A 72,089-nucleotide genomic window follows, 5' to 3' on the forward strand; every position below is an offset into this window, starting at 1 on the left:
TCACTTCGTCATTATGGGGTATTGTGTGTAGATTTTTACAAATTTAATCCACTTTAGAATAAGGCTGTAATCTAATAAAATGTGGAAAAGGTCATGGGGTATGAATACATTTCGAATGCACTGTAGGATTCTAGTACAGATTTATTTCATGCTTTTAGAAAGAAAGGTGTTACGATTTTTTAGGGTTGTCTCGTCTGTATTTTGTTTAAATAAAAAATGATCGTCAAAAACCATTGCCAGGAATGTTCACTTAATTAAAAATAAACTGCTCAAGGCCCGGTTTCCCGATAGCAATGGCACTTAAGGCTTAAGAGTGTTTTAATGATGCATCTTTCCTACAACAGCCAATGAAATACATACGTTTCCCAAAACACCACGCAGAGAGAAAGTTTGCTAAGTGCGTCGTTGAGGCATGTGTCAATACTGATAGGATCGAAAGAAAGGCAACGCTGTTCTCAGATCAGCTTTCTCCATACAAATCTGACCTTAACATTAGAATTATTCCACAATACTGATGACAGATCAGCTCAACTGAGGCGGCTAATTCTAATGCTTACCCTATAACAATGCACTAAATCAAGATTTGGCACGTCATTGTACACTTGTTACACATCATGAAATGTATTAAGGTAAAACAAAAAAAAACAACAGACAGTAGCCTACAATTATCAAAATATAACTCAATTGAATGAACATGAAATTGAGTTCAATAATGTTTAATTATATAGGCCAACTGTATGTGTGGCTATTTATTTATATTTTAATGCAGTTATCTCTGATTCCATTTTAAGCATTAATTTAACATTTAATTTGTCCTTCGCTTGCTTAGCAATTGAAAAGACATTGGCAACTTTGTATTTGGTAGTCAACTTCGTTGTGATGTTATTGGCGGTCACAGAGACAGATAAACATCTTGATTCTTTGTTTAGCGCAGATCTTATTCCATCCCTTTACTTAGATTTGTGTGTATTAGGTAGTTGTTGTGGAATTACTTGTTGATGTTGCTGCACTGTTGGAACTAGAAGCACATGCATTTCGTTACACTCGCAATAACATCTGCTAACCATGTGTGTATGTGACAAATTAAATTTGATTTGAAGTAGTACATCCAATCACCGATTTGAAGAATGACTACAATTAAGGTCAGGTAGCAGTGTTGACCCCATTCAGAATGATAGAAAAAAATGTGCTCATGGAACAGCCAACAAGGCAGCATCCTAATGTATAAGTCACTGAGGCTGCTATTGCATCTGATCAGCCTGGCAGGAATAGAGCTTACCCACTGGATCATAGGCATCAGCCTATAAGGCACTTTTAACGGCTAATATGCCTGCAAGGAGCTTTTCCCATGAAACAGCCTACAAGGCAGCATTGTGACTTATCAGCCTCTAAAACTGCTATTGAGCATGCTCAAACTCTGAGGCTGAAAGCTAATCTAATCAGCCTGCCAGGAATGGAGTTCTGTACATGTAAATATTACCCATAAAACAGGAAGTGCCCATTATAATTATGCACATATCAGTTATGCAAGCTCACAACCAGCAAAACATAACTAGCTAGCTACAGTAGCTAACTAACACGACTACCTAGCTAACTGCTAGCTCACAAGACTAGCTAGCCAAGTGAGCTTCTAGCTAACAAACAGTCCGTGTAATATCAGTATAAAGTTGACTTAATTTTGAAAGATGCTAGCGATATTACATGTTTTACTCTATGCTTCAGCTTTCTGGATATGTTTGAACGTGGCTCGATGGCTCGTCGTTCCTTCATTCGATTGGTTCTGGTCTTGAGGGCGGCACGCAGCCTTGGAAACATTGTCACCTGTCAGGCGCTGTTCAGGGCTTAAATGCTCCACGAGCGTCCAGCTCGGGAATGGTTTTAGCACCACCAGGCGACAAAATTGAAGAACTACACCACACATAGTAATTTCCGGCAGAATCGGAAACGGTGTCATACTCCTTCATCAAAAAAAGTAATAGCGGCATGGCAGCAGCACCAGCTATCCACACTAAGACTGGTGATCGGATTTTGCCTTCAAAATAAAAGTCCACGGTAAAACGCTATGCATGTGATACAATATCAATATTTTTGTTGCAGCTTTGCAGAGCATAATGTTAAAATTATGTTAAAGAAATTATAACTACATGGGGGGAAAATGTAAACTAAAGAGAAATGTATTTTGGTTGTATTGCACAAACAACTTGCACTGTACAGGAAAAACAATATATTTTTTTTGTCCATGAAACCAGGGTCCAGTCTGCTCTTTAAAGTCCCTAGAATACAAGAGTTTGAACAAAAAGTTATGTCATAGGATGTGTTGCAGGACTTTTACTGTGGTATAACAGCTTACAGTGGGGTGCCTGGACAATGTGGTACAATGCAAATCATTGTATATGCATTACACATGGGCTTATAATAATTTTTAAAAACGATTATAGGTGCCCGCAGTAAAAGTATTGTAGAATACTCAGTAGGGTCAGTAGAATCCATATATGGTTTCATTTCATGGGGCACTGAATTGAGTTTTGCTGGCTTTTTACTCCACAAAATCATGGAATACATTTAGCCTAATAGAGCAAAAAATATTCTAGGTGGCTATGTAAAAGTTTTGTTGGGAATATAATATATTTTTATATTTCATGCACAGTTATTTGCATTGGAGGCATTTATTTGACCCTGGGACATGTTTTAAAACACATTAAATCAAATGTCACTTAAAAATGAGCAAATCTGAATAATTGTTAATGTTCAGAGAAGTATTTTTCATATTTCATGAATAAATACAGGTTATTGACACTGCTATACTATTACGTGGGGACTCTTATTTGACACATTCGCAAACTTCCGTGACCCGGATGTACTTTTTTAGTGTTGCTGACGAGACACCTACCAAAAAAAATGAATGCTGCTTTTTTCTTCTGAATACAAAACAGTCTCTTGGATAATGTCACACATCGGCGATAACGAGCTAGAACAACTGGAATACCTCTCGTTGGTATCCAAAGTGTGCACAGAACTCGACAACCATTTGGGGATAAGTGATAAAGATCTAGGTATGTAAAACTGAACTTTCAATATAATATTTGTTAGTTGGCAATACAATGGCTAACAGCTAGCGACGTGTTAGCTAGCAGCAACTCGATATCATCTGTCCAGTTGTTATCTTCCCGGGTAAACAAGCTAGCTATTAAACTAGCTAATGATTCTCACCAGCGTAGCTAAGTTAGGTAACTAACTAGTAAACCGTGGAGTTGAGTTTAGTCAGCTAATAATGTTACTAACAACGATGCGAACTTTCTCGCTGCCCCTAGCTGACATGCTAATTGTAGCCATCTTAGCGAGCAAATCAAAGCTACACTCGAAATGTTTAGGACTAGTTAACGTTACTTGGCTAATGTAGTTATTTTCTTTGCTGTTTTACAGCTGAGTTTGTCATCAGCCTTGCTGAAAAGCAACCAACATTTGATGGCTTCAAATCACTTCTGCTGAAAAATGGAGCAGAATTCACAGTAAGTTTCTCCAGTTTTCAAATCGACACATTCTTCTCTCCCCTGATCCTTAGTGTAAAAGAGAAAGTAGTGCACTGTTGTCTGTCAATATACCTGGTAAATGAATGGTTAATAAACAACTCTGAGGGGGGGGGGGGTCTATAAAATCTGTGATTTATTTTTTAAAATCTGAAAAGTACAATAGAGAGTCAAGAAAATGTTAAGTTCTGAGTCCATGTCAATGCTTAAATATTGTTTTAGGTCTGATTATTGTGTGTAATTCCACTTTAATTGGGCATCTGGCCCTTTAATTGCGCATCTAGCAAGTAAGGAATGTGCCATCTGTGCCGGTTTAGTGATGGTTCTGTACAGCTGCTGCTCATTTCATGGCAAAGTTAGCAAATAACAAGAAATATATATAAAACAATATGCTTACTCATGATATACTTCTGCCATACAAATTATATACACTACCTTTCAAAAGTTTGGGATCCCTTAGAAATGCCCTTGTTTTTGAAAGAAAAGCAAAAAAAAAATGGTGTCTATTTGAAATAACATCAAATTGATCAGAAATTCAGTGTAGACATTGTTAATGTTATACATGACTATTGTAGCTGGAAACAGGTGATTTTTAATGGAATATCTAAATAGGCGTACAGCGGCCCATTATCAGCAAACATCACTCCTGTGTTCCAATGGCACTTTGTTAGGCTAATTGATCATTAGAAAACCATTTTGCCATTCGAACACAGGGGTGATGGTTGCGATAATGGGCCTATTTAGATATTCCATTAAAAAAATATCCAGCTACAATGGTCATTTACAACTTTAACAATGTCTACACTGTATTTCTGAACAATTTGATGTTATTTTAATGGACAGAAAATGTGCTTTTCTTTCAAAAACAAGGACATTTCTAAGTGACCCGAAAACTTTTGAACTGTAGTGTACATCTGCCAGGTAAGCCGACTTTGCAGTTAACAGTTAATTGACAAGACTTTGGGGAAAGTATTTCTGTCAACCCACATCAACTGGCTACACACAGAGTGATAGACAAACACATGCACCACACAGACAGACGCTGGCAATATTGCTGGATATTAATTGGTAGATATTGTGTTAGATTTGGCTTTTTAAGCCAGTAGTGGCTAACCAGGGTTGGGATAATGTCAACGTTGTGTTGATTAGATAGTAGCTGGGAGCTTACGGGGTCTGATATTTGTGAGATTTGTTTATGACAGTTGTGCGGTGGAACACGTGAAAATTGCTTCTACTTTCAGAATTGTTTGGCAAGCTACTCATAGTTTGGCTGTGGGCTACTGGTAGCGCGCGATTGACCTGTTGGAGACCCCTGATCTAGATGGATGTTTATGGAACTGATATGTAGGCGTAACATTTATTTTCCATCTTTCAGGATTCACTCGTCGGCAATTTGCTCAGACTTATTCAAACGATGCGGCCTCCACCAAAGGCATCTTCAAGCAAAGGTATGTGAGCTGTATTCCACCTGTATCCTCTGATGTGATGTGTGCTTTTCACTTAGCGCACATTTTTGAAGGTATGGGCTATGTGCACTCTGTGTCCAAAACATTAAGAGCACCTTCCTAATATTGAGTTACACCTCACCCTCAGAACAGCCTCAATTAGTCAGGGCGTGGAGTCTTCAAGGTGTCAAGCATTCCACAGGGATGCTGGCCCAATTCTTCCCAGAGTTGTCAAGGTGGCTGGATGACCTTTGGGTGATGGACCATTCTTAATACACACGGGAAACTGTTGTTCGTGAAAAACCCAGCAGCGTTGCAGTTGACACACACCGGTACATCTCACACCTACTACCATACCCTGTTCAAATACACTTGAATATTTTGTCTTGCCCATTCACCCTCTGAATGGCACACATACACAATCCATGTCTCAATTGTCTCATGACTTAAAAATCCTTCTTTAACCCGTCTCCTCCTCTTCATCTACATCATCTACACTGACTGAAGTGGATTTAACAAGTGACGTCAAAAAGGGATCATAGCTTTCACCTGATCAGTCTGTCATGGAAAGGGCAGGTGTCCTTGATGTGTTGTACACTCAGTGCATGTGCTATTGTTACAATGTTGTGGGCTTGATATGCTGAGTTGCTGACCCTTTACTCTGTGATTTTAGCCTTTGAACCTGTGGTCAAGCAGAAGAGTGACAAGGACAAACTGAAGGAATTGTTTCCTGCATTATGCAGGCCAGACGATCCTGTTCCCAAGGTACGTTTTGTTGTTGTTATAACCTGGTTAATTCGCAGGTGAAATGTATATTATAGGCTATACTTTGTGGTTGACTTTGACCTGCTGACGTTTGGCCTACCGTTTCGGACCCCCTCCCCCCAAGGCCATATTGGATGAAGACGATGTGAAGATCGCCGACGCTGCCATGAAGGAGTTGGAGATGTTCATGCCCAGTGTGAGCAGATCAGACTCAAAGAGCAAGAGCAGGTAACGGGCTTCCACCAGTAAAATTCTTATTGGTTTCAAGTGCAACGTTTTTCTCAGTTGTTACATAGGTTGCAGCTCTTATGTGACCTGTTTTGTGTTTCTCAGGTCGGACAAAAAGAGGAGGCACAGCAGAAGTCGGAGCCGAGACCGGGACAGGAGGCGGCGTCACCGTTCTCGTTCCCGCTCACGCTCTAGGTCTCGCTCTAGGGACCGGGACCGCCAGAGAGAGAGAGACCGTGAGCGGGACCGCGACCGTGGTAAGAAACGTGCGTCTCGCTGGAGTGAGCGCAGTCGTACCCCCAGCCCCCACAGAGACCGAGAGAGGGACACAAAGGACGGCTCTGACCGGTGGAAGGACAAACACGTGGACCGTCCACCACCAGAGGAGCCTACTGTAGGGGACATCTTCAATGGCAAAATCACCAGCATCATGCAGTTTGGCTGCTTCGTGCAACTGGAAGGGCTGAGGTCAGTAAATCAGTTGGGTTAATGCTATGTCGAAGGTCATTAGTTCAATAGTAATGGATCTAGTTTGTGTTTGAACTTGGTTTGCTTTTGAGTGGCCAGTGTTGAAAGCCTTATTTGTTTCGCATTGTAGGAAACGCTGGGAGGGCTTAGTCCACATCTCCGAGCTGCGCAGAGAGGGACGCGTTGCCAATGTGGCTGATGTGGTCCAGAAAGGTCAAAGGGTCAAGATCAAGGTGCTGTCCTTCACTGGCTCCAAGACCAGTCTCAGTATGAAGGTGAGGCGGGAATGAAGTCAAAGCCTACGGTCCTTTGGGTGTGTTATACGAAATGGAGCAAATGTGGTTTCATCTCATCTCTCAACAAGCTCTGATAATCATGTTGGCCAAAAAAAAAAAGGATTTTGAAACTTTTGGAAAGGACTATGAAATACCTTTCTGAATTATTGAAACACTTGTTCCCCTCTTGGTTTCCAGGATGTAGACCAGGAAACAGGGGAGGACCTGAACCCCAACCGGAGGAGGAACCAGGGCCCTGATGGTGAGGAGGAGAAAATCATGAGGAACCCCGACCGCCCAACCAACCTCAACTTGGGCCACGCCCCAGAGTTGGAGGACGACACACTGGAGCGCAAGAGGCTGACCAAGATATCTGACCCCGAGAAGTGGGAGATCAAACAGGTATGTGTACACGCGTAGCTTATCAAGACATCGTGGCTGTTGTTTTAATGTCATTTTGATCTAATCATGCTCTTTTTTAAAATGATTTGCCCTCAGATGATTGCTGCCAATGTTCTTTCTAAAGAGGAGTTCCCTGACTTTGATGAGGAGACCGGTATCCTCCCCAAAGTAGATGACGAAGAAGGTAAAAACATGTCTTTTGTTATTGTGTATAGAAAACCGGTGTCGGCTGAGATTCACATCAGTGGGTTGGGTTCTGAATAGCTTTGTGTCTTTCTTTCAGACGAGGACCTGGAGATTGAGCTGGTGGAGGAGGAGCCTCCGTTCCTGAGAGGACACACTAAACAGAGTATGGACATGAGCCCTGTCAAGATTGTCAAGGTATGTTCCCGTGTGGCCTTGACCATCCTACTTTCATCGCAATTTTGTTTGACTGTTTTCATCCTTTTTTTAGTAGTGTGAACCAATGCAGCCCTCTCTGTTTCCCTTTGTCAGAATCCAGACGGCTCGCTGTCCCAGGCAGCCATGATGCAGAGTGCTTTGGCTAAGGAGAGGAGGGAAGTGAAGCAGTGTCAGCGAGAGGCCGAGATGGACTCCATCCCCATGGGCCTGAACAAACACTGGGTAGACCCCCTGCCTGACGGTAAGTCAGTGTGGAAGCATACAGTAATCCAAAACCCAGCCCAGTCTGAGCCACGACCGCCTACGCCAGGCTTCCTCCAGTGTAGCAGCAGTAGCCCTCAGGGTTAGCAGGGCTGGAGATGGTTATCTGCTTTCCTTTAGCATCCTAACAGGCCGGATAGAGTGGCCTGTTGTAGTGTGCTGTGTCCTAAATGACCCAGGGTGGTACCTGCCAGGGATGGATGTTAAAGTGAATGAAATATGACCTGGAATTACTTACAATATGAGTGAAATAGTTTTCCTTCCCAGTTTTTATTACGTATGTTAAAAAGCAGCTTTCCTGTGTTGGAATGGTGTGGGTGTATACTGGTCATTAGAAATATTCAATCGAGTAGACCGCTGATTGGCTAGCTCATCCTCCTCTAGACCACTGATTGGCCAGCTCATCCTCCTAAGGAGCATGATATACTCTATAAGGAAATGGCAAGCAATTTTGAAGCGGTCTGTTGGATGTGGGAGTTTTGTTTAGGAGGAGTTAACAACATTTATGTGGGTATGAGTTAACAGAATATTAACTTTTAAAAGTACAATTTTCACTGCACAGTTACTTTAAATATCGTTCCAATTCATCTGCGACGGCAGGTAGCCTAGTGGTTAGAGTGGGTAGCCTAGTGGGTAGCCTAGCCTAGTGGTTAGAGCATTGGACTAGTAACCGGAAGGTACAAATCTGTCGTTCTGCACTTGAACAGGCAGTTAGCCCACTAGGCCATCATTGAAAATAAGAATTTGTTCTTAACTGACTTGCCTAGTTAAATAAAGGTAAAAAAAAATGTGTATATATATATATTAAACACACAACCTCTTACACAGTTGATGGGAGACAGATTGCAGCCAACATGAGAGGCATCGGCATGATGCCAACTGACATCCCGGAGTGGAAGAAACATGCCTTTGGGGGCAACAAGGCCTCTTATGGCAAAAAGACAGCGATGTCCATCCTGGAGCAGAGAGAGAGCCTGCCCATCTACAAGCTGAAAGAGCAGCTCATACAGGTTTGTGCAACCGTTAGCATCTGTTACCTTGCTGGTTATTTTTACGTCAACATCAACCGTTTTTTAATCATTTCCTGCCATCTGATTTTGCTCACAGCTGTACTCTACTATTACAGGCTGTCCACGATAACCAGATCCTGATTGTTATTGGAGAGACTGGCTCTGGGAAAACCACCCAGATCACCCAGTACCTGGCCGAGGCAGGCTACACCACTCGGGGGAAGATCGGCTGCACTCAGCCCCGTCGTGTGGCAGCCATGTCTGTGGCCAAGAGAGTCTCTGAAGAGTACGGTTGCTGTCTGGGCCAGGAGGTGAGTGATCGCTCCACACTGCATATATCTTAACACACGTGACCATGAGGCGATGTCTAACACATCTGATTGCAGAACAATGCTGATTTTAGTGATTTCTATCTTCGTTCATCCACTCCAGGTTGGATACACCATTCGTTTTGAGGACTGCACCAGCCCTGAGACAGTGATTAAGTACATGACGGATGGTATGTTGCTGAGAGAGTGTCTGATAGATCCGGACCTTGGCCAGTACGCCATTATCATGTTGGATGAGGCCCACGAGAGGACCATCCATACCGACGTACTCTTTGGTCTGCTCAAGAAGGTATACCAGGGCCTCGTTTTCACCTTGACTTGAGGCTCTAAACATCTCTACAATGTCAAGGAGACACAAACACCCTTCTCCTCTCTCTCTTTCAGACGGTGCAGAAACGCACGGACATGAAACTCATTGTGACTTCGGCCACACTTGATGCCGTCAAGTTCTCTCAGTACTTCTACGAAGCGCCCATCTTCACCATCCCAGGGCGTACCTACCCAGTGGAGGTGCTCTACACCAAAGAGCCGGAGACAGACTACCTGGATGCCAGTCTCATCACTGTCATGCAGATCCACCTGACTGAGCCCCCAGGTATGGTTTTAACGTTGTTTTTTTTATATCTAGTCTATAGTCAAACTGTAATTCAAAGTCGTTGACCTAAATGAAAATCCATTGCTCTAAAATGTCAGGTTGAGATTCAACCTTGATTGTCAACAGATGTCAACCTTCACTTTGTCCTCTGTCACTTCTTCTTTGCAGGTGATGTCCTGGTGTTTCTGACGGGCCAGGAGGAGATTGACACCGCTTGTGAGATCTTGTATGAACGGATGAAGTCACTGGGACCTGAAGTGCCTGAACTCATCATCCTACCGGTCTACTCCGCCCTGCCCAGCGAGATGCAGACCCGTATCTTTGACCCTGCTCCCCCCGGCAGCAGAAAGGTCGTCATTGCCACTAACATTGCTGAGACGTCTCTGACCATCGACGGTATCTACTATGTGGTGGACCCAGGCTTTGTGAAGCAAAAGGTGTACAACTCCAAGACTGGTATTGACCAGCTGGTGGTGACCCCCATTTCACAGGTAGGCTGGTTATATTCAAAATGTTTCCCACGTTGTAACCCCTCGGCCTGTCTAAATCCCTTTGCGTACCTTGCAATTAGGATTTAGTATACTAAGGGCTTCAATGTAACCTCTCTGTTCAATGTATCTTCTCTGTTAGGCCCAAGCCAAGCAGCGGGCTGGAAGAGCTGGAAGAACTGGTCCAGGGAAGACCTACAGGCTGTACACAGAGAGAGCCTACAGAGACGAGATGCTCACCACCAACGTGCCTGAGATCCAGAGAACTAACTTGGCCAGCACGGTGCTGTCTCTCAAGGTATGCACACAGTAACAAAAGTGGCAATCTTCACTGATTATATATACTTGTCTGCGCAGACCTACTCATCCGGTGTCACCCTTTCACCTCCTTCTCTCCTTACTTTCTTCAGGCTATGGGCATCAATGACCTGCTGTCGTTTGACTTCATGGACGCGCCACCCATGGAGACGCTGATCACGGCCATGGAGCAGCTCTACACTCTGGGGTCTCTGGACGACGAAGGGTTGCTCACTCGCCTTGGACGCAGGGTAAGATGGAGTTTAGAGCCCCAAAAAAAGGAGACGATTGTTAAGAAACGTGACAGTGAGGAATCACGACCAACTAATGAATCCTTCCCATCTCGCTCTGTCAGATGGCAGAGTTCCCTCTGGAGCCCATGCTGTGTAAGATGCTGATCATGTCCGTCCACCTGGGCTGCAGTGAGGAGATGCTCACCATCGTCTCCATGCTGTCTGTGCAGAACGTCTTCTACAGGCCCAAGGTACAGCAAATCACTGGACTCATAAACACTGAAATAGGGTTCTATCGCTCCTCTGGGAATCCTGATTAGATGTTGTTTTCTTTGCAGCACAGGTTACTGTTGTGTTGAGGTTTACCGTTATGGGTGGAGAACTCACTGAGGCAGTTCTACTGTGTGCCGTTGTTTACCTTTTGGTGACTAACAGTCCTTTTTATTCTCTGTGTCTCAGGACAAGCAGGCCCTGGCTGACCAGAAGAAGGCCAAGTTCCACCAGGCCGAAGGAGACCACCTTACCCTGCTGGCTGTGTATAACTCCTGGAAGAACAACAAGTTCTCCAACCCTTGGTGCTACGAGAATTTCATCCAGGCCCGCTCCTTGCGCAGAGCCCAGGACATCCGCAAACAGATGTTGGGCATCATGGACAGGTAGTACCCGCTATCCATTCGACAATGGAGTTAATTGTACGTCTGACAGACACCTCACAGGACATCTTCTCACACAAACCCAAAACACTTTTTGACCTGTTTTCAGACATAAACTGGACGTGGTGACTTGTGGAAAGGCCACAGTGCGTGTACAGAAGGCCATCTGCAGTGGTTTCTTCCGGAACGCAGCCAAAAAGGATCCCCAGGAAGGCTACCGTACCCTCATTGACCAGCAGGTGGTGTACATCCACCCCTCCAGTGCCCTGTTCAACCGCCAGCCTGAGTGGTGAGTCAACACTCTTTTCTGATAACCATGGGGACTAAAGGATTAGTCACTAGTTTTCCATTGAATGTCAACTGTTACTGAGACATCTTGGACATCCTTATCCTCTTGCCCCATAGGGTGGTGTACCACGAGCTGGTGCTGACCACGAAAGAGTACATGAGGGAAGTGACCACCATTGACCCACGCTGGCTGGTAGAGTTCTCACCGGCCTTCTTCAAAGTGTCCGACCCCACACGCCTCAGCAAACAGAAGAAGCAGCAGCGCCTCGAGCCCCTCTACAACCGCTACGAAGAGCCCAACGCTTGGAGAATCTCCCGCGCCTTCCGTCGGCGCTAGAATGTCTATTCTGTATCTCCACACAAAGGAAGAGATGGACACAGTCCTGTATCAGTTAGTAGAGAAATACTGTGGAGAGACATTGTGCCTGTGCCAACAGGCCTCACTAACTCTTACTTATTGGTCAAGCTGGGGCATTGTCTACTTGTTTTAGACGTGTAAATGATGTGTTTTGTGTCAGGCTCAGCTGATTTTATTCAACCACTCATTTTGATCTGAGGTATTGGTCGGCCTAATTCTCTCTTGATCTGTATAGAAGACGACTAGCAAAGCGAGACGGTTAAGGGGCCAAGTCATTGCCTCCCCTGTCCTTACAGGCTTATTTGGGTAATATGAGTCAATGTCTCATCCCCATGTGGAGAATCAATCTTCTATCTGAGCATCAAGGACAACAAAGCTGTTTTTATTTGTTCGTTTTACTTGAATTTCACATCTGACCTGTGGTGAAACTTCAGAAAATGACAAATTTGAGTAGGAAGGTGACTGGGTAGTAATTTGAAAAGTTGGTGAATGTCTTTGTCTCAGAGCACTGTTCTCCTAAAACAGAATTTATCTTTTATAGTAGGCTATCTTTTATAAAACGAAGGGAAATGGATGGAACTATGTACTCGGATATTGTCTTTATTTAGCTTTGAGTGATTGTTTCACTGTGCTAATGTACTCCTTACACGTTCTGCCCTCATTAAATATTGTATTGCTCTCATTGTTGTCAATGTTTCATTTAGAAAATGTAATTGGCAGCCACACTGGTGTAGGTTAAAATGGTCATATTGACAATGATTTTAGCCCCACCCGGTGACACAATTGAAGTATTACACACAGAACCCAGAAGTGTGATCGAAGTTCAAAGTTTATGATGTAATGTGCTTGTTGTCAATGGGAGTGTTCCTCTGCCCAGGTGTTGCTGACACATGCCTGATCTTAGAACGCCTGGATAGGTATTTTACATATTAGCTGACATGTTTCATTGCAATCTGGTGCCTGCCGGCATAGTCAATGTGGCACTGGACCATTAGTTGATGCATGTAAAATCAGAGAAGGGGACCTTGACCAAAAACTGTTTTTTTTCTGAAAACAACTAATGCTGTTGAGCAGTGGTGTCAAACTCATTCCATGGAGAGCCTAGTTTCTTCAGGTTTTAGATTTCTCCTTTCAATTAAGCCTTAGATAACCAGGTGTGGGAAGTTCCTTACTAATTAGTGACCTTAATTGATCAATCAAGTACAAGGGAGGAGCGAAAACCCGCAGATACTCTGCCCTCCTGTAGAATGAGTTTGACACCTGTGCTGTAGTGAATGGCAGACTTCAGAGTTGAATAACCTAAAGGCCCAGTGCAGTCAAAAATATAATTTTTCTGTGTTTTATATTTCCACACTATGAGGTTGGGATAATACTGTGAAAGTGATAATGTCCTTTTATAGTGTAAGATCTGTTTGAAACGCCTACCAGAAATGTCATCCTGTTTTGATGAGATGGGACTTTTGGTATCCCTGGTGCCAGCACCAGGTGGTACATTTGTTAATAGACCAATAAGAAAGATACTTCTGAACTTCTCTGCCATTAACAGCTAGTTTTCTGTTTTTCCCTCCCCACTCAGACCACTCCCAGACAGTCCTATCAAAATTATTTATTGAGAAATTGCTCTTTGCTAAGTAGCTCATTTTAATTGAAAACAATCACAGTAAGGTACTTAAAGGGATAGTTCACACAAATTACAAAACAGCAAATTGGTTTGCTTGCCCTTTAAGCAGTCTATTGACAAAGGATGACAGCAATCCATACTTTTGTTTAGTTTCCCTGGCACTGTTTTCAAATGCTAACATTTTAGCATTTCAGGCACAAATCCCATTCAGGTCACGGTAGCGATATTAGCATTTTTCACGCATCATGTTCAAATCTATAACTGATGTTGTTGTGCTTCGCAATCAGGATGATTTGACCCTACTTTACCCTTTTTCCCCACCCTACTTTCACCATACCTTTTAGGCCTAACTGTTTTCATCCTGTTTAGTAGTGTGAACAACTAAATCTCTCTGTTTCCCTCTGTCAAAATCCAGACGGCTCCCTGTCCCAGACAGCCATGATGCAGAGTGCTTAGGCTAAGGAGAACCACGCTCATCAAATGGCTGAGATGGATGCATTCCTGTTGACCTCGACAAGCAAGGGCCTTGGCCACACACAAACATTGTATTAGAGATGTAGACATACAGTATGCTTTCCCACCATGTGATTTATGCCTGGGCTTCTACCTCATGCGTCCTTTCTGCCCTCTAAAAGGTAACTACCTTTTTTAACAAAGTCCAGTCTGATGGTTTCCACTAGTTACCACAGCCACAAAGTTTAATTTTTCTTCATTTAAGGTTAGGTTAATGCATAAGGTTAGAGTTAGGATTAAAAGCACATTTTAAACCTAACCTTTTTTTTAAGGTTAGGTTTAGGCATAAAGTTAGCTGTGTGGTAAAGGTTAGAGTTAGGTGTAAAATCCAATTTTATGAAGCTCAATTGTAGAAATAGGCGGGGTTTATGACTTTGTGGCTGTGGTAACTAGAGACGACCCAGTCTGAGGCACGACCGACGACGTCAGGCTTCCTCCAGTGTAGCAGCAGTAGCCCTCAGGGTTAGCAGGGCTGGAGATGGTTATCTGCTTTCCTTTAGCATCCTAACAGGCCGGATAGAGTGGCCTGCTATAGTGTGCTGTGTCCTATATGGCCCAGGGTGGTAGGAGAGGTTGTGTGGGTGGAAGGTTCCTGCCAGGGCCCTAGACCAGTCATCTGAAGGGGTGGAGGTTAAATATCATGCCAGTTCATCTCAATTAAACACACTTCCCTCTTACACAGTTGATGGAAGGCAGATTGCAGCCAACATCAGAGGCATTGGCATGATGCCAGATGGCTTCCCGGAGTGGAAGAAACATGCCTTTGGCGGTAACCAGGCCTCTTATGGCAAGAAGACAGAGCTTACCATCCTGGAGCAGAGAGAGAGAGCCTGCCCATCTACAAGCTAAAGGAGAAGCTCACACAAGTCAAAAATAGACGTTGCCCTATAGAGAGAAATAAAGTTGTTTGTCAGACATCGCTTTATTTGTAAGGTTACCTGACTTCAATATTACTTCAACGGTTTAAATGATACATGGTATCCAGCTTTGGTCAACTCTCTTTTTCATTATGACTGGCTGTCCACGATAATCAGATCCTGATTGTGGTTGGAGAGACTGGCTCTGGGAAAACCACCCAGATCACCCAGTACCTGGCCGAGGCAGGCTACACCACTCGGGGGAAGATCGGCTGCACTCAGTCCCGTCGTGTGGCAGCCATGTCTGTGGCCAAGAGAGTCTCTGAAGAGTACTGTTGCTGTCTGGGCCAGGAGTTGAGTGAGCAGTTTTACCTTGGTATACCTTTTGGATTTGCTTTTCGTCAGTGACTTTGTGTATGAGGGACTTCTCACCTCTCAATTATTTTCCACACCAGGTGGACTACACCATATGTTCTGCACCAGCCCTGAGACGGTGATCAAGTAAGTACATGACATATGGTATGCTGCCGAGGGAATGTCCAATAGACCCAGACATGGGTCAGTACACCCTCATCAAGCTTGACGAGGCTCACGAGAGGACTCCATACTGACATGCTCTTTGATCTACTCAAGAAGATGCACATGGTCTTGTTCATAACAGCAAAACAGCCTGAATATTTCCTTGACTCCTTCCATTTTGAGAATAGTATAATGAGTGGTGTGTTAATTCCTTTAAATTCTCTTGTCAAGAAACGCCCAGACATGATGCTGATTGTGTCCTCGTCAACACTAGATGCTCTCAAGTTAAAAATATAAAAACATGTTTTTAAAATTCTATTCATTGTTGGGAAGGGCCCGTAAGTAAGCATTTCACTGTTAGTCTACACCTGTTGCTTCGGAAGCATGTGACAAATAACCTTTGATTTGACTTGAGTTTTCCCAGTACTACTTTGAGGCGCCCATCTTCACCATCCCAGGACGGACTTTCCCGGTGGAGGTGCTCTACTGCAAAGAGCCGGAGACAGACCACCTGGATACCAGTCTCATTACCGTCATGCAGGTCCTCACGAGTGAGCCCCCAGGTACGGTTAAAAATGGTTACAATGCATACATCCACAATGTCTACACTTCAGCGCCTGCGATAAGATGCAAATCCTCGATTGACATCTAAAGTTTAGGATTCGGCCATCAGTGACTCTTTGTCCTCTTTCGCTCCTTCTTTGCAGGTGATGTCCCGGTGTTTCTGGCGGGTCAGGAGGAGATTAACACAGCGTGTATGAACGGATGAAATCACTGGGACCTGAAGGGCCTGAAATCATTATCCTACTGGTCTACTCCGCCCTGCTCAGCGAGATGCAGACCCGTATCTTTGACCCTGCTCCCCTCTGCAGCAGAAAGGTACCAGAAGGGCCCACCCTAACACAAACCAGAACGGTCCCAAAAACACATACACACTCTTCTGCTGCCACACATGCCTGATATCGGAGGAAGGCCTAAGCCTAGTAATTTTGTGTTATTTGATTATGCAGGTAATAAGTGCCAGTAACATTGCTGAGACGTCTCTAACCATTGATGAGATTTACTATGTGGTGGACCCAGGCTTTGTGAAGAAGAATGTCTACATTTCCAAGACTGGCAGCGACCAACTAGTGGTGACCCCCATATCACAGGTAGGCTGAATAGATATATGCAGATATCCTTATCATGCATGGAGAAGGAACACTGAATGTTTGTTTTTTTAATGATGAATATACTTTGTCTTGTCCAAAGTATTAAACTGAAATCCAATCAAAATGAACCGCTATCTTTCTCTTTCTCAGGCCCAAGCTAAGCAGCAGTCTGGTAGAGCAGGAAGAACTAATGCTACCGTCTGTTTACAGAGCGAGAGATGAGGTGTTCACCAGCAATGTGCCTGAGATCCAGATAACTAACCTGTCCAGCACCATGCTGTCTCTCAAGGTACATAACACATACAGACACTAATTGGCATGTCCTAACACATACAGACACTAATTGGCATGTCCTAACACATACAGACACTAATTGGCATGTCCTAACACATACAGACACTAATTGGCATGTCCTAACACATACAGACACTACAGTTACTGATTATATGCTCATATTAGCACTGCAAAACACCAGAGTACCCTGCGTTAGTACAGATGTATTTGCTCAGACCTGTTCTTCCAATGCCATCCACTCACTTCCCTCTCTCCTTACTTCCTTAAGGCCACGGGCATCAACAGGCTATCGTTGACTTCATTTGACTTCCTCCCATGGATACAATTATTACAGTACATGCAGATATCCTTATAATGCATGGAGAAGGAACACTGACATTTTTGATCGGAGATGCTCTACATTTTAGGTGCTCTGGAGTAATGGTGCCGGAGAGGATGGTTGATGTTTTATTGGCTCTTATCCAACCGTGCTATTTTGTAGTTTTTTTTTGTTGCATTTGTTGTAACTTATTTTCGACATAATGTTGCTGCTTCCGCCTCTTGTGAACGAAAAGAGCTTCTGGACATCAGAACAGCGATTACACACATTGAATTTAGGAAGACATTTTCATTAATGAGTCGGACAAGAGCGATTTACTCCAGACACTCGAACAGACCCTCATCCCCGTCATTCGCAGGAGTAAGAGACTGATATTTTGCGGAAGGAGGATCAGGCGAAGAGTGGCTAATCTGCCTTTGCCATCCGTATTATTAGCCAACGTCCAATCACTGGAAAATAAATGGGACGAACTAAAAGCACGTATATCCTACAAACGGGACATTAAAAATGTAACATCTTATGTTTCGCCGAGTCGTGGCTGAACAACTACATGAATAACATACAGCTGGCAGGTTGGACACTCTATCGGCAGCATAGAACAGCAGCCTCTGGTAAGACAAGGGGTGGCGGTCTGTGTATATTTGTAAACAACAGCTGGTTCATGATATCTAAGGAAGTCTCAAGGTTTTTCCCGCCTGAGGCAGAGTATCTCATGATAAGCTGTAGACCACACTATCTTATCCTGATGAAGACAGCTTGGCTGTCGAAACGTTGGTAATTACTCTTTTGCATCTGAGCTCCTAGAGTGTGCGGTTCTCTTTTATTTTCAAGTTTTCTACTCCGCTAGCCAGCACCTCGTCTTAATAGGTGTGCGTTTATTTTTCTTCTAGACCACACTATCTACTTAGAGAGTTTTTATTTTTCGTAGCTGTCTACATACCACCACAGACCGATGCTGGCACTAAGACCACACTCAATGAGCTGTATACCGCCATAAGCAAACAGGAAAACGCTCATCCAGAGGAGGCGCTCCTAGTGGCCGTGGACTTTATTGCAGGGAAACTTAAATCCGTTATACAAAATTTCTATCAGCATGTTAAATGTGCAACCAGATGGGACAAAATATATAGACCACCTTTACTCCACACATAGAGACGCGTACAAAGTTCTCCCTCGTCCTCCATTTGGCAAATCTGACCATAACTCTATCTTCCTGATTCCTGCTTACAAGCAAAAATTAAAGCAGGAAGCACCCGTGACTCAGTCAATAACAAAGTGGTTAGATGAAGCAGATGCTAAACTACAGGACCCAGCTGTTCCGGATGACTGTGTGATCACGCTCTCCACAGCCGATGTGATCAAGACCTTTAAACAGGTCAACATTCACAAGGCCGCAGGGCCAGATGGATTACCAGGACGTGTACTCTGACTATGCTCTGACCAACTAGCAAGTGTCTTCACTGACATTTTCAACCTCTCCCTGTCTGAGTCTGTAATATCAAAATGTTTCAAGAAGACCACCATAGTCCCTATGCCCAAGAAAACTAAGGTAAATGACTACCGACCCATAGCACTCATGTCTGTAACCATGAAGTGCTTTGAAAGGCTGATCATGGCTCACATCAACACCATTATCCCAGAAACCCTAGACCCACTCCAATTTGTATACTGCCCCAACAGATCCACAGATGATGCAATCTCTATTGCACTCCACACTGCCTTTTCACACCTGGACAAAAGGAACACCTATGTGAGAATGCTGTTCATTGATGACAGCTCAGCGTTCAACACGATAGTGCCCTTAAAGCTCATCACTAAGCTAAGGACCCTAGGACTAAACACCTCCCTCTGCAACTGGATCCTGGACTTCCTGACGGGCCGCCCCTGGTGGTAAGGTTAGGTAACAACACATCCGCCACGCTGATCCTCAACACGGGGGCCCCTCAGTGGTGTGTGCTTATAGTCTCCTCCTGTACTCCCTGTTCACTCATAATTGCCTGGCCAAACACGACTCCAACACCATCTTTAAGTTTGCTGATGACACAACAGCGGTAGGCCTGATCACCGACAACGATGAGACAGCCTATAGCGAGGAGGTCAGAGACCTGGCCATGTGGTGCCAGGATAACAACCTCTCCCTCAACGGGATCAAGATAAAGGAGTTGATCGTGGAATACAGGAAAAGGAGGGCCGAGCACACCCCCATTCTCATCTAAGGGGCTGTAGTGGAGCAGGTTGAGAGCTTCAAATTCCTTGGCGTCCACATCACCAACAAACTAACATGGTCCAAGCACACCAAGACAATCGTGAAGAGGGCACAAGAGGACAAAACCTATTCCCCCTCAGGAGACTGAACAGATTTGGCATGGGTCCTCAGATCCCCAAAAGGTTCTACAGCTGCACCATCGAGAGCATCCTGATGGGTTGCATCACTGCCTGCTATTGCAACTGTTTGGCCTCCGACGGCAAGGCACTACAGAGGGTAGTGTGTACGGCCCAGTACATCACCGGGGCCAAGCTTCCTGACATCCAGGACCTCTATACCAGGAGGTGTCAGAGGAAGGCCCTGAAAATTGTCAAAGACTCCAGCCACCCTAATCATAGACTGTTCTCTCTGCTACCGCACGGCAAGCGGTACAGGAGAGCCAAGTCTAGGCCCAAGAGGCTTCTAAATAGCTTCTACCCCCAAGCCATAAGACTCCTGAACATCTAATCAAATGGCTACCCAGACTGCCCCCCGCCCTCTTCTACGCTGCTTCTACTCTCTGTTATTATCGCTGCATAGTCACTCTAATAACTCTACCCACATGTACATATTACCTCAATTAACTTGACTAACCGGTGCCCTCGCACATTGACTCTGTACCGGTACCCCCTGTATATAGCCTCGCTATTGTTATCTTACTGCTGCGCTGTAATTATTTCTTACTTTAATTTCTTACTTTTATTTGGTATTTTCTTAAAACTGCATTTTTGGTTAAGGCCGTGTAAGTAAGCATTTCACTGTAAGGTCTGTTGAATTCAGTGTGTGTGACAAATACAATTTCATTTGATTGACAAAGGTTTACTCGCTCACCTTGTACGCTGGATAAAATGGAGTATGGAACAACAAGCTAACTTAAAATTGGTGACTAGTGACTAGTCTAGTGACTAGTCTGAGTTAAAATTGCCTTGACCCCAACCATAATATTATAGTAATGAATGTGACGAAATGTTATACACTCTTCCCCATTCCTCTCCCTCTGTCTGTCTCTTTGTTTGTGTCAGAGGGCTGAGATCCCTCTGGAGCCCATGCTGTGTAAGAAGCCGATCATGTCCGTCCACCTGGGCTGCAGTGAGGAGATGCTCACCGTTGTGTCCATGCTGCCTGTGCAGAACGTCTTCTCCAGGCCCAAGAAACCTCTGATCATAGGTCCATAAATACTGTGTAACCATGGCTATTATTAATGTCCTCCAGGTCGGTGAGTGGTGTAAGTGAAAATCACAGAAAGAACATGCACGGTTAAAATAAATAAACTTCTGGAGCTTTACAATGGTGAAAGCTATTCAAATTAGAATAAATGTATCTGCTGTGTCTGCGAATACTGTTTTTCAGTTTTTCACTCAGTTTTTCACAATTCTTAACATTTAATTCTAGAGAAAATCCCATGTCTTAGGTCAGTTAGGATCACCACTTTATTTTAAGAATATGAAATGTCAGAATAATAGTAGAGAGCATGATTTATTTCAGCTTTTATTTATTTCATCACATTCCCAGTGGTTCAGAAGTTTACATACACTCAATTGTATTTGGTAGCCTTGCCTTTAAATTGTTTAACTTGGGTCAAACGTTTCGGGTAACCTTCCACAAGCTTCCCACAATAAGTTGGGTAAATTTTGAATTTAAGCCATTTTGTCACAACTTTGGAAGTATGCTTGGGGTCATTGTCCATTTGGAAGACCCATTTGCGAGCAAACTTTAACTTCCTGATTGATGTCTTGAGATGCTTCAATATATCCACATAATTTTACTCCCTCTTGATGCTATCTATTTTGTGAACTGCACCAGTCCTTCCTGCAGTAAAGCACCCCCACAACGTGATGCTACCACCCTCGTACTTCACGGTTGGGGATGATGTTCCTCGGGTTGCAAGCCTCACCTTTTTTCCTCCAAACATAACGATGGTAATTATGGCCAAGCAGTTCTATTTTTGTTTCATCAGACCAGAGGACATTTCTCCAAAAAGTACAATCTTTGTCCCCATGTGCAGTTGTAAACTGTAGTCTGGCTTTTTTATGGCGGTTTTGGAGCAGTGGCTTCTCCTTGCTGAGCGGCATTTCAGGTTATGTCGATATAGGACTTGTTTTACTGTGGATATAGATACTTTTGTACCTGTTTCCTCCAGCATCTTCACAAGGTCCTTTGCTGTTGTTCTGGGATTGATTTGCACTTTTCGCACCAAAGTATGTTCATCTCTAGGAGACAGAATGCGTCTCCTTCCTGAGCGGTATGATGGCTGCGTGGTCCCATGGTGTTTATACTTGCGTACTATTGTTTGTACAGATGAACGTGGTACCTTCAGGCATTTGGAAATTTCTCCCAAGAATGAACCAGACTTGTGGAGGTCTACAATTTTTTTTTCTGAGTTCTTTGCTGATTTCTTTGAATTTTCCCATGATGTCAAGCAAAGAGGCACTGAGTTTGAAGGTAGGCCTTGAAATACATCCACAGGTACACCTCCAGTTGACTCAAATGAAGTCAATTAGCCTATCAAAAGCTTCTAAAGCCATGACATAATTTTCTGAAATTTTCCAAGCTGTTTAAAGGCACAGTCAACTTAGTGTATGTAAACGTCTGTGATACAGTGAATTATAAGTGAAATAATCTGTCTGTAAACAATTGTTGAAAAAATGATGCACAAAGTAGATGTCCTTACCGACTTGCCAAAACTATAGTTTGTTAACAAGAAATTTGTGGAGTGGTTGAAAAACGAGTTTTAATGACTCCAACATAAGTGTATGTAAACTTCTGACTTCAACTGTAGATAGTAGGTTAACTAGCTTACTAAAATTCAAATGGTTTTTTCTATTGAAATGCACGGTCGAGTGTACAACTTTGCACGCAAATGCTCGAGTCGTTGTGCACATGTACCCTCTGTAAGATTTGGATACCCTTGTGCATGGTGGGTTATTATGGGTTTACTTCCAAAATCATCTGCTATCGTAGCTATCACATTTGTTGACGGTGGTGAATTATGATTGACTGACTTCCCTAACTTGTCATATATTGGTGGAAGCCTCAGACCATAATGAGACAGTTGTAGCCTAATGTGATTGGTGTTGATCAGTTGATGGCCAGTCATCGCTTTTGTCATTTTATTCTGTGCCGCCCCGGGACAAGCAGGCCCTGGCTGACCAGAAGAAGGCCACGTTCCACCAAGCCGAGGGATCCCACCTTACTCTGCTGAATGTCTATAGCTCCTGGATGGAAGAACAAGTTCACCAACCCTTGGTGCTTCGAGAACTTTATCCAGACTCGCTCCTTGCGCATAGCCCTGCATTTATGCAAACAGTTTATGTAAACAGATGCTGGGCATCATGGACAGGTAGGACATTCATCATAAGAATTTCTAATTCATTCTACATCCGGTAACGTTCTCTACTGGCATTATTACTTGTGCATCTTATTAATCTTGTGACTCAAAGACACATTCTCTGGGGCCTAAATGTAACTTAATCTAATTCCCATTTATGGATTTCATAGAAAATCTATATGCCTACTTGTATCAATAATTTGGACATAGGGTGAATTATTGGAGTGTTACTTTGACCTGTGCCACGTGGAAAGGCCACAGTGCTCAAACAAAAGGTAATCTGCAGTGGTTTCTTCCGGGATGCAGCTAAAAAGGAACCCTGGGAAGGCTACTGTACCCTCATTGACCAGCAGGTGGTGTAAATCCAACTCTCCAGATCTCTGTTCAGCATCCGGAGTTATGAGTCTATAACCATTGGGGCTCTAAGCATAGTCACGAGCAACTTTCATAATTTTTTACTGGGGCTAGTGTTGCCTCTATGTAATGGAATCCTTGTATATACCATATATGTCTTGAAAGGCACCACTGTTCCGTGTTGGCCACCCATTTTTGGAAGAGTGTAAGTGTATAGACTGTGCTACTTTTTTAATATATATAATCAGGGAACAGATCTCCAGAAAGATTTAAAACATATTCTTCTATACCCTAATTTTCCCCACTCCTTTCATCCCTTTATCACAGTCTAAGGCACTGCATCTCAGTGCAAGAGGCGTCACTACAGTCCCTGGTTCGAATCCAGGCTGTATCACATCCGGCCGTGATTGGGAGTCCCATAGGACGACGCACAATTGGCCAAGCGTTGTCCGGTTTTGGCCGGGGTAGGCCGTCATTGTAAATGAGAATTTGTTCTTAACTGACTTGCCTAGTTAAATAAAGGTTAAATATCGACAGGTTGGTGTATGAGTTGCTGCTGACAATGCATCAAACAGAAGACGCAGCAGTGCCTCGAGCCCCTCTATAACCGCTATGAAGAGCCCAACGTATAGAGAATCTTCCGCACCTTCCGCAGGAAATAGATGTGTATCCCTTTACCTTTACACACAGGCTCACACCACAGCAAGAGAGAGAGAGAGGGAGACAGTCATTGATTGGTTGATACATACCAGGCCATTGTTCTTCTCTGTGTTCCTTGAGTCATTTGGTTTTATGGTTCAATGTCAGTTAACTTACTCCCCTCAGATAGAAATCAAAAGTTAGTTTTACTTAAGAAGTTGAATGTATAAATCACCTTAAAACTGAATATCAGGGATTCCCTTAAATAAATAACTATTAAGTGAATAGGAAGGGAAGGGCAGTAATCTCATCAGCCAGTGGAAGTCTGTCTGTTTTTGAGGACACAATGCACAGAGTTGGATTAGTCTAGTGATCTCATGTAAATAGTTTATATCAAGGGAAATGGATGGGACTTTGATTGTAGGTCAGCAATTGCCAGATCTGTCGTTTCATTAAGACGACGGAAATGTAATCAGACTGAAATTATGAGTGAATCCTTTACTGTAATCGCCAGTGAAATGCCTTCTTTTTTTCTTCCCCGAAATGACCATAAACCTCATAAAATATTGGATGGTCTCATGACTGTTGGTTTTTTCTTGTTGCTGTTATGTTATAATTAAACTGTCATGATCCGCCAGTGACATAAATGGATAATATAAAACAGACCAGTTACAGAATTGGCCCTTGCAGAACTACCATCAAAAGTTTGCAGGTAGCCGAGCGATTAAGAGCGTTGGGCCAGTAACTGAAAGGTCGCTGGTTTGAGTCCCCGAGCCAACTAGGTGAAAAACCTTTCAATGTGCCCTTGAGCAAGGCACTTAACCCTCATTTCTCCTCCATATTTATTCATCTGGCAAATAGACACGCCCCTTTTAAAAATTTCAGAGTCAAAGATAGATCTAACCCTAGGTTTTCTTCTGAGCAATCTGAGCTCATTCAGCTGAGAAATCAGGACTGGGCCAAAGCAAGGGAAACTGACTCTGTCGTGGACTGGCAATCTTTCAATTGAAAAACAGATGTACTATCTTGATTAAGAAGGCTAAATCAAGCTACTTTTTAAGCTCTATCTCTGACTCTGCTGGTGAGTCAATCGACTTGCTCTTCCCTCTGCCAGCCTTTAGCCGACCCGACGGTTAACCCGTCAACTTCTAGTGAAACTTTGTTTTCAATGCAACAATTTACTGTCTGTGATGTGCTAGATGCCTTGCTTAAGATTGATGTGAAAATATCCACAGAAAAATCTGCTGTTATGCTTGATCCATATTTGCTGCAGCTCTCTGCCCCCCGAATTGCTGAATCATGAATCAATATTTTTTACCTGACTATTATATCTGGTTCAATCCTCAAGGTGTGGAAGGCGTCCATGTGCTCCCCATTCACCAAGGTGGTGACCTTTGTGACCTAAATAATGATTGCCCTATTTCTAAACTTTTTTGACTAGCCTAAAATATTAAAATCCTTGATTTAATTCTCATCTAAGATCTTTCTTACCTTTGAAATGTATTGTAAATGTACATCAGTTAGACCAGGTCATAGCACTAATCTCTGCTGCATCCCTAGAGGTAATGATGTGGTTAACTGTATGGATAAAAGGCAACATTGTGCTGCCCTCTTCATTGACCTGTCAAAGGCCTTCGATACTATTGATCACTCACTGCTAATTCAGAGGCTTTCCTCGATTGGCCGAGACCAGGCTGCATGTAACTGGTTTAACAATTACTTGACGGATAGAACTCAATGTGTATCTACTGATGGTGTTAAATCAGGTTGACTGGATATTGTGAAAGGTGTCACGCAGGGGTCAATTCTGGGTCCTGTGCTTTTTATTGTTTACTTGTGTCTGTAAAGAATTATAACGTGCACTTGTTTGCCGATGATACTGTTGCGTGTGCTATTACCCCCACGGTTGACCAGGCTCTATCTGAACTACAGTCTGCCTTCATCGTATTACAGCAAAAATTTGGCCTGAAATTCGTGTTGAAGTGTATGTTGTTCTCTAGAGTGCATAAAAATAACTCTTGATTATTTACTTTGAATGCTTTCCATATTGATTGTGTCCCTGCTTACACATATCTGGGCATCTGGATAGCTGAAAAATGGTGATAAGCCGAAGAAGCTGAGAATAAAAATGGGCTTTTATAGAAATAGGTCCTGCCTCTTGCTAAATAGTAGAAAGCAGATGATTCAGTCGACAGTCCTATGGAAACATCCTCTATTATGAACGCAGCTGCCTCTTCATTAAAGTCATTTTGTACTCATGCAGTTTAGTACTCATTACTGCATTCTCTGATAGAAAGTTGGTTGGCCCTCTTTGATGTCACGTAGGTTGATGCGTTGCTATGTTTTCATTTATAAAGCCCTTTTTCAAAATGTCCCACTGTACCTAACATCCATTACTAAACTTTAGACACTAATCTGAGACCCATGGTCTCAGGGCTGGTAAACTCTTGACATTCCTGTGGTCTCTACTGAGTTAGGTAAATCAGCTTTTAGTTTTCGTGTACCTTATTTGTGGAACAATTCATAAAGGCGAAATAAAAAAGTCACTCTGGATAAGAGCGTCTTCTAAATGACTTTAAATGTCAAATTTACATTTCAACTGATTCTTTTTTTAATTGATGAATTTGCAGGTGTCCCATTGCAGCTGGAGCGTGCTGTGTGTGCATATATTAGAAGAGGAACAGCCTGACCTTTGAGAACCTTTGTAGTAATCATGTTTCCTAGTTGACATAAGGTGTGACCACTGATACCGTCAGAAAAGGAAATGGCAGGTAGGAAATGCATGTGCTCTTTTGTCACCGACTTTGACTTCAGTTTGGTTAACTGCTTTTGATGTCCATGATTTAGAAATGACTCCATACGTTGAGATAACACCCATTCTCCCTCTGTGTAGCCATTCCCAATCTGCCACAATGTTATCAGAGGAGTAAAACAACATCTTGGCACATAGAGTAGTAGTAATATTGTGTCTTTATTAAGCAATCTCTTTAACCACAGTCATGTGTATGGATTGAATAGGCCTCAGAAGTGAGAGGAATGCAGCTGTTAAAAACTCAAAAATCCCTAATGAGATTCATTCAAACAAAAACAGAAAAACACCATAGCCTTATATACAAGTGAATGGGGTGGGCATGTGCAATAGGTGGGTATTATGAGATATTACAGAGAGAATTTGGAGGATGGGGTTGTAGCATTAGTACATGTAGCCTTTGGAGTAGGGCTGGGCGCCCATGTTTGGTGGGGCTTGTTCTTGGGGGTAGGAGCCCCCCTCGTCCATGTGGGACAGGGGCACGGTGTCCTCCTCGTTGACGTAGCGTTCAAACTCGGCCTTCAGGCCGGGCCGATGGCTGTCGGGGAAGGCCAGGGAGATGAGGGCCTCGGGCTCGCACACAAACTTGTAAACATAGCGCTCCCCTGCCACCTGCAAACACAGAGGAAACGGATTTCTCTGTTAGACATGTTAATTCGTCGTTGTTGTTGTAATAATGCAAGTACGGAACAAATAAGCCATTTCATATAAAAACATTGCTTCCAAATTTAATTGAAGGAGCCAACAAACTGACAGGCAGTCTCTCCACTCTCAGAGACAAACCGGAACGGCTGAGTAGTAAAGCCTTAGTTTGTACCTTCTGCATAATTCCCTTCTCGTAGTAATATCGCAGAGAGCGACTGAGCTTGTCGTAGTTCATGGCTGGACGGTTCTTCTGCATGCCCCACAGCCTGGCCACCTGAGAGGAGAGAGGGAACGAGAGAGGAGGGAGGGATAAGAGAAAACGAGAGGAGGGAGGGAACATAGGGAGAAGAGAGAGAGGTGGTTTTGCATCTGGGTCTGTTCAGCTCCAATGGATAGACCCTCTGCTCTTTACAGGTGAATGAACACACATTAAAGGAGACAATGTTTTTATAATCTGTCAAAGGACACTCCTATTATACTTTATTATATAGATTGAGTTTAGATGGAGTAAGGACTTTCACTCAGGAACCAATATGAATGAATTCCAAATAATTTGCCCTAGAAGGAACAAAACAATTTTTCTTGCGTCAGCCTGCAATGTTTTACTGCCACCACTAGGGGTCCTCAGTGACCAGTTGAAATGCTCTTCCTCTCTGAGCTAACTGACTCATCATGTCAAAAGCAGGGCGAGTCCCCACATGTGGATTCACTTCCTTTTTATGTAACCCATCACCACTTGAATGCAAACAGAGTCCCACAATGTACGCAGTGAAATAAGAGTCTGGTGCCTGGTTCTCATTGAGGCGGCGTCGTGAAATTTGTCTCAACCTTCCGTTGAACAGCCTGTTAATTCCAATACCTATGAAAAGTCTCACATCTCCAAGCGAGTGTGAAGTGAAAACCACTGTGTATGAGCTTTGTGTTGTTGACAAACATTCTGGTCACTCGGAAGAGTTCAGTGGAGAAGAGGCATATTAGACTCCTGACTCGGCGGTTCAAGGGAGGTCTAAGGGAATGCTAGTGTCCCAGAGCAGACTCCTCTCTTTGATCCTGAGTGCACACTCAACCTTAATTGCTCTTGTAAAAACCTTGCAGTATTAATTATTTACGTACAGCTACCAGATAATGGAAGTGTCATTGTATCAGAATGTCTTATAAATAAACGTCTTAGAAGTTTATTCAAACAGGTAAATGAATTTCTAAGTCAACAGCCCTCAACTTCAAAAGCTCCTCTCATACATTTCATTGACTTATGGGTAATGTGATGTAAGGAGTGAATATTAGGTGATGAAGCTCTTCTTCCATTTTGTGTGTGTATCTACTGTTACGATTGGTAAATAATGCATGGAGGCTAATGGGCGCCTGGCAGTGTAGATCAGTTCATGGCCCAAGAGGGATTGTATAGAAGTAGGGAGGGGTAGGGAGGAGGAGGGAGGAACAATCTTAAACATTGAAACGTTATTCTCGACAATACACGATCCGCATTAAAGACCTCCTACATCTGACTGACCCAAAGCAACTTCTAATGTTTCTAAACAACGGTCAGGATCCCAAATGGACTTCACGGAAACGTAACAGAAATGCTGTAGATTTAGCTAGTCTAGACCCCGGTTGTGTTCTGGTTAGGATTAGGGTTAAGGTTGGGCCTTACCCCTTCTGACTAGATGAGTTTGAACTCTACTTCTTGCTTTTTTCAACAAAGAGAAAAGATCCCAAATGGACTTATAATATGACGTAACTGTAGATCTAGTTACTGTAGGTTGGGCCTTACCTCCTCAGGTTCAATTAGTTTGAACTCCATGCCGCGGCCGGTCCAGGCGATGAAGTGTGCGTTGCCAGGGTCGTCCAGCAGGGCCACCAGGAACTGCCAGAGCTGCAGGGATCCCCGACGCTGGTAGGGGGCCCCCTCACGGAACACGGTACCACCCTCCTGCTTCACCTCACCTGGAGAGGAACAGGGATGCTGCAGGTTGGACTAGGCTGGAGGCTCAGGCTGTTTGAGGAAGTATGCAGCTACCATTGACTAGGGACGGTACAATTAGTGTATAATCGTGTAACAGACGATTATAACTGCCGTAACAAAACGAAAACAATTGTGCGGTTGAGTCTGAGTCTGTTTCTGGGTAACATGTATTTTTTTTTTTACAACGTGATGAAACCTTGTTGCTCCTTGCTGAAATAAGCAAGGTGGTGTAGCAAACAAGTCTTTGATTGCCTAGGCAACGCCCCCCTCCGTGCAGCTGCAGCACATGTAGTCAGGAGTGGAGGAGAAAATGTGCTTCTTAATAATAAATAAATGAATCATTTGCTATTCAAATGATTATAACAGTGACCGCGCGTGGTCATTTGACTGCAACCAAAGTTCCATGACCATCACAGCCCTACCATTGACATAGGACAGCTAATGACAGGGATGGCAATGTGGGCAAAGATTTTTCAACATTACTAATAGGATATAATGGATGAGACAGTAATTTTGGTTGAGTCCAATCAATGGCTGTCTTGACAGGCTTAAGATACTGTAGTAACTGCAACATTGTGAGTGACAGTTGATTGGTTAATTATCTTGAGAAGCAGGGAATGGTGCCAATATGTAGTTCTATGAGTGTGGGAACATGGGGACTGTCACTGTAAGTAGCTGTCACTCAAACCCGGTGTGTTTCGCCAGTTCAACCTGTACAGGAGCCCTCAGGCTCTCCCCTCACACCAGTCACCCCAGTGCACCATGGGAAACTGACTATCAGCTTGCTCCCATGACACAGGAGCCCGGTCCTTACCTCAAGCACGGGAAACAAAACCCACTAACTCAGCTTCAACCAGGAGCCTGTTACGCAAAAAACAAAAACAAAAACCTCTAAAGCTTATTGTTCAGTTATACTTTATCTGATACTATTGGCAGTGATATAGTGCTGATACCGATACACGTACTTGGGAAGATTATTGTGAGCGATAGGTACTCGATCCCACATGGAGAGCCGCGTGGTGTGATTGACTGGATTCTATGTCTCTCCCATGGAGAACTGACAGTGGACACCCTCAGTGCCATCATCAATAACCATAATCTGATCTCAGTGACACCTATTGGAGTGGATTGGAGTGTGCAAGGAGTTGTAAGACTTACCTTCTAATTTCTCAGGAACGACACGGGAGTCGTTTTCAAAGAGATAGCCTGTAAGAAAAGACTGTGTTTAAAGTGGTCTTGTGTTGCTATAGCTTGTTCACCATGCCAGATCTCAGATCACATTTTCACAAAATGAATGACTATATTGGGTTCATGTATCTCTTACACTTCAACAATAATGTGTAGAGCACTTAGTGAGAAGGGGAGGATTCCTCACACTAAACATCTCGAAAGGACTCCATCTTCCCTCTTACTTTTGTTTTAATAATACTAATGATTTGAAGTGTCTAATACTCTTGTGATTCCTAAAGGGGCACCTCAACACGGATTTGGTAAAAGGCTGAGGGACGGGTCTGGAGATATTTAACCACTCTCAAACGCATAGACAGAGCTCTGGATACAAGGACTGACCATCCATGATATCAACATTATAGTTTTGTTTTGAGACTGTACAGTGTTTGTTTACATGTAAAACAAATGTATATTTTGGGTTCTGATGGGGTACGACAGTTAAACGAAGCTCATGAGTAGGCCGTCATTGTAGGCCGTCATTGTAATTAAGAATGTGTTCTTAACTGAAGGTTAAATAAAGGTTAAATGCCTTTTTTTAAGGAGGCATCTATAAGTTATATTCTCCAAGAATCATTGGGTATATGTCATTCATTTAAAAGGCTAAAATGGATGAAGCAACTGCAGAATGCCTGTTTAATTATACAATCTGTTTTGTGATTGGCTGTTCAAGAGCAATTCCTGAATTCTCACTTATTTAGGAAATTAGGCTGGACAAGAACTAGAATGACCCAAAATGGTGTGACAAACAAAGGGAGTGAAGATGAGGACTGTTTTTCTTTTCTCAAGGAAAAATACTCTGTCTTTTTCCAGGAGTAATATTATTCCAGGGATTCTTGGGGCATGGGAGAGGCCAGAGCCTATGCCAATGGAAACATAGACACACCGCCGGTTAGCCAATGGAAATAAGGACACTCTGGGCTGGTTAGCCAATGACCGCAAAGCTACAGCCAGTAGCCAGGCCTCATTTAAATTAGGAATAGGAGAGGGAGATTCAGTACATGTAGTATCCCCCATCCTATCTTCAGTGCCATGAACCATTGGCACAGACTTTTGGTAATAAGGCATGCATGTAAAAAACAACAACATGATTAGGCAGTCATAATGCATAATGTCATAAATGTCTATGTAGTATCTACGACGGGCTTATACATGCATATAAACAGATAATAATGAATTACACCAGACACATTTTTTGCTTACCTTCATTGTTGTGCTGGGGGTTGGGGTACCCCTCGTTGTGGTGGTACATGGAAGGACATCGAGGCACATCTATAGGACAGAAAAACAAGCATACACCTATTGGTCAATGCAGCGGATCAAAAACAACCAGTAAAATAGTTTTCAGTGTACAGATGGATTTCATTCCTCAGTCTATATACACTAGGCCAATATCCATGGGGAGAAAGAGCATTAATGTGCATATTTTTGTTTTCATCGCGAGGACAAAACCTTCATTTGTCCTAATATCACTTGTCTCCGACAGTATTATTAGGCCATGAGTTAGCTCCTAGGGAAGAGCAGCAGTATAGTTCAGTGCATTGGTAGAGAATGTGAGTCTGCATTGTCAGCACTCTGTCCATCCACCTGTACACACTCAACCATCCCACACTGCAAATGGATGGGATCTTCATACTTCTATCAATCCCGAATCAAATTCCGAATCAAATGTCCATTTCCTAAAGTTGTATTAATTGAAAACCTTGGATGTTTCCGCCTGTTGCTAATGGCTGCGCCCGGGTTGGTGACAAACTGCTCTTATCGCCTACACAGTGTACAGTATGTGTGCCTGTGTGAGTTAGTGCATGAATGGCAAGAGGAGGCCAGAGTGGGTGAAAGGTGCAGCAGCTCTAGTCTCCTGCCTCGTCTGCCTCTCAGTGGTGTTTAGCCTGGTGACTCACTCCTGGAGAGTGCAGTTGCAGCGCTGTGGCTGTGATAGGATGTCACTGGGGTATATCAGACCCTCCATTCCGGGCCAGCAGACTATCACACTGTAAATAATATCACTGCCAGCCAGGGAAGCCTGCCACTGGGGAGTGATGGGAAGATTTGGGACGAGAGCGCCTGGGTCAATTGTTTACTGGCTGGTGTTGCCAGCTTTCGTAGCCATTTTGTGTCTTTCACGCAACACAATGGCACACATTAGTATACTAATTGGACATTTGAATATGAAAAAGACAACTTTATTCACAAGCCTGAACTGCATAACTGCCTATGTGCTAGTGGTGCGCTTATCTATAATTTTGGTCACATTTCAGCAGTGGTGTAAAGTACTTCAGTAAAAATACTTTATATATATATATATGCCATTTAGCTGACGCTTTTATCCAAAGCGACTTACAGTCATGTGTGCATACATTCTACGTATGGGTGGTCCCGGGAATCGAACCCACTACCCTGGCGTTACAAGCGCCATGCTCTACCAACTGAGCCACAGAAGGACTACTTTAAAGTACTACTTAAGTCGTTTTTGTGGGTATCTGTACTTTACTTTACTATTTATATTTTTGCCATACATTTTTCCTGACACCCAAAAGTACTCATTACATTTTGACAGGAAAATGGTCCAATTCACGCACTTATGAAGAAAACATCCCTGGTCATGACTACTGTCTATGATCTGGCAGATTCACTAAACACAAATGCTTTGCTTGTAAATTATGTCTGAGTGTTGAAGTGTGCCCCTGGATATCTGTAAATAAACAATACATTTTTTAAATTGTGCCTCCTGGTTTGCTTAATATAAGGAATTTGAAAATATTCATACTTTTACTTTTGATACTTAAGTATATATTTTTTTAGCAATTCCATTTACTTTTGATACTTAAGTATACTTTTAGACTTTTACTCAAGTCATATTTTACTGGATTACTTTCACTTTTACTAGTCATTTTCTAATAAAGGTATCTTTACTTTTACTCAAATATGACAATGGGGTCCTTGTGATAGCATTTCGGAGAAGGAAAAACAGCTGCTAGCTTTTATCTGCGGCACACGTCTCAGGCAGGCCCACCAGCCTCTTCAACTCCTCCTATCACTTTCAAAATATATAAACGCAGCCGGTATGATGCATTTTGCATTTTGAAAGTTATATATCTTGAAAACTTGATTGCTGATATGCATAACATTTTTGACTATATCAAATACCAAAAGAGAGTTTTCCTTTAAAGGGAACAGCCAGGGCTTCGGGGCTGTTCTGTTGCACTGTGTTGGTATGGCTGCCAAGGCCCCTGGCTACCCCACCCTGTCCTCCCCCCTCCTCTCTCCCTCCACAGTCAGTGTTCAAGTTACTGCGGCCGCGTTCATTTTTCCATTATGAGTTCATCTGCCTGCAGAAAAGGGAGCCGCTGTTGCAACCCGACACCCCAGAGTGCTCCACTGGGGACTCTAGTCTTTCCAGTGCCCTCCATTTTCTCAATGAAATTCCTCTGCCTCCCTTTCGGTGAGACAAGTGTGGAGAGACGGAGCGGGGAGGGGTGTAGAGGAAAGAAACTGTATTACAGTCAAGAGTCAATACCTTTTTTTGCAAAGTGCCAGGGAGTTGAAAGGAGGAGTTTGGAGGTAGGGAGGGGGTAGGGAGGGGGTAGGACAAGGTCTGTAGCTGATATAGAAGTGTCTGCGTTTGGACATTTTGTTCTAATGTCCAGACACGCCAGGATGACGCAAAGCAACCTTTTTTTCAAAGGATCTTTTTGTAGGACAGAGAGAGAAAAGCCACAAATCAATATGTGTAAGTAATATGTGTAAGTAATACGTCCTACAGAAGGTGAATATGCCTACATGAGTGATATGGGATTAGTTAGGGTATGTTTTGCAGTATTCCGTGGGTCAGTGTGTTATGAGTTGTTAGGGGGGAAAGACACTCTGTGACCTCCGTGAGAGATTAGCTTCCCTCCTAAAACCACGAGTCATTCAGTATAGATTCTTTATATTAAACAGGGGCTGCCATTCTAAACAGACTCATATTGTATCTCTGTCATTCTTCCCTTGGACCCCCAGTGTTTTAATCACTCACCAGGCTCATAGGTGTAGTCGGTTGGCTCCTGCTTTACCATCATGTGGGCAGGAGGGAACCTGTGCGGATGGTGGTGAGCGTGCGGGTGGGGTTGTTGGTGTTGGTGAGGTGGGTGAGGCCCGTGCCCTGATCCATGCCCGGGTCCTGCCATGTGGGTGGCCCTCTCGTAAAGAGGGTCCAGGTACTCTTGCTTGAAGCTCTGCTGCAGGTAGGGTAGACTGGGGTCTGAGTGCTGCCGATGATAGCCACCACCTCCACCTGGTCCTCCACCTCCTCCTCCCCCACCACCGCCTCCGGCTGGGGCAGGGTGCATGCGCTGGAAGGCCTGCCCTTGAGGGGGGAACCCCTGGGGGCACATGTCTGCTGAGGGGGCCTGATACCTGGAACTAACAGAAGGGAAAAGAGAGGTTATGAAAACTATCAGTACTGACAGAATATTATTATGTCACCAACCAAAGGCTAATCGTTCTGTGGCAATTTTAAGTATTTCATACAGTACAGGGGTTAATACCTGGGGTTCATGGGGTAGTTGTTGTGGTTGGGCAGTGGCTGAGAGGCGGCAGGGGAGTTCATGTTGTAGGCCGTGTTGTCAGGCCGTCCACCAGCGCCCCCGGCAGGCTTTGGGGAGTAATGATGCTGCATGGGAGACATGGGCGTCCCTTGGGGGCAGGAGCTCTTATTGGGTCCTGCAGCCCTCTTCGGCTCGTAGGCACTAGAAAACACACACAAGCATGGTTTATGAATCGCAATTTGGTTCATGAGTATTACCAAGGCATCAGTAGTAGGCCCTAACATTAGTAAAACAGGTCAGTAAGCCAAAGTGGGCTTATGGGGGATGGGTGTTTTGTAGTGACTCACGTTGTGTTCAGTAGCTTGTCTGATCACTCTCTTTGATGCACTGCCTTGTGTATGAGAATTGATTGGAATTGTTTGACTAGTGACCTGCTATGGATCCTCTGACTCCATAAGATGAGAATGTTTGTATACGGGCCATAATAAGCTTAGTACTGTACTTGCTGACATGTGTACCTGGCATAAAGGCACTGCTCTCCATTGGGGATCTGCTTGTGGCTACAGGATTGGCTGGGGTCGGACCAAGGGCTCGGTGGTTCCTTCTTGATGGTGACTGGCGGGCTGTGGAATGCCACTGCTGTAGAAGAACAGAGACAGAAGAGCAGGTTGGCAAACATGGATAGTTCTTTTTTACCCTCTATGATGTCATCAAGTTCAAAGGCAAAGCAAACACTTTCGTCCGCACAGGGATCCCTAACATGTGCCAGACCGCTTCGGTGACAGTTGAAAACAAGGGATGCAGACAGACACATCTAAACACGAATAAACATACATGTGCATACACACATTCCTGCACTTCCTTTGTAAGCCATTGGTGTCCTCGCCAACTTTTTCTCCACTCTTCCAGACACAACACAGGCCATAACTTCCTATGCACCCAACACAAAATATACCCAAACCTAAACAACGGCACCGGCCACGAAACTGTCTTTCAATGAACAAAAGGCCAGGCAGATTGCTCAAAAGTGACTTCGAAATTGGACGTATATCCATGTCCCGATGTCGTCGGGAAATGCCTTCAAAACAGGCCACTAGGGGCAACAGTGAATATTATTACCATCAAGTAGGCTTGGATTTTGCAAGGGCGTTGTGGACTGGGGTGGTGGATCAGAAGGTTGCGTGTTCAATCCCAGTGGTGGACACTCATTTATGTGTTTTTTTATTATTACCCCAAACCTTTACCTTTACCTTAACCATGAGTGCCTACATTTGATGTGACTCTGGAACAGAAGGTTGAGTGATCAATCCTAGTTCGAACCCTTAACCTTCTAAATTCGACGTTTGCTGCAACTGAACTATGCTGAGCAAGAGGAGCAACCCAGGGTGTCAAAAACACGTTGACATTTTGACATTTGGAGCAACTTTGAAATTTGACGTTTTGGAAAAACGTAGATAAACGTCTAGTTCTGCAGTGAGATTGTGAGCTTGTTGCAAAAGGCAATGCAACACTTTGGTCAGTATGATGTTTGAGTGAAACACAATACATTCTTCATTTCCTTGGCAAACAATGTTATATAATTTTGGGTATTTCAGTTAATAACTTTATTTTCCAAAAGGAGACGGCCAGAGAAACATTTTACGTTTGACCTCACAAGGTCATGTTACTTGTTAAGAACAATATTCTGATGATTATTCCCTATTGGAATTTGGACTCCAGGTACCCTCTCTAAGGCCAGAGGTCACCTTAAAGCAGGTCTTAGTAAGTGATATCTAGCCCTTGAGCCATAAAATTGGCCATGGGTGTCCTTACGCAATGAAGATGTTTCAAATGTTTCAACCCCTAGGTCTCAGCCTTAATGTAATGTTTTGGCCCAGGGCAGGGAAGGATGAGACAATGAACAGGTAAAGAGGAGTATAACGTCTGGCCTCCCCGCCGGAGGATGAGGAACGTGGAACCTCTTAGAGGAACGTGTCTGTCTTCCCATATGTATACGTCTGTCTATTTCTGTCTATTAAACCTTTAAATGTAGAAGTTGTTCGTCTTGTATTTTGCTTCTTGCATTTCTCCACACCTTGACTGGTTTTCAATTCCTAACATTTCCTGTCTTGGTTTCGTTCTTCATCTGCATGAACATTCTGAGTATGTTTACTAGATCTTCCACACAGCCTATATTCTTCCCCCATTTTCCAATCCAAACCCTACAGAAGACATCTACTTTCTGGCTCTTCCCTTGGTGGGGACCTTTGCCTTGAAGGCCACACAAACCACCCAAAGTGGAGCTTCAAACTGCTGAGGCTGTGTTTATTATGTGAGGGGAGGTTCTCACTGACTGACTGTACAGCACAGGATGTTTTTCTGGGCCTGAGAGGGTAAACAGCAGCAGCTGTGCACTTTCAGCTGGAGACGACTGTGTGTGTGTGTGCGTGTGTGTGTGTGTGTGTGTGTGTGTGTGTGTGTGTGTGTGTGTGTGTGTGTGTGTGTGTGTGTGTGTGTGTGTGTGTGTGTGTGTGTGTGTGTGTGTGTGTGTGTGTGTGTGTGTGTGTGTGTGTGTGTGTGTGTGTGTGTGTGTTTGAGTGTGTGTGTGCGTGCGCACGAGGGTGCGCGTGCATGTGTGTCTGCAGTGGGTGTGGAGCTGACGGAACAGGCCACACCGAAACCCAAGACCAGGTAATTGCATACTGTCTGTATCCCATTCACAAAAAGGGAGGAGAGAAAATGCAGCGACTTACTGTAAATGGCTGAGAAAGGGACGTCTACAGACAAACAGAGCAACAAAGAAAAAAAGGAGGCTCGGGAGGAATGGGGGGAGTAAAAAAACACAACAGACAATCAGTGGGAAATAAAGACAGAACGAAAGAGACTGAGAAAGGGAGAGAGAGAGAAAGTGACATACGCAGACAGGCAGACCGACAGCTTGTGGAACGTTTGAAAATGGGGGAAAACCCCTATTGTTTTAGTCTCTTCTTTCCCATGACACACCCGGGCAGGTGAGGAAGTGTTGGCTTTAGAGTGCGATCAAAAAGGATTAGAAAAGTATTTACCCAGATTTCCCACACAGACACAATAGGATTTACAGCCCTCCAAATCCCTCTGCCCTCTTCCTTTCTCCTCATGCCCAGGGTGGCACATGACCGAATTTGTTTCCAATATGGCTATGAGATTGTGGAATGTGTTTGTCTCACACGGTGACCCTCTCACTACACACAATCCATGGTGTGTAGAGTGTACACAAGTTCAGTCACAATGCAGCCCAAGTGGAGCAGCTAATACGTTTGGCAGACATACGGCCTTTTGCCGTGGCCCTGCTTTTGTTTCATTTCGAATACTGCGTTCTGCTCTGCGAACGGCATCGAATCAAGAGTATTGGTTGCTGTTTGAGAATGAAGCACAGCACTGTTCAATAGTAAGTGGGTGGAGATTCGTGAGTCAGGATATACAATATGAATTACTCTTGTATATGAGCTTAGGGCGGCTGTGAGTGTGTATGATTGGTGCTGTCGTCTGGCATGCTCCCCCAATTAGCAGGGGTTGGCGGACTTCCCTGTTAACGAAGCCCTAGTGAATCAACTGATTTCTCAAGCTCAAGATCAAAGGAGGTTGGGACACGTTTGGATATCCCTTGATCCGAATAGAAATGTCACAACATTTTGAGCATCTGAATTGTTTCAGTTGTATTTGATCAGAGTAAACTATGGAATCAGAAAACATCTAATCAAATGGCTACGCAGACTCTTTGCATTGCCCCCCCCTCCCCCCTCCCCTCTTTTACAGCGCTGCTCCTCTCTGTTGTTATCATCTATGCATAGTCCCTGTAATAACTCTACCTACATGTACATACTACCTCAACTAACCGGTGCCCCCGCACATTGACTCTGTACCGGTACCCCCGCACATTGACTCTGTACCGGTACCCCCCTGTATATAGTCTCGCTATTGTTATTTTACTGCTGCTCTTTAATGACTTGTTGCTTTTAATTCTTATTCTCATCCGTGTTTTTTTAAACTGCATTGTTGGTTAGGGGCTCGTAAGTAAGCATTTCACTGTAAGGTCTACTACACCTGTTGCATTCTGCGCATGTGACTAATACGATTTGATTATTGATTTATTTCAACCGGAAAAGGGATTCTTAAAATGTACAATTTAAAAAGGATTTAACAAATAATGGCTTAACAAATCCTTGAACAAGGTGACATTATCAAGGTAAATTCAAATCCTCCGAAGTTTATAAAGGAGTGGCAGTCACATAAACAGAGTTTGGATAGCATGGCTCTTCCCTATTGGTTTTATTTAGGGGACATTTGACCCCAGCTCACATGGTTCTGGTTTCCCTCTCTACATCTCTGTTAGTAGTTACACTTTTCTCCACCAAGATCCTCATATTTCATGGAGTTTTTTTCTAATATGGGAAGGGGGTGTTGTGAACTTAAACATAATGTATAATGGTAGAGAGAAGTGTTTAGATATTTTTGGACAGATACTGTACACATTAGGTGAGAGAGAGAGAGAGAGAGAGACAGAGAGAGAGAGAGAGAGAGAGAGAGAGAGAGAGAGAGAGAGAGAGAGAGAGAGAGAGAGAGAGAGAGAGAGAGAGAGAGAGAGACTCTCTTTGTATTTGGAATGGGTGTTGGGGGATTGGAAATGTGAACACGTCCTAAACTTGTGTAAAATTATGATCTCAACAAAGTAGGGGTTGTTAACTTTAGAGACGCTTTAGAGACGTCTTATTCCCCCCAACAAAATTGAGGGCATGTGGAAAGTCTTCTTGTTATGAAAGTTGAATGTTTTCATCTTGTGTTTGCTCCTCTTCCTGATTCGTAAAAAAAACACAAAAAACATTTTATTTATCTTGCTTTCCCTGGTGTCTTGCCAGTCACTCCCTTTCTGATCACAGGATGATTCAGGATATGGATGGGGTTGGAGGGAGGAGCAGGGGGACTTCATATATGTAAATAGTTAATCTTTGGGGGAGGATGCAGGGTGAAAGGTGATGGTCTTGGTTGAGTGCTTTAGGAAGTGGAGCGATCATCATGGAGGGAGGCTATTCAGTCAAACCCCACCACAAACAAATCTCAGGACATGAGACCCCAACAGCACCCTCCCCACCCCTATCCTCGTCCACACAAAGTGTCCTCGGCCGGGTTAAGGTACTAGTGGGAACTCCTCGGGACTGAGGATCATCAGAAGCTTGTCTGAAATGGGACATTCTTCTGCAGCTTAAGTGCTAAAGAAATATCTCATGCCACTTTGTGTAACGCAAAGAGGAATTGAGGATTCAGAGTGTTGTGACGTCAAGAGACAAAGTTAAAAACATGAAGCGTCAAGGAAGACTACAAAATAAAGCTGCGAGCAGCAATAAACGGTGTTCAGGATGACAGAATGAATACAAGATCATTTGGAGAACAAAGCAAGTACTCTGTCATGTAGGAACAATCTTCCTCTATGTGAAATCATGAGTCTAAATACAAAGTCTGGAGTGAATCTGCCGTATGGTTCATAAGGAGAAAATGATTGTGAGCATTAGTGTTACATGTGCAAAGAATGAGTTAATTAATAGTTTTACTTTTTTGTATTTTTTATATCAACACCAAATCATTTTAGAGATGTCTATGATATCAATGACAGGTTTCATGTTGATAGGCCACTGTGGAGTGGAGTTAGAGTGGTTTAAATGGACACATAAAATCAGATTTTTGATCTGTCAATAACGCAGCCATCTTTTGACCAATCCCTTTGTACCATGGGCCTACATTCCAAATGCGGTTTCATTTGGTCCTGTGGTACATTTTAGAAGTATTCTTTTAGCATATTTTAGCGTATGTGCTAATATGCATCTACTGGTATAGTGTGGCCATCTTTAAATCCATCAACGTTATTTTTTTTCCATCGACGTTATTATTGTGGTGAGTCCAAAGGCCACATTTGGAGTGAATCTGACTTTTAGTCAATGTGAAGAAGATTTTTTAGGATTATTTTAAGCGTAATCGTTACAACAACAAAAAAGTGAATTATTAATACTGCCCTACCAAGCAAAAAGGCAGTAACTGCTCATTTTTTTGCTACATTAAATACATGCTTATTAATCATGTGAACAAGTCTCTATTGTATTGTGTTTTGGAGAAAATGGGGGTCACATCTTTGCTGTGAACCCCTAAATAGGGTATGTACCTCTTCTTACTATCGTCTTGTGATCTTAAGTTTGTACAGGATTCCAATTATAGTTTGGTAGCTAATGGCAATGATCAAACGAGTGGCAGCCAGGGTTGAATGCCAGGTAGGAAACCCCCTCTGTAATCTCAGTTTATTTTATACAGAGCGTTTCCTACCATTAAAGGTTCTTCTCCAGAGTAATCAAACCTGAACTCAGCGAGAGGATCTGGAGAGCTTTACATTAGGGTGTTTATCTCTGGGATGGGAAGTCAGTCTCTGGAAGTCTGCAGGACGTGACAGCTTCTTATTTTTATCCTTATTTTAACAGGTAAATTGACTGAGAACACATTCTCATTTATAGCAACAACCTGGAGAATAGTTACAGGGGAGGGGGATGAATGAGCCAATTGGACGCTGGGGGTGATGGAATGAGGGCCAGATTGAGAATTTAGCCAGGACAATGAGGTTAACACCCCTACTCTTACGATAAGTGTGTATGTGACAAATAAAATTTGATTTGATTTAAAAATAAAAAAATGTGCCATTAGCGACCACGGAGAGTTAGGACACCCCGTTTAACATCCTATCCGAAAGATGGCACCTTGGTATATATATATATATACACTGTATTTTTGTGCCTGCTACTGGCCCTCCATCACCCCTTCTCGCAGCATCTGGTCCCCCATCCAGGGACCAACCCTGCTTAGCTTCAGAGGCAAGCCAGCAGTGGGACGCAGGGTGGTACGCTTTTGTACCCACCAGCCAGTCAAGGAGCTTCCCAGTGACTTATCATTCTGGTTAACTGTATCTCAGTTGCAATGTCCAATAGGGTGAATAGTACTATGAAGACGTTTTATTGTCATGTACACCAGATAGGTGCAGTGAAACGTGTGGTTTTATAGGGTCAGCCATAGTAGTACGGGACCACTGGAGCAAATTAGGGTTAAAATGCCTTGCTCAAAGCACGTCAACAGATTATTCGCCTTGTCAGCTCAGTTATTTGAACCAGCAACCTTTCAGTTCCGGGCCCAGCGCTCTAACCACTAGGCCATCTGCCACAGGCAAACCATGAGAATGAAAGGAGATGTATTGACGGGAACGTCCATAGTAGTTATAGTCCATTTCAAATATGGGCAACTGTCACATGATTGTTCCTTGAATGTTAGATGATGTACAGTTTCCTGTATTAGTACACGAGTTATATAAACGACATATGTACTGTACACCCTAGAACAGCTTTAATAGAGCCCACGGAGGGTTTCTTGAGAGTCAGAGAGAGAGAGAGATGGTCCCTCACTGGCAAATTGATCCCAACAATGACAGAGAGTTCAATAAAAACATCCCTGATGCCCAATTATGTGGCTCTAAAGATTTCAAAGGAACCTATTGATTTCTGGGACATGCCAAATAGCAATCCTCTCTCTGCCTCTGTGGCCTGGCTCAACTGTAGAAAGTAGGGTACACGAGGGATAGACAAGAGTTTTTCTTATAGGTTATGACGGTGGAGATCAAATGCAGTATATTAACACATGCAGCTTCCTCTACATCGCACTGTGCCACCTTTTCTGTTGTCGTGATTCATAGCTCTTAATTTCAACTGGGCTTGTTGCCCCTGCTGTAACTTTCAACCCTATCAAGTAGAGAAGAAAGGCCTTCCATTTCACTTACTGTAAACATTTAGGTGACATTGAAAACGCTGACATTTTCATCCCAAGTATGCTGGCCCACACATTGAATGTTCTGCATGCAAAAAGTGTGGTTGGTGGAAAATCCAGTGGGATGGTGAGTCAACGACGGCGATTCAATCTGTTCCACCTCATTGAGACTGGAAAGACAATCCAGCAGCAGTTCCACTGTGGAACTGAAACATGTGCAGGACATGTGTGCTTCTCAGGTCAATGCACAATCAGAAAGAGCAGAGAGAGAGAGAGAGAGAGAGAGAGAGAGAGAGAGAGAGAGAGAGAGAGAGAGAGAGAGAGAGAGAGAGAGAGAGAGCGAGGGGCGAAATGACAACTGGAGATCCCTAAAAGCCAACGCTGGGCTCCAGAGTGGTCTCAATGTCTATTGCAAACATCGCCTGGTCCATTTAACCATTAGTGTCTAGTATCTGATTTACCGGTCACCCTTTCTGATCGGCTAATGCCTTTGTGACTTGGCTTCTTTGAATATTTAAAGCATTGTTGTCAGATACCTACCAAACAAGCCTGACGAGATTGAGAATGAGCACTGTAGTATCAACAGGAAGTGATTGGACGGTAAAGCGACATAGCACAACAGATCAACTATGTGATGCTTTAAGATAAACAAAAGTGTTTCATGTATTTTGGTTTCATATTATTAGGTGTCGCTTGATGTTGTCTTGGAAACGAGGATGTGGCGGACACAGAGAATGGAGTGTGACCGGAGAACGGAGTGTCACACGTTGCTGAAGTTTCACTTCTCACTTCGAGAACATTTGATGTCAGGTCGAACTTTTTCGGACTGTAAGATATTCCCTTTTAATGTTCCCATCGTGTGTGTGCTCTGTGTGGCAAATTACTTCACAATTTGACAGTGAAGATGGAGATATAGATGGAGATATACTGTATATCAAAAAGTGTGTGGGTGTGTGAACATCATGTGACTGTGTTATGGCAAGACATTTCATCCCCCGTGCATTGCGGTGATATTTTTTACGTGGCCTGTGACCGTCTATAAATCTTTCTTCTCCATTGCCGTTTAGTAGGCACAATACAATACATCCCCATCCCAGGACACGGGCAGCGAGTGGGGCGTTCCATCGCAAATAGCCGGGGGTGTAAGTAATGTGGCAAAATATTGACCCTTCACTCTCGATCCCTCAGCCCCAATATAGCTGTCCCCTCTTAATGTTTAACGTGATAAACAACCCCCCCCCACTGTTACTGAAATGATATAAAGAGCTCCCACTGACCCAGCTAATATCCATCAAGTGGAGAAGTGAGAGAGGGAGGGGAGGAGATATAGGGGCGGACAAGGCTCATCTTGACTGAAGGAGGTAGATAACACATTCTGCACTAAGTTCCCATCAAGCCCAGTAGAAAGCCTGGTCAAACTCCTCCCTGTAAATATCAGAGCACATGCCACATCCACAGATCCTCTCACTCTATCGTTCCCTTCTCTCTCTCTCTCTCTGTCTCTCTCTCTCTCTCCCTCTGTCTCTCTCCCTCTGTCTCTCCCTCTCTCTCTCTCTCTCTCTGTTTAGCGATTGGGATCTCAACATGATGCCCCGAGGCACAGGCAAGCGTGCTGTGTGACCCCTCCCCCACACTTTCCTGATTTATATACACTTTATCTTTATCCATCTATCTATCCCCCCCCATCCTTCGCTGGGATCAATACAGCCCTACAAGGCTCACTCCACACAAGGCCTGTCCTGTGTCAGCAAGTCACTATGGCAATAGCAAGACCTCAGCCTCAACCATCAATGATCCCCTCTTAAAGTTACATGTGGCGGTTGGAAAGCTGAGCAAACCACGGCCATGTTTAGTAAGACACACCGGAGCAAAACGTTTTCTCCCTACTTAACAGGACCCAGCTATGTCACGGAGACAGAATCTAGGGATATCCCTCGCTGTGGGTCTTGGGCATAACAATAGCGTCACCAAGGGTAATTAGCTCTGACGCGATTTCGTGATGGCATGCTTGGTTTGTTGATGTGATCTCCTGGTTTCTCGTGCTCCTGTGTATTCTTGCTAAACGTGGAACCCGGGTCTGTTATTTTTAGGCCTGCCTGCATCTGTTGCCCCTGGTTTTCCCCTGCTCTCGTCTTGGAAAGAGGAAACGTTCCAGCTGTGGAGAACGTTAAAGCTCAGCCGTTCCTCAAATCCCCCTTTCCTCTCCCTGAACATGCAAATGCACTTCTCCCCTGACACACTACGCACAACATTTAGATCACCCACGGAAGACAATTTTTTTGCGCGAGTTAGAAAAGTATTATAGTATTATAACATTGGGTGCATTATAAGAGGGGGAAAAACTGTTTACGTTTGGAAAATAAATTGAACCCCTTTGTCATGAATGTATAACTGAAAGATAACATTGGCAGAAACCAAATGGTGAGAGAGAAGGCATTTGAAGTGTTCACCTCCTCTTTTTGTGGTGGTAGTAGAATAACAGCCGTCCAATTCATGAATGGAGATTCCCTCCCTTTAACCCAATGTGCTGCCTCAGCCAGTCTCTCACAACCAGCCCATTCATAAAACTGTGGGGCTGAAGTGTGTGTGTGTGCGCCTGTGCATAGTGTGTGGCTGTAGGTGGCCAGGATGCATGTGTTTCTGGAGAGAAATGACCCATTCAGTCATGTGTTCACATGTACGCACAAACTCCCGCACACACACACATCGAAGGGGAATCGTCCCCCTTGGGGGCGAATGGTACCCCTGCATATCTGTCAGTCACCTGGATGTTTCAGCAGACTTGTTGCATAGCAGCTGTATTTTGGAAAGTTGAGAACACTGGGCTGCATATTTATTTTTGTTCAACTGGAGAGAGAGCAAAGAGAGGTAGGAGCTCGCCAATTCATGGTCCCTCTGCTCTAAATGGGGACTGATTGGGCCAGCTCTGAGCGAACCAGTGAGCAGGGGAACACAGCAACACAAAGAAGAGAGAAGGTCATAAATTCATGACTAGGCAGAACGCTTCCTACCGAAGAGACGAACTGTCGTGAGCATTTGCACTCAACTGCACTCTCTCTCTCTCTCTCTTTTTGTCTCTCTCGTTCTCTCTCTCTGTCTCCCCTTTTCTCTCTAAAGGACTGGAACGGCATCTACAGCCACAACTTCCTATATAATTACTACAAGGTCCAAAACTAAACAATCGGCCCACACAGCACTGAAATAGTTGGATTAGCTTACATCTTGGAACGCTGAACGTAGAAAAAGCAAAATGGTAGATGGGTGAAAATGAGAGAGAGGCTAGGGGTGTCCAGAGTTATAATTCAGCATAGTTTGTACCGATACAGGAAGAGGGAGGGGTCAGAGAATCCACTCAAAGAGAGGGGGGTCACAAAACAGGGTAACAGTACTGTAGCACTTTTTTTATGAATGAAGACTAAGGGAGAGGGGGAGACGCTTCCTCTTACTTGCAGGAGACAATATATGAATGGGACACGTCTCTTGGGCTGCTCTCCGTCTAACAGAACATAAATAACTACTTTCCACACTATTTTTTATTTTAGCAACAACACATTTATCAATGGCATATTTGGTCTCAGACAATTCTAAAAAGTAGAAACTAGGTAAACTATCAGTGCGTGGAAGATTCAATTTACATTTGACTGAGTTCCCTCCCTGCAGACAGATAGATTGAAAACAAAAGCGACTGTCATTATCCAACACCCTCATTACAGATCAGATGCCCCCTTCAAAAGTTCTGTCAAACCCCCAAAAGTCAACAACACTTCCCCTCCCATTTAGCTATCACGAACTGAACGTCATCCCCCCCATTTTACCATTGACTTAATTTCATAACGGTGTTTAGTGAATCATACGTTAAGGGACTAACATGTGTCGTGTTAAAGCTTGAAACTCCCTAAAATACACAGTATAGGTCAGAGCAGTGGTTTAAAGTATTTTTTAAAGTAAAAAATACTTTAAAGGACCTACTTAAATAGCTATTGTGGGTATCTGTACTTTACTACTTATATTTTTGACAACTTTTACTTTTACTCCACTACATTCCTAAAGAAAAGAATGTACTTTTTACTCCATACATTTTCCCTGCCACCAAAAAGTACTCGTTACATTTAGAATGCTCAGTTAGGACAGCAATGTGGTCCAGTTCACGCACCTATCAATAAAACACGTTGTCATTCCTACCGCCTCTGATCTGTGGGACTCACTAAAGACACATTCTGTGTTTTAAACGATGTCTGAGTGTTGGAGTGTGCCCCTGGCCATCCATAAATGATGTCTGAGTGTTGGAGTGTGCCCCTGGCCATCCGTAAACGATGTCTGAGTGTTGGAGTGTGCCCCTGGCCATCCGTAAATGATGTCTGAGTGTTGGAGTGTGCCCCTGGCTGACCGTAAATAAAAAAAGACAATTGGGCCGTCTGGTTTGCTTAACATAAGGAATTTTATGTATAGTATTTACTTTAACTTTTTCCACCACTGTCCTTCAGTACACTTAAAACCAGATACTTTTAGACTTTTACTCCAGTAATATTTTACTGGGTGACTTTTAGTTTTACATGAGTCATTTTCTATTAAGGTATCTTTACTTTTACTCAAGTATGACAACTGAGTACTTTTTCCACCACTGGTAAGGAGGCAAATGACGTGTTTACATAACCTTCCCTCAGTGGAACTCTGGAGACAGAGCATGCTTGTTAGCTGTTATTGAGAGAAAAGGGAAAGAGATTACATAGATTTACCAGATGTGCAGGTATTGCACAATCACTTCTTGCCCCCCTCCCCTTAATCTAGCATTCCAGAGTGTCTCAAAGTCTGGCGCTCTGTTTTCCCTCATCCCTCTCTCTCGTTCTCTCTATTTCCCTCTATCTCCCTCTGTTTCCCACACCCAATACAGGTAACAACCTGACTCGGAAAACAACTAGGTTTGATTTGCTGTGGCGCCTTTACAATGCGGCTTCAATTATTTTTTGGCACAAGGGATTAGGACTTTGTTTGCCGGCTTTACGCTCTGTACTCTGAGTTTCCCTAGCACCTGTTAAGAACTGTATTACAAGGCTGAAGAGCGATGAGTTTGATGGAATAATGCAAAATCGGGTATGGGAATAGATAAGGCCTTCATCAATCCCGCTGGTTGCTTCAATAGACTCACTTCAAGTCGCAACCACAAACATGTAGAAGAATATCTTTATGTCTGTGGCAGCCTGTCAACTTGGAGGTTCCCATCAAATCATGTTGAATAGAGGGTCTTCTGGTCATTGAGTGTGAACAGCAGGTGCTAGCAGGAGCGCTGTCTGTCAACCTGAGGCCTTCTCGGCTCAGACTACTGTGTATAAGTGAGCTGCCTGTCAAAGTGAAGCCCCAGTGACCCTACGGAGCATACCAAGGTCTACCATGGGCAGCAGGCTGACCGCCGATTGGTTGGGCTGGCCCGGGGTTAAGTAGACATGACCCTTACATGCTCTAGGGTTCATCGCCGCTTCCTTGTTACCGTTGTTAGCCCACAGACGGGAACTATATGTTTCACTGGGCATGTGTTACTGGGACTAAGGAGTTGTCACTGTGGATAAATGGCACAGTGTTTAGCCACAATAGCGGTCGGGTTTTGAACGGGGCCAGGGAGAACTAAATTGCTAAGTTTAAAATACACACAATAAAACTTCAGATTTATTTGAATGTTTAAATTATATTCAAAACATGTTCAAGTTAAGACTTAACCCATCAAAATTGCTATGTTAAGTTTGCGTCAAATTTGCTGTTAAATACATTATTTCCCCATTCGTCATATTGTATGAACTCACCCATAAGTCTATGAATGAGTTTGAATGAAAAAGGCACAGAGGACGCTGTTTGCAAAGCGCACACTCCCCTACTCTGAATCACCATTGTTTCAACACACAACAAAAAGGGAAACCCATTCAAATAGCAGTTGTGTAGTTGTGTAGTATAGGAATTTGCTTTCCCCTCTTACACCTCAGACATACACAAAAGGGAGTCTTTGTACCTGGACTCTGAATGATCTTTTACTGGTTTCCTGGGCTGATCCATTCAGCTTTTGAAAACCATGCAAATGGATAGAGGAGGACAATGGTAGCATCCACATTCACCCATGATGAGTAGGTCATGTATTAAGTTTGTGTCTCGGAAATGCTTTTTCCCAGGCAAAGATTAATGTGACTTCGACAAATACAGTAGCTCCACCCAAAGCCTTGAGCAGTTTCACAACCCAATGCTGACCTCGTATCTGAGTTCCCTCTCTCTATCTCTCACACACACACACACACACACGCACGCACACACTAAACAAACACATACACGCAAACACACACACACACAAAACAAACACGCAAACACAGAATTCTTAGAATTTACACTAATGCAATCTTTACTTACAGTTTTCGGTGTGGAAATCAGGAACAAACTGCTCGTCACTGTCAGGCACTTGAGCTGAAATCAGAAAAGAAAGAGAAACCGTTAGCGTCATGTCATGGTTTGAGCAGAATGCTAAGCCTATCAATTAACCTACTGTAGCTAGCCTTGGTGGTCTGCAATTTACCTAGACAGTGAGCACTACGCTAGCCAGTCTGACTATTTACATTGACCCCCCCTGTTTTTACACTGCTACCACTCACTGTTTATTATCTATGCATAGTCACTTTACCCCTACCTACATGTACAAATGACCTTGACTAACCTGTACCACCGCACATTGACTCGGTACCCAGTCTATTTAGCCTCGTTATTGCTATTTTAGTGTGTTACTTTTCATTTGAATTTTTTACTTTAGTTTATTTAGTAAATATTTTCATAACTCTATTTCTTGAACTGCATTGTTGGTTAAGGGCTTGTAAGTTAGCATTTCACGGTAAGGTCTACACCTGCGCATTTTCCTATTAACTGAGCCAGTCTTGGTGCTTCATGCTGTCCGGCAGCCTTGCCAGTGTGGAAGCTCGGCTCACCCTGTCCATGGGCCCTGGCGGTCATGGTGCTGGGCCTCGCCAGACTCTCTCCTTGGCCATGAAACTTGACCCACTACCTGGATCCAGCCAAGCGACCTTCACCTCCACACTTTCCAGCGTGCCAGCATTTTGTCAACACCACATAGTCAGGGGGGGGTGAAGCTTAGCTCCTTGTTTCATGTGGCATTCAACGTCTTGACGGCACAAACACTGATCTATTAGTTAACCCTTTGAGCTGCAGCTCGCAAGGGTTTAACCTCAAGTCATGACTTGACCTCAGTCAAACATCGTAACTGGGATTATTGACTGTGTTTTATTCTGGTCTGATCAAAAATGGTGGAAAAGGAAGATAGTTCACTTGGGCCGTTTATCATTGGGAAAAAATGGTTTGTTCCGATCTGCTTAAGCATGTGGCTCTCCCATAGACACCAGTGCGATAGAAGCTGGGTCTGGTCTACTTAGTTCATTAACTAATGTAACCAGAAAAAATGAGGGAGTGGGGTTTCTCACTTCCTCTTCTGTCTCTGGACTGATCTCAACTAGGGTCAGGAGCTTTTCCTGACCACATGAGCTGACCAGGAACATCTCAGGGTCCCTTCTGAAAACTTCCGACTGGCTTGTGAATCTGTCTTTCGGTATGATGGACGATACTCTGACTTGAGGCCTAACGATGGCAGCACAGGGTGATTTATGACCTTAAGAGGTGCACTTATAGTGGAGACAGGGTTACTGTCACTCACGCAGGCTAGCTATCGAACCAAACTGGTGATAGATGGATAAATACAAAGGTGGAGCTGCCTTTCCTTCCTCCCCCCATGTCCAAACCCTGGCCAAAGAACCACAAAGATATCTTTAGCCCTCATTGACCTGATTGTGATTGTGTCAGGAAGACGTCAGTAACGTGTCAATTGTGTGCATTTTGTGTACTTGTTTGTGTGTGCTTTTCATCACAGAGCAAAGACAGACTCAACAGGCTATTTTAAACAAGGAAGGAAATCAGACTTCTTGTTTCGGTCTTTTACACCCAGTTTGTGAAGCTGGAGGACGATCTTGGACAATATAGATGCTCTGAGGCTAGTGAAGTATTCTGGAAATCGTCACCTGCTTTGAGGTGCGTTCAAAAGTCAAGCTAGAGGTGTTAGGAGTACGAGGAACTGAGAGAGAAGTTGGGGGAGCTGAGAACAAGTTTAGGTTAGCACTATTTAGGGTTAGATCTTGGTCACAATGCAACTATCTAGTAAGAATGAGTGATGTTTTGTTGAATAATTCAATCACAAAAACAGCAGAAATTATCCAAATCAATCCAAATACTGGACTTGGTGAAATAAATATGAATCTATTCATGCTAGATCTTAACTTGGAGTGAGTTTAATTTACGATCTTATAATTGATATTATATTTAAATGAACCGGATCCTACCATCTAGGCCCTAACATTCTGAATTGTCTTTATGCAAACCCAGCCCATTGGGTACAGGTGCAACGGGGCTTGGTAGTATTGTACAATCCTGTTTACCAAGATGTTCAGATCCAAATACATTTCCGATATCAATTGTCTTCCCAAGCACTGGCCATTGAACCACACAAACGGTTTAGGAAAGCCAGATTAGTGGACTGCCAACACCCAAAAGGGTGAAAAGGTCAAATTTACCCAGTGAGCCATGCATGAGCACACTGGCATCTGATTCGCTACATGTGGCTAAATGGCCTGACCCTAAACCTCGCCTGCAGCCAGGACTAGAAACCCTTACGACTAGCATCAGTCCAATTTGAAAGGTTCCTGCTTTTTCCATTGCTTCGGTCTTGCACTTACGCAACGGTATACTTAGGAAAAGTTGATGGTTATCATTAAATATTGAGACAACAATCTGTCCATAATGGCCAGCAAAAACAATAATTCCACCACATGGGAAGCACAGATCCACTCTCCACTCTGAAATGGTTTAACATAACCAGAATAAGGAACATGAGATTGTATAGTATTATAGGAAACCAAATCTGAAGTTGAATTTACAATGAACATTAAAAAGTCTCTCAAATTGAAACTACGGAGTAAGAAAAATGACTTCCATAGAACCCACAACGAGAGAGTGATGCCAGCGTCTGTGACATCACCCAGCCAAGTAAAGACCCTAAACTATCCGAAAGGTCCCCCCTCACTTCATCCACCAGCTACCAGACCATAAAACCTAGCTTGGAAACCAAAATGGAGTGAAAAGAGAAAATAAGAACTTCAAAATCCACTTTCACGTATTTCTTCCCCTCTTCCTGTGAGGAGGAAACCGGATGATGCCGTCTTGGAGCATGTTCAGATAAATTACATTGATTTCTTATATAATATTGTGCCTTGTTGCTATACGGTAATACTATTACCCCCTTTTAACTTTGCAGTCTTTTGCCCTAAGGAGAGGGATAAAGCTGTTTTATGAGAAAGAGCAGAGGCCAATATTTAGTCCACCAGACCAAACAATAAATCATTTCCACTAGTTTCAACATGTCTAAAATGGAACACGTTGGATCGAGCTCAGAAAGGGAAGAGAAAAACCCCCATTAAGGATGTCTGAGCGTCAGTGTGACTGGCTCGCAGACAAGAGCACAACCCCTGTGCTTAGGCAGACAGAGGGAGAGTGTGTGTGTGTGTGTGTGTGTGTGCGCGTGAACGCGTGTGTATCCGATTTGCTTCCAGGAACACCTCGTCAAAAGTCTTTGAGATGCAAGTCAGCACAAGACAGAAAGTGTGTTTATATGAGCACAGATGCATGTTTCCTTTTTTTTCTTCCAGACACCTTGAATGAAATGTTTTTTCTCAATGGAAGATCCTGATGGGATCGCAGAACTCTCAGTCATAAATGTAAAGGAAAACAACAAGACGAGACAAGCTCCTGAACTCTCTCTCTCTCTCTCTCTCAACTTTCTTGTCTCCCCTCTCCCTTTCTCCCGCTCTCTCTAGCAGAAAACTCCCTCCTGCTACGCGGGTGAATCCCTTGTAACCACAATCAGTCACAATGACAGGCCTGTAATTCATGTAAAAGGAAGGAGTTCTGCCAGAAGAGCTCAAAAACAATATATTATTTAGGGTTAAAAAAACAAACACATTGATAGTTGCACCACCAACCTCCACCCAGGCAGCTCGGCCTTTTAATTCTCCCTTTGGCTCAGTGACCCTCTTCTTCTAGCCAATCTCTTTATGCAGTACAACAGCACCCCATATCTACTGCTATGCATGTTACCTTTGTGGCTGACTGAATTCAAATAATATGTCCATCAAAGGGACCGGACTTCGGAGTGGTTCTCATTGTTGTCCCTTTTATTGGTGTTGGCTTTGTCTTTGTCTGTGGAGCGTGGTGGTGTGAACTTGCCCGTTTGACGCTGCATGAGAATAGGCACCTTGGCCGAGATACAGTGAGAGAATTGTTTGCCGGGGCTTCATAAACCGTCGTTTTCTTAAGAGGGAGGCCCATTTGACCCTTTTCACACTACTGTGCCGAGCCGAACCATACTGTGTTGCCTCTGGTATTTTCTTTTCACGTTGACCTTTCCAGCACGGTTCCAGCATATATTTGACCCGGGTCTGCTCTAAATCACAGGGTATCAATTTGGCTGGTTCAAGATGGTAAACATTTTGTAGCCGGCTGCATTTCTGATTTAGAGATCGCTAACGCGTTACATATTGCCTTGCCACTTCTGGGCCCCAGATTTACCAAACATTACCAAACAAGCGTCAGTCATTCCTCGGTTTTGTTGTCCCGTCTTAACATATAATTGCTTCTTCAGAGTGTACGTCACGTTGTACTTTTAAACTCCACACTGCTGACAATTGCTGCTGCCTGCCTGGGTCCATTTCATCGGTATGTGCGTTAAGGGACAGGGGCTTAACATGCTGCTTGTTTGCATTGGCTGGGCATATTGGCACGCACGCATACTACATGCCAGCATACCAAAATAGGGCATGTTTACAGCTAATCATGTCCTGTCTATGTTCACAAAGGACATTTTTTCTGTCACTAATGGCCATGTGTATTGCATCAGCATGTTTTAACTCCCCAGGGTTTTTTTCACTTCCTAAACGTCCTCGTTTTACTTTAAGAAACAACGTCTTGGTACTTCACCCTGTGTACTGTGTGTCTAGCACACACTATTGGCCTTTCCTGGTGTAGCCTGGTGACTATTTGGTAACTAACCTAACTAACATACCAATTCATTGTAATTATCCTACTGTAGATTATTTCAGCCCCACTCTAAATGAATACATCTGTAGAAATTGAATAAATAATTGAATAAATATACTTCTGGAGAAATGAGCTCTATCATGACCAGGAATTGTTTGAAGCCATTGCTGCTTGGTGGTGGTATGACAGATTTATAAGCATAGTTTAAGTCATTTATCCAAGTGTTCTCATCAACCAAGAAGTCATTAACTGAGCAAATGGGATCAAACCCACTCACACACACACAACTATATCAATAGACTTTGTTATGGACCATTTCCATGTTCATATCTGTCTGACCAAGGCTGGTCCTCCAGGGTATCAATACGACCAATGTTCAAGAGATTAAACGCATATTTTAACATAACATTTTCATCATTGCCAATGCCTCTAAAACATACACAATTAAAACACAGTACCTTCTGTGAGCCATGTCTCCTGAAGTTGGCTTAAATCCTGAAAGAGGTCTAAAAAAAACACACACACACACACAACACACACACACACACACACACACACACACACACACACACACACACACACACACACACACACACACACACACACACACACACACACACACACACACACACACACACACACACACACACACACACACACACACACACACACACACACACACACACACACACACACACACACACACATGAATACAACAGGACAACAAGATCAAAGATCATTACGCACATGTCATGTCAGCTAGGTCAGGTTTAGACAAGTTAAGACATATTTATCAATCCATAAATAGAAGTGATATATCTGCTTGCCGGATTGGTAAGCAAAGCATTGGCGAGGTAAACGTGTCACGCAAAGGGACTTCAGGCCATTGCGAGCTTCCTTTGGAGTTCTAACTTTACCTTCAGATTCCTGAGGGGGTAATTCCGTGTCCATGTATTTCCTCTTCGCTGCCATCAACAGTCTATTTAGGGGTCCATTTCCTTGTGACTTCTGCAAAGCATCAGAAATATTACAGATGTGGAAAATACAGTCAAACATGTAGTACACCCTTTGATGTCACAGGCTACATAGAACATGCCCACTGTCACTAATTGGTTTAGTTAATTAGTCGATATGGCCATAAATACTAAAATAAGTACATATTGCATTATAATTTGGCTATTATTTTCTTATTATCAGTAGCCTAATTATTATAATTATTATCATTATAGTTGTAACTTTCTGTGTTTTTATTTTTTTCTTATCATTCCAGACTAAAAAAATATATAACACAACAGAAAAACAATGCCGGTTGTCTCTGTGAATTGCAATAGTGTTGCAACTCAAACGCGCTTTATCGTTCCATTTGCCCTCTCAAATTGTTAGCCCATTTTCGGTGTTACACTGTCAACATCTCCTGTCTAGAGACAAGAATATGTTAATAAACAGTGTAAAATAAAAGCTGTTGAAGCTGCTAATTTATATTATTTAGTTTTAAAAAATGTGCAGACCTTTTGATAGTTTAGAACCGAACTGAATAGAGTTTTCATCGCGCACATAGTTGCTTCAAACAAATCGCATGGAACGGGCGATCGAAAGAGAAAGCCCGGTAGCCAAGTCCTACAACTGAGTAAAGCATTAAACAAATACATGACTTTATACATACGTACATTTGCTAAAGTGTAAGGTACTTGCTGGTCCAAATATCCATCCATCTTATAATCCATCCGTTAACCGTTTGTGATCATTTAGGCTGAGTTGAATGTGATCCACGCAGCCAGCCTGCAGCGAGAGAGGGACAAGGGGGAGCGATAGTTGTGAATGGAGCTGGGAGAAAGCTGCATACCTAATGAGCTCCATTCACAAAAAAATGCAGAGAGGGGAAGCTATGGCGAGCGATTACCCAGCGGGCTGGTGCCACCTTTACCGCTAACTGGACCGTAGTCTGTGGTTCTGGATAGACAGTCATCAGATACTGCACACAGTTAACTCAATAAACAAGCCTATGCAATGTGCCAATTGCTCTTATATAGTTATAAAATGTTAGTTGAATGTGTCTCATATAGGTTTTTATGTAGGCTAAATATAATAATCATGTAGAATTTCCAGTTGTAAAATCGTCCGGTAAACCAATAAATTGTGATTTTATAGGACATGCACTTATAGAACTACAATAGACAAATTGTAGAGGCTTTTCTTACTAAAAAGTATAGGCCTGTACTTTCTAGTTGCTACATCAATGCCCAGAGAGAAAATGGAACCGTGGATAATGTGAAAAGAAACAGATGTCGCGTCTCAACTGCTACAGAGGGCAACTAAATAACTGTTTTAACCTCACCTTGCTTATAACAGTCAACCATAAGAAAATGTCAAGCTTAATGCGTGTGTTATAAGCATGGGACAGAAATGCCCCAAAAAACAATGTTGTTGTCAATTCTTTTCCAGACTTGAGTGTTGATTTGGACTACGGAGACTTGCTTTTCTTGCTCTCTGACGCTCGCTTGGCCAAATGACTTGGCGATTCGTGGATTTCCTCTTTCAAGGGCTCGAATTTCTTCCTTTGTCTTAATGAATGACCTGACTTATGAATGAAATCTAGGCTCTCTCTTTGAACCAATCCGCTATGAGACTGTCCGGGTCCCTAGCAACCATGGGCGGAGTTAGAAAAGCAGTAGCCAATCAGAGTTTGGGACTCAGAGTCTTTATACTAGATTTTCCAGTTGTTTTTCATTCACAAAGCCAGAGAGGGGGGAAAGTTAGAAAAAAAACGTCCATTCATAAAAACCTGACCTAGCTTGAATGTTCCAACTTGTTTTTCCCTGCCTGCCCAGACTCTGTCAAACACTTCTTCTCCTCACTTATAATGTCTAGATAACATGTTTTATGTAATGTACAACTAGCAATTACGTTGTTCACTGACGGAGTCAGAGGTTGGCTATTTGAAACACTCTTTGAATATACATTACATGAAATGTCACAGGTAACTTTTAAACCAAACAAACTGAGGGAAAAGGTTACTATCTTGTTATTATATTTAATGACGATAAACAAATTACATCTTATTCTGTTCCATTCTATCACATGTACTCTAAAATGAATGGAAAAAAAACTGGATTGAAAAGCAAGCTTTCTGTGGCTTAAAGTGGTTGTTTATTTCTGAAACTAATGGAGATGTTTCATTTTACTCAAAGTACACATACTTCATTTCCAAAAGATACACTAATAGCCATGTACTGTATGTTTGCCTGAGTCTAATCGCTGGCTCGGAGCTAAAATAGATGTTATAAAGCTTTCTGTAGGAGGTAGTAGATAGAACCTGGTAGATAAGAGTGTTTTTTGATAAAAGGGGGATTTGTTTGTAGGGTAAAATATGACTGTTTTTCTGCCCGTACTTCAATAGTGCTTGTTGTGAACAGAGACGGGGAAGCAGAAGTGGGGAAGAGAGAGAGAGAGAGAGAGAGAGAGAGAGAGAGAGAGAGAGAGAGAGAGAGAGAGAGAGAGAGAGAGAGAGAGAGAGAGAGAGAGAGAGAGAGAGAGAGAGAGAGAGAGAGAGAGAGAGAGAGAGAGAGAGAGAGAGAGAGAGAGGAGAGAGGATAGGGGGAGGAGGGGTTTCTGTTTGAAGGAGGTGGGGATGGTCTAGTGTGGAAGGCTCGTCCCCAACACCACTGTCCACTTCCCTCTCTCCCTCTCATCTTCTTTCTGGAGCCTCTATCAGACCTTCCTCTCCTCCCTCCTCCCCCCTCTGTCCTGGTAAGTCTGAGGGTGGCTGATAAACCCCTGAAGCTCCCTGAAGACCCACGGACATCACATTACTGGAACAGTATGCATACCTTTCTGCTGTTTTTAATACAAAATAGCTCACAACAAAGCCAGTACTGTTGAAAATGCTCAATAGAGCAATGATGATGTCCTGAAGTGGTGTGCTTGTAAAAAGTGTATTTTTATGGCCCTTTATTCCCCTTTATTTTGTATTTTCTTTACCAACCTTTATTAATTCAAGCAGTTCCTGGCCATGTATTTTTTATTGTGTCTCCGAGACAGCTTGCCCTGGGTCGCATCAGTGGCTCCATGGTTGGGCAGGTTGCCCCTACCCCCACTGGGAATCTAATGACTTCCCATACCAGAGACGAGCCATGCCAGAACCAAACCATGTGGGCTACATGGATCTCTGACGATATCTTACCCCTCACCCCATATATCCGCTTTTCCTTGATCATATGACAAGGAGAAATGTATGTTATTGTTTAATAAGAAACATAATATCTATACATTTTACATTCTTATTTCCTTAGAGTTGATGCTAAGCATTTACGGTTTAAATAAAGATGATTATTAACCATTTATATGTACTATCCTTCATTCTTCAATCTTCATTCTCCCCAAAATAGTGAAAAATGTAATAACGCTACATTTAGAATGGTTCATCTATAACATAATGCACATGAGGATGCCCATTCATTGAGATGACCTATGCATGACATCCATCGTTCCATGGCCATTAAAACAAACAGGACATACTCTCTCAGGCAGTGGGCAGAGGCCAGACAAGACAGGCAGCCCTGGTTGTTTGCAGTGGGGACCAGGCTTTCGACGAAGAGCAGCTTGCTCTCACGTGCCATATCAACTGGAAGATGATTCCCAGTTTAAACAGTGGTCGTGTGAAAAGAGGTGCAGCCCGGCCTGGGTGAGTGTGTGTGTGAGAAAGGAAGTGTGTGTGAAGTGTGTGTGAGAAAGGAAGTGGTGTGAAGTGTGTGTGTGCTGCTAAAATGACGGGTTACTTATTTGGACTTTGACTTATCGCACATCCTTTTTCTGCCATGCTGCCAAATTTGGATCCAGGCTGCCCTCCCCAAACATTATGTTCTGACTGCCCTGAGACCAGGGCGCCTATTCCGAGTCCAGGAAAGGACTCCAGGACTTCCTCTATCCTCCTGGACAGCAAACAATGCACACCTGAAAATAACTCATGAAAAAGCTGAGCCAATTCTGTTAATTAAGGCCAAGAGGTCAGAACATTTCATACACATCAAGGTTTTGAACCCACATCCTTGAGAGTTGTTGTGCTTTTTCTCAGACAGGCCTGTAGAGTCACTGCCTGCCGCTGCCTGTTCAATAGAACTGTCTTCATCAGACAGGCACTTGTCCTGTTTTGAATACACCTGAGTAATAAACAGATTTTCCTCAAATCCAGAAGGGAGTGAGAGTTAGTTTCAGTACTTTCTCTAATATGAACAGTTTTAAGTCATGAGTTGGCGCAGTGGCTGATGAACGTCCCCTGGCTCGGGCTTGGTGCATGGGGTTGTCACTGGCTGCTGGCTTAGACCGCGACACATAAAGTGTTTTCCCACCGCCACCCCTGTGGAATGCCGAGCACTGCAGTTCACACAGACCCCAGACAGGCTCAGCTCAGCCTGCCTCCCCCACAAAAACAGATGATCTTTAACTGCTGTGTGACTCTGTGTGCGTGTGTGTCTGTGTGTGCGCGTGCATGCTCTGTACCCTCCGGTGGCCTATTATTCATTCCCCCAGGACATAGGGCCGTTGCTGGGATGCCTCGTTGTGTATAGGCACAGCCAGGAAATGTCATCGTTGGCATCTGAGGGAGGACTAGCGTGCCAACCCAAGTGTGCTCTCAGCACCTGCAGCCTCAGTCCCTTGCCACAGACACTGGCTTGCTTGTTTGTCAACGCCACCATCCATGCCCCACCAAAGTCAGCCTGTCTATCCTCCACTGCCTTATGAAAGATCAATCGGGTGAACACAATAGTCTCTTCGTTTATGGGGGTGTTTTTCTGATGCCCCCTGAAAGTCTGCATGCAGCTGCACTGGCCTGCTGACACTCCAAACAAGACACAAAGCAAACCCCCCTTTATATACAGTTTTAGACCGGCCCGGTTTTCTCCGCAACGCAAGATTCTTCATCAGGAGCCCATAGAGAAGAGCTGGGACTGGGAGAAGTTATTTTGCTCTAGCGTGGGATGGCTCTGATGAGGAGACATAGAGGAGCCTTGTTGCCGTCTCTGTCACTGTGTAAACACTCTATTGTCATTCGATTCGCCCACATTTTCATTTATATCCCATTTTCCACTTCATTTCCATGCTACTTTTGGGACAAAACAAAATCCCATGTACTTCTACTATGGTAATCCATCTGTATCATCTAGGCGCATGGGGAAAAGCCAATGGTTTGGCTTTGGGGCCTGCGCTGTGCCTCATCATCACTGTTTCAGTCTAATCAAAATGCTATATGGACAGTATTGTGGATTATTTTGTCTTGTTGGGGGGGTGGGCTACATGCACGTTACATAAATGTATATCATTTAATAGTTATAGGCTGCCACTCAAAAATAAGAATACTCTTTTTTTTTTAAAGGAATACAACTACAAAGCATTGATCATCATGATCGTGACACAGAGCCAAAAATTAACAATACATTTAGTAAGTAACAAAATAAAAAATAATTGAGGCTCCACCCACAACCTCCCACCCCATTTCCCCAACCCCACCCATCCAACGTCTTCCTCCAATCACAATCTCCCAACCCTACAGATCCTGGTTCAACCCCGGGTTGTATCACAACCGGCCGTGATCGGGAGTCCCATTGGGTGGCGCACAATTGGTCCTGCGTCATCCGGGTTAGGGGAGGGTTTTGCTGGGGTAGGCCATCATTGTAAAATAAGAATTTGTTCTTAATTAACTTGCCTAGTTAAATAAAGGTTAAATAAAACAAAGAAATAAAAACCCATTTCCCTAACCCCACCCATCCAACGTCTTCCTCCAACCACAACCTTCCAACCCATTTCCCTAACCCCACCCATCCAACGTCTTCCTCCAACCACAACCTTCCAACCCATTTCCCTAACCCCACCCATCCAACGTCTTCCTCCAACCACAACCTTCCAACCCATTTCCCTAACCCCACCCATCCAACGTCTTCCTCCAACCACAACCTTCCAACCCATTTCCCCAACCCCACCCATCCGACAACTTCCTCCCACCCCCCCACCCAGAAACCATGTTTTACCGTCCCTTCCCACCCCCCTAGCAACTAGAGTTGCTTGTTAGTCCCCCCCTCCCCCAACCACCGCTTCCCCATCGACCTGAACAAAGAAAGACAGTCAAAAAATATGATAAAAGGTACATACATCTTTTTTTGTATGTGTTGGGCTTCATAGATTATTCTTTACATAGTCATATGTATGTTCAGGCCTCAATTGTTCCTTGACTAGCACCATTCATTCACCATTCATTCACCATTTTAACGTTACAACTTCTAATTGTAACTGTATCCACTGGTGAATTGGGAGAGAGTGAGGTGATTGCCATCTAAGAGCCACCAACTTTTTTTTGCTGCAGTGCTGCCTGCCTGCAGTAATCTACTCTGATTGATTGAGAGATTCAAAGCGCCATCATAGTTAAGTAACATAATAGATGCAAAGCACAGAATATTTAAATTCATGCACTTGGAAATTAATTTGATAATGTTGTCCCAGAAGCATTTAACAGCACGGCACTCCCACATCACAGGAAGGAATGTGCCTACCTGATTCAGGGGACACAGTGAACAGTTGGGAATTGGGGTCAAATTTTTCGTAAAACGTTTCCTTGGTGCTCAATACAGTCTCGGAACAAACTTAAAATGTATAAATTGATGGTTCGAATGATGGGATGCCAAGGTCATATCATTCCATATTCTGTTAATGTGGAATGTTTATCATGAATTTTAAAGCAAATAAATGAAGGAATGTTCCCTACCTGATTTTGGGGGACATAGTGAACAGTTGGGAATTGGGGTCAAATTCATCGTAAAAAACATTTACTTGGTGTTAAATACAGTCTGTGAACAACCTTAAAATATATAAATTGATGGTTTAGATTACAGGATGCCAAGGTCATATTTTCCATCTTCTGTTGTTGTAGAATGTTTATCATACATTTAAAGCAAAGAAATTAATAAGATACAGTAAACCCCTGCTGGGCTCTTTCTACTTTCATCGCTACTCAGACAGTCATCAAAGCTCTACGCTATTGCATGCTGGGAAGAGAAGAGACTTCTCACTAATTCAATGTCTCAGAGTTAACCAGTCATCTCACCCACCCTCACCTCTTCTCTCTTCCTAAATCACAGTTTTGAGGTTCGCAACACTCCATTGCTCTGATTTCACAAGGGAGCCTCGCTAATTCAGTCAAAATCCTTGTTGTAATTCATTTGGATCGTTCTAAACAATGCCCAGAGACCCCTCAAAACGACTCAGGCCTATGTTGGGATTCCAAACAACTGTCCGGTAGTGTTTAGTTTTGGTTCATCCGGTTTAGGCCGACCTCATAACAAAAGGTCACTCAGCTTGACTGAAGATGTAATGTACGACAGAGCAGTCTCATGAAGTTGATAAAACTGGATTGTCAAGAAATAGTTCTGGCTTGGACTATTGCAGCTGGTAGTTTTTAGTTTCTTCATATTGTATATTTGACTGTAGTTCATGTTGTCTCAATTCTCTATGTTTATGCAACTTGATATCCCATGTTTGTTAGATAGCCACTCTTAGGAAAACAGAGGTATGGACTCAAGCAAAGCAACTGTGCTCAATCTAACATCCTGTATGCATGCGTATGACGTCAGTATGTACAGGGCCTTCAGAAATAACTCATACCCATTGACTTATTCCACATGTTGTTTCAGAAATAATTCACACTCCTTGACTTATTCCACATGTTGTTTCAGAAATAATTCACACTCCTTGACTTATTCCACATGTTGTTGTGTTACAGCCTGAATTCAACATTTATTAAATATATTTTTCTCTCCAATCTACACACAATACCGCATTATCACAAAGTGAAAACATGCTTTTTGAAAATGTTGCTAATATATTAGACAGGAAATACATATATCTAATTTACATAAGTATTCACACCCCTGAGTCAATACTTTTTAGAAGTACCTTTGGCAGTAATCACAGCTTTGAGTCCTCTTGGCTATGTTTGTATCAGCTTTGCACATCTGGATTTGGGGATTTTCTCCCTTTCTTCCTTGCAGATTTTCTCAAGCTCTAAATGGAGAGCAATGTTGAACAGCAATCTTCAAGTCTTTCCACATCTTTTCAATGGGATTGAAGTCTGGGCTTTGACTGTATGCTTGTGTTCATCGCCTTGTTAGAATGTGAATCTTCACCCCAGTCTAAGGACGTTGGCACTTTGAAGCAGGTTCTCGTCAAGGATTTGTCCATATTTGGCTCCATTCCTTGTTCCTTCTATCCTTACTAGTCTCCCAGTCCCTGCTGCTGAAAAGCATCCCCATAGCATGATGCTGCCACCACCATGCTTGTGCCTGGTTTTCTCAAGACACCTTGCATTCAGGCCAAAGTGATACATTTTTGTCTCATCAGAACACATACTTTTTTGCCTTAAGCTCAGTCTTTCACGTGCCTTTTTGCTAACTCGAAGGGTGCTGTTATGTGCCTTTTTCTCAGGAGTGGCTTTTGTCTGGCCACTCTCGCAAAAAGCCCAGATTGGTGAGGTACTGTAGAGACTGTTGTCCTTCTGGCAGGTTCTCTCATCTCAGCCAATGAGCTCTGCAGTTATGTCAGAGTGGTCATTGGGTTCTTTGACAAACAACTTTGATTCCTAATAGATGTGTACAGAGATTTGGTCAACAATGGCACTAGAGCCATTCAGTGCCATCTGGGCATTGGCGAGGCCTGGTATGTGAACGACCTCCCGTTGGGATGAACTGGGTATGTGGGTCTGGCAGACCAGTGGCAGTGTGGACAGGCGTTTACTGCCATTAGACATAGGAGATATAGGAGAGGTGCCCAGGGGACAGGAGTGGAAATGCCAGTGGCTTAATGGGAGGACTCTAACTAATGAATTATTAAGAGTGAGAGTGGTGGCCTCTCACTGGTATTCCAGATACATGAAGAAAAACACAAAATACTTCGACCAGGGCGTGACAGAACCACCCCCCCCCTAAGGTGCGGACTCCCGAACGCACCTCAAATCAATAGGGAGGGTCCGGGTGGGCATCTGTCCATGGTGGCGGCTCCGGCGCGGGACGTGGACCCCACTCAGTAAATGTCTTAGTCCCCTCTCCTTGTGTCCCTAGATAGTCCACACTCGCCGCCAACCATTGCCTAGTATTCCTCACCCAGAACCCCACTAGACTGAGGAGCAGATCGGGACTGAGGTGAAGCTCGGGACAGAGGGGCAGAAGCTCTGGACAGAGGGTCAGAAGCTCTGGACAGAAGGGCAGAAGCTCGGGACAGAAGGGCAGAAGCTTGGGACAGAAGGGCAGAAGCTCGGGACAGAAGGGCAGAAGCTCGGGACAGAAGGGCAGAAGTTCGGGACAGAGGGGCAGGGGCTCTGGAGCCTCTGGGCTGAGGGGCTCTTCTGGCGCCTCTGGGCTGAGGGGCTCCGGCAGCAGCGCCGGACAGGCGGAAGACTCCGGCAGCAGCGCCGGACAGGCGGGAGACTCCGGCAGCAGCGCCGGACAGGCGGTAGACTCCGGCAGCAGCGCCGGACAGGCGGGAGACTCCGGCAGCAGCGCCGGACAGGCGGGAGACTCCGGCAGCAGCGCCGGACAGGCGGGACCACCTGCAGGGAGGAGACAGAGAGACAGCCTGGTGCGTGGGACTGCCACAGGAACCACCAGGCTGGGGAGACCTTCAGGAGGCTTGGTGTTAGGAGGAGCCTGAAGGACCGGGCTGTGGGGGAGCACTGGAGCTCTGGTGCGCAACCTTGGCACCACTTACCCAGGCTGGACAACTACTCTAGCCCGGACCCTCCAGAGTGCAGGCACAGGTTGAACCGGGCTGTGGGTAAGCACGGGAGATCTAGTGCTTACTACACGCACCTCTCCCTTAGGCTCCACTCCCACATTTGCCCGGCACGAGCGGAGCGCAGGCAGAGGATGCACTGCACCCTCCCAGCGCCCCGGAGACACAGCACGCAGAGCCGGCGCAGGATAACCTGGACCAAAACTGCGTACCGGCGACCAGACCCGCTGAGCAGGCACCATACGCCCTGGCTCAATGCCCACACTCGCATGGCACTTTCGGGGGGCCGCCCTATAGCGCACCGGGCTATGGGCACGCACTGGCGACACCGTGCGCTTAACCGCATAACACGGTGCCTGACCAGTAATGTGCTGCTTATAATAAGCACGAGGCGTGAGCTCAGGTCTGCTACCTGGCTTAGTACCACATGAATAAAGTAGTTGTTTAAGTGTTTAGTGGTCTACAGTGCCTTGCAAAATTATTCATCCCCCCCTTTGGCGTTTTTCCTATTTTGTTGCATTTCAACCTGTAATTTTAATGGATTTTTATTTGGATTTCATGTAATGGACATACACAAACTTGTCCAAAGTGGTGAAGTGAAATGAAAAAAATAACTACTGTCAAAAAAAATATTTGAAAAGTGGTGCGTGCATATGTATTCTCCCCCTTTGCTATGAAGGCCCTAAATAAGATCTGGTGCAACCAATTACCTTCAGAAGTCACACACTTAGTTAAATAAAGTCCACCTGTGTGCAATCTAAGTGTCACATGATCTGTCACATGATCTCAGCATATATACATATACACCTGTTCTGAAAGGCCGCAGAGTCTGCAACACCACTAAGCAAGGGGCACCACCAAGCAAGCAAGCGGCACCATGAAGACCAAGGAGCTCTCCAAACAGGTCAGGGACAAATATGTGGAGAAGTACAGATTAGGGTTGGGTTATAAAAAAATACCAGAAACTTTGAACATCCCACGGAGCACCATTATATCCATTATTAAAATATGAAAGAATATGGCAGCACAATAAACCTGCCAAGAGAGGGCCGCTCACCAAAACTCACAGACCAAGCAAGGACGGCATTAATCAGAGAAGCAACAAAGAGACCAAAGATAACCTTGAAGGAGCTGCAAAGCTCCACAGCGGAAATTGGAGTATCTGTCCATACGACCACTTTAAGCCGTACACTCCAAAGAGCTGGGCTTTATGGAAGAGTGGCCAGAAAAAAAGGCATCGCTTAAAGAAAAAAATAAACAAACATGTTTAGTGTTCGCCAAAAGGCATGTGAGAGACTCCCCAAACATATGGAAGATCAGATGAGACTAAAATTGAGCTTTCTGGGCATCAAGGAAAACTCTGTCTGGCGCAAACCAAACACCTCTCATCACCCCGAGAACACCACCCCCACAGTGAAGCATGGTGGTGGCAGCATGGTGGTGACATCATCATGCTGTGGGAATGTTTTTCATCGGCAGGGACTGGGAAACTGGTCAGAATTGAACGAATGATGGATGGCACTAAATACAGGGAAATTATTAAGGGAAACCTGTTTCAGTCTTCCTGATATTTGAGACTGGGATGGAGGTTCACCTTCCAGCAGGACAATGACCCTAAGCATACTGCTAAAGCAACACTTGAGTGGTTTAAGGGGAAACATTTGAATTGTCTTGGAATAGCCTAGTCAAAGCCCAGTCCTCAATCCAATTGAATATGATTTAAAGATTCCTGTACACAGCAGATCCCATCCAACTTGAAGGAGTTGGAGCTGTTTTGCCTTGAAGAATGGGCAAAAATCCCAGTGGCTAGATGTGTCAAGCTTATAGAGACATACCCCAAGAGACATGCAGCTGTAATTGCTGCAAAAAGGTGGCTCTACAAAGTATTGACTTTGTGGAGGTGAATAGTTATGCACGCTCAAAATGTCATTTTCTTTTGTGTTATTTCTTGTTTGTTTCACAATAAAAAATATTTTGTATCTTCAAAGTGGTAGGCATGTTGAGTAAATCAATGATACAAACCCCCCAAAAATCTATTTTAATTCCAGGTTGTAAGGCAACAAAATAGGGGGGTACTTTCGCAAGCCACTGTATCCCACAAGTCACTGCCAAAATAATAGAAACAACAATATAATGGGGCGTTGGGCCATTATGTTCGACGAGCAGGTGCCCACATCATTTTGGTCATGAAGTGTAATTTGTAGCTGCCCACAGTGTAAAAATAACATTCAACCAGTTTTGAAAAGAGAAAAAAAAACATTCTGCTCCATTGTGAAGTGCAAGGGTGCCAATATACTACAGCAGCAGACTGTACACTGCATTTATCTGGCTTTGGTGGCTCAGTTGGTTGGGAGTTGGTCATTCCAGCATGGGCCAAATGCTGTATACCACATAAAACGTTGGATAAAAGCATCAAAAGATCATACTTTGTCATATCACCATTACACTAATCCACCTCATCTATCACTGGATCAAGTCCGGGGCTGTGCACAGACGTTTCAGAGGACAAGTGCTCAAAATGAAGAAAAAAAACAGACTTTCTTAATTCATGTCTCAAAATTCATAATTCATAACATACATAACATAACTGCCTCTGTAGCTATTTTTTTTTTTACATTTATCGCATAGGCCTATTTATGTCTGCAACAACACATTCATTATAAATTGTAAGCAAGGTGAGTACAGTGCCTCCTAAAGACATGATTGACATCGGTAGCGAACGTGACGACGTGCTTAAAGTGCGCTTGGCGAATGGGAGGGCCAAGGGGCTTGTTCTCAGGGCAGGCAAAATGCTATCTGTGCACGTGCCTGCTCAAGTCAAAAGCATCAATGAGGGTATAGTCGTATATTATATCACATGAAAGCAATATACCATTGATAATACTAGGCCTTTATGAAAGGTATCAGAAGAACCCTCCCTGCTAATACCATGCTAGGTTAGCTCTTTTCAGGTATGGCCCTACTGATGTCAGCACTCTCTACCTAACGTCAGGCAGGGAATGAAGTCAGTGGTATTTTGAAGTCATGAGATCATTTTTCCATTGACTGCAGACTGGGCCAGTGTGTAAGGGACACCTTTGGCAATCAGTGAGATGCTGCAGGTTCACTTCACTCGAGATCATTAGATGAGCCCTGCTGATGTTTCCTCACCCCCATCAACCAACCCCTACACGCACATGCAGTACACTCTCAAACACCTCTCTCTCTCTCTCTCTCTCTCTCTCTCTCTCTCTCTCTCTCTCTCTCTCTCTCTCTCTCTCTCTCTCTCTCTCAATCCAGGCCCCTCTAATCCTGCAGCCTATTGTCTAGGCTGGGGTCATAACTATCACAGTTAATCACTACCATGTGGTTTTCTGCCTGTACCCCCTCACCTTCACTGCAGAAGCAATATGACAAACCCCCCCCTCCCCACCAACCTTACTCATCACAGCATGACATCATCCGTCCCGGGTTACACGGCCTCCTGAGTGTCCTGATGGCAGAGATAAGTCACTGATTATCCTGGAATCTTGTTACACTGGAGCAATGGATCCCTCCCTTCCTCTCCGCCTCCACTGACAGTTGCATGAGCAGGCCCATAAACCCAGGCAGGTGAGCGGAAACCAGCTCCCTCCACAACAACACTGATCTTGGAGAGGTGAGAGAGATGGTGTGGTAAAAGAATATAGAGATTAGTAAATGATCTAACGTTATTCCATAGTACCTTGTTCACTTCCTGCTACTCTCACAAGACACATGTAACGTTTTTGAACGTTGCCGCCACTTGGTGTCCTGGATGTTGTGAGGGTGTTATTGTGGTGCCGGTGTGTTGGGCCTTTTGTCTGGGGAACAAGGGGAGAGGGGAGAGGGCACATGCTTGAGGGAGCCCCGTTTAAGACTCAATCAATCCTATGGTGAGGTTCACTGACCCAGAAAATGGTCTCCCACCACAGAGGAAATGACAGCCCAGTAATCACCTTACTGCGAACAACAACACCACAGAAAGAATGCAAGGAAATCTGACGCACACTGTAAAGCAGTGAATATACAATTGTAAACGAGCAGTTGGATAAAGTGTAGATTTGACTTTCATAGTCAAAATGTTTGAATGACCTCATAACAGTATCTATTTTGCACCTTACATTACTTGGCCTTCACTTGGCCATTTCCCCTTTGAATGGTCTCTCTCTTTTCATTCTAAATGCCATCCTGTACTCTACAAGGCTCTTAAGTATGGGTATATTGTTTGTGTTTTTACGCATGCTGTTAGGTTGACTTATTGTCCCAACTCATTCCTACCACATGCTCATACAGGGGCGTCATGAGCTGAGAGGTGGATTGTATTTCTCTCAACTTTCTCACGGGAGCTAGCTAGCTAGGGTGGTGCAGTCAACATCATAAATACCGTCGATCTTGGAGGTGCTTCGTATATCCACTCTCTATCTCCCTGGCTGAGACAAGAGGTATGTACCCACTCAAGAGAATGTGTAGCTAAGTGCCTAGTCAAGTAGCATCACAGATTAAAAAAAAAAAAAAACTGGCCATATCAAGCCCCTTATATCCCCCCAACTATTTGACTTGTATGTGAAGAGACCTGCTGGTCTCCGGGGCTCAAATGTTATAGTGAGAGGCTCAGTGCACTGATATGGGTGGGGCCTTCCAGATGAATGGAAACATTTCCCCGACGTTAGCCTGTCGTTGCATAATCCTGTTTGAGTTGTACATGGAACTTTCAGACACTTGTTACTGAAGCTATCTGCAGCAATCTCGGTCAATCTGGGCAAGGATCTACAGTGCCTTCAGAAAGCATTCATACCCCTTGACTTATTCCACATTTTGTTGTTCTACAGCTTGAATTGAAAATGTATTAAATATCGTTTTTGTCTCTCACCTATCACACTTACTACCCCATAATGACAAAGTGAAAACATGTGCATAGAACATTTTATATAGAAGCATCTCTAAGATGTCTCTAAGTCTCTAAGAGCTTTCCACACCAGGATTCTGTAACATTTTATACAGAAGCATCTCTAAGATGTCTCTAAGTCTCTAAGAGCTTTCCACACCAGGATTCTGTAACATTTTATACGGAATCATCTCTAAGATGTCTCTAAGTCTCTAAGAGCTTTCCACAACAGGATTCTGTAACATTTTATACAGAAGCATCTCTAAGATGTCTCTAAGAGCTTTCCACACCAGGATTCTGTAACATTTTCCCATTATTCTTTTAAAAATTCTTCAAGCTCTGTCAAATTAGTTGTTAAACATTGCTAGACATCCATTTTCAGGTCTTGCCATACATTTTCAAGTAGATTAAAGTCAAAACTGTAAATTGGCCTCTCAGGAACATTCACTGTCTTCTTGGTATGCAATTCCAGTATAGATTTGGCCTTAAGTTGTAGGTTATTGTCCCAGTGTCTGGTGGAAAGCAGACTGAACCAGGTTTTCCGCTAGGATTTTGCCTGTGCTTAGCTCCATTATGTTTATTTTTTATCCTGTAAAACTCCTCAGTCCTTAATGATAACAAGCATACCCATAACATGATGCAGTCACCAGTATACTTGACAATATGTAGAATTGTACTCAGTTAACTGTTCTATTGGATTTTCCCCAAACATTTTTTTTCCCCAAACAAAAAAGTGAATTTCTTTGCCACATTTTTTACAGTTTCACTTTATTGCCTTGTTACAAACAGGATGCATGTTTTGGAATATTTTATTCTATACAGGCTTCCTTCTTTTCACTTTGTCAATTAGGTTAGTATTGTGGAGTAACTACAATGTTGTTGATCCATCCTCAGTTTTCTCCTATCGCAGCCACAATTCTGTAACTGTTTTAAAGTCATCATTGGCCTCATGGTGAAATCCCTGAGCGGTGTCCTTCCTCTCTGGCAACTGAGTTAGGAATGACACCAGTATCTTTGTATGCATGGGTGTATTGACCATACAAAGTGTAATTAATAACTTAATAATTGTCTGTTTTTTTTTACCCATCTACCAATAGGTTCCCTTTTTGCGAGGCATTGGAAAACCTCCCTGGTCTTTGTGGTTGAATCTTACGGATGATTGTATGTGTGGGGTACAGAGAAGAGGTACTCATTCAAAACATTAAACACTATTATTGCACACAGTGAGTCCATGCAACTTATTATGTGACTTGTTAAGACCATGTTTACTCCTGAACTTATTTAGGCTTGTCCTAACAAAGGGGTTTAATACGTCTTGACTCAAGACATTTCACCTTTTAAAAATGTTGAAAAGCACAACTCCACTTTGACATTATGGGGTATTGTGTAAAACTCACATTTCAGTACTATTCTATGTAGGCCTGTTAGAAAACTATTGGTATTGCAGCTAAGCCCAAAACCAAAAGGCCAAGCATTCTTGTTAAAGTGCATCACGTGGACCCTCTTTGTTTTCTTAATGGTCAATGATGTCATAACTGTAAATCAAATGCCACATATTAACCAAATAGAAACCAGTGTAGCAAAATCAGGCCACCTCATGGACATTTCCAGAAATGAAAGGTTGGATACATGAATATAGATAGAGATATATCCACATCGTCAGTTCTCTCGCTGTCTTTCTCTTTCCGGTGAGTGCCCATAAACTGTAGGTGGATGTGGTCCTTAACGGATGGGTCAGTGGGGGAACTGAGAGGAGCAGATAAGGTTTGTGGCGATATCTCTCAGCAACATGACATAGATTAAATTCAAATCTGGACCCGTGTTTGTTGGAGGTCAATATTTTGATGACCTAGAAGGGGATTTCCTGGAAAGCACCTAATGGCTCCATATTAAGAGCTAGTTAGAGACATTGAGATGCAGTAAAGTGAAATAGGTCCTTATCAGTGCTGTTCAATCCAGGATACTACTTTTAACTGTGTTCATGTAAGTGAGCTCAAATTAACTATAATTATTAAGCAATAAGGCACGAGGGGGTGTGGTATATGGCTAATATACCATGGCTGTCAGCCAATCAGCATTCAGGGCTCGAACCACCCAGTTTATAATGAGTCATGGATCATTATTCATTATGTCTTGTGAGTTGTTTTTCTACTCAAACAGAGAACATCACATCAGGGATGCAAATGGCCATTTTGTTGTCAACTTCGCCACCATGTGGTCATTTTTGGTACAGCTCAAGCGCTGAAAACCATCTGTTCATGGTACTGAGTGACTCTCAGTTTACAGTAGGTGGCAGTAAAGACCTAAAATCTGCTGTGGCAAAACTACAATGTGATATTGTTAACTGACTGGTCACTGAACCCGATAATCATTAGTTATTTTCTATAATATATAATAATAATAATAATAATAATAATAATAATAATAATAATAATAATAATATAAATTTCTAATGTATTTTATTTTCTAATAT

General features: G+C 43.5%; 2 protein-coding genes and 1 pseudogene across 2 annotated transcripts; 2 read left to right on the plus strand and 1 right to left on the minus strand.

Annotated features, from left to right (window-relative positions):
- Nucleotides 1–2,830: 2,830 nt before the first annotated feature.
- LOC118367117 (ATP-dependent RNA helicase DHX8) lies at nucleotides 2,831–12,706 on the plus strand. Its single transcript, XM_035750183.2, has 22 exons — nucleotides 2,831–3,053; nucleotides 3,424–3,509; nucleotides 4,903–4,975; nucleotides 5,646–5,737; nucleotides 5,862–5,965; nucleotides 6,071–6,433; nucleotides 6,564–6,708; nucleotides 6,907–7,110; nucleotides 7,207–7,294; nucleotides 7,394–7,491; nucleotides 7,606–7,753; nucleotides 8,602–8,783; nucleotides 8,900–9,094; nucleotides 9,216–9,401; nucleotides 9,497–9,707; nucleotides 9,876–10,198; nucleotides 10,338–10,493; nucleotides 10,606–10,743; nucleotides 10,848–10,976; nucleotides 11,185–11,381; nucleotides 11,488–11,667; nucleotides 11,784–12,706. The coding sequence occupies exons 1-22, from the start codon at nucleotides 2,903–2,905 to the stop codon at nucleotides 12,001–12,003; spliced, it is 3,669 nt and encodes a 1,222-aa protein (XP_035606076.1). The 5' UTR covers nucleotides 2,831–2,902; the 3' UTR covers nucleotides 12,004–12,706.
- Nucleotides 12,707–14,708: 2,002 nt separating this feature from the next.
- LOC118363356 (ATP-dependent RNA helicase DHX8-like) lies at nucleotides 14,709–25,269 on the plus strand (annotated as a pseudogene).
- A 1,547-nt stretch (nucleotides 25,270–26,816) lies between these two features.
- On the minus strand, nucleotides 26,817–56,502 carry LOC118367123 (ETS translocation variant 4-like). Its single transcript, XM_035750204.2, has 13 exons — nucleotides 56,297–56,502; nucleotides 55,629–55,740; nucleotides 54,879–54,969; nucleotides 54,420–54,467; nucleotides 49,228–49,281; nucleotides 35,553–35,673; nucleotides 35,035–35,235; nucleotides 34,524–34,909; nucleotides 31,712–31,780; nucleotides 30,440–30,487; nucleotides 29,090–29,262; nucleotides 27,491–27,592; nucleotides 26,817–27,285 (listed from the first exon to the last, which is right to left on the minus strand). Exons 2-13 carry the CDS (start codon nucleotides 55,683–55,685, stop codon nucleotides 27,058–27,060), a joined length of 1,578 nt encoding a protein of 525 aa, XP_035606097.1. The 5' UTR covers nucleotides 55,686–55,740; nucleotides 56,297–56,502; the 3' UTR covers nucleotides 26,817–27,057.
- Nucleotides 56,503–72,089: the final 15,587 nt, after the last annotated feature.

The sequence above is a fragment of the Oncorhynchus keta genome, chromosome 3 (assembly GCF_023373465.1).
Source record: "Oncorhynchus keta strain PuntledgeMale-10-30-2019 chromosome 3, Oket_V2, whole genome shotgun sequence".
NCBI classification, from domain to species: Eukaryota; Metazoa; Chordata; class Actinopteri; order Salmoniformes; family Salmonidae; genus Oncorhynchus; species Oncorhynchus keta.

Coding starts and splice junctions, on each gene's coding strand:
- LOC118367117 (XM_035750183.2), top strand. CDS start 2,903: ATGCTGCTTTTTTCTTCTGAATACAAAACAGTCTCTTGGATAATGTCA. Junction 8,784..8,899: donor TGAAAGAGCAGCTCATACAG/GTTTGTGCAACC, acceptor CTACTATTACAG/GCTGTCCACGATAACCAGAT. Junction 9,095..9,215: donor GTTGCTGTCTGGGCCAGGAG/GTGAGTGATCGC, acceptor CATCCACTCCAG/GTTGGATACACCATTCGTTT.
- LOC118367123 (XM_035750204.2), bottom strand. CDS start 55,685: ATGGATTATAAGATGGATGGATATTTGGACCAGCAAGTACCTTACACT. Junction 54,468..54,878: donor ACCCCCTCAGGAATCTGAAG/GTAAAGTTAGAA, acceptor TGTTTTTTTTAG/ACCTCTTTCAGGATTTAAGC. Junction 35,674..49,227: donor TGATTTCCACACCGAAAACT/GTAAGTAAAGAT, acceptor GTTCTTCTACAG/CAGTGGCATTCCACAGCCCG.